The sequence below is a fragment of the Jaculus jaculus genome, chromosome 7 (assembly GCF_020740685.1).
Source record: "Jaculus jaculus isolate mJacJac1 chromosome 7, mJacJac1.mat.Y.cur, whole genome shotgun sequence".
Classification (NCBI taxonomy): domain Eukaryota; kingdom Metazoa; phylum Chordata; class Mammalia; order Rodentia; family Dipodidae; genus Jaculus; species Jaculus jaculus.
In genome coordinates, this window is record NC_059108.1 from 3,084,564 (window position 1) to 3,156,448 (window position 71,885).

Genomic DNA, 71,885 nt, shown 5'->3' on the forward strand with positions numbered 1-71,885 from the left:
AAAGCAAAAAGTGGCCATTTTTTCTACTATAGATTAAATATCAAAAGGATTTCTTATAATTTTATAATTAGCAATGAACTATATACCAAGTCACCTGTGGGTCGGGTCACAGGCCCAAGGCCTGTGTTAATGGTGTTCACAGTTCTGAATGCTTGCTCTCCATCTTCTTGAAACAAACGAGAGAGTCAGTGTTGATCAAAACAAAGTTCCAGGCATATCAAGAAGACAAGGTTAAATGATGCCTAGTTTAATGTCTTAAAAAAGGGGGAGGGTTGCTTATTGGAAAATACAGCAAGGTACATTTCTTATTTATGATTATGTATATTCATATACTCAAAACATCTGTTATTTGGACAAATCCTATGATATGGCATTTGCTACAAAATAAGTTCACACACTGAGCATGAATAATTTATCCTTTTTAGATAGTGGAAGAATGTATCAAATTTATGTTCCAAACATTATAAAAAAGAAATAAAAATTTCTTAAGCCTGGAAAGCTAAGGAAAAAAAAAAGACCCACCCATAACTCTGCTTCTCAGCACATCAACTTCTGAAAGGACACAGTATGTTTGCTGACTTTAAAATGTTTATTCTTTAAAAAATTAGTTGCTTTTTATACAGCTATACAAAGTTCTTAATGTTTCTTTGGCAATGGAATATAATGGAATTTTACAACTATATAAAAAGTTACCTTTGCCTAAGAAACAGTATTTACCTGTGTGTACATAGTTGACTGACAAAATTCTCTACCATCCAGCACCCTAGTTAATTGACAAAATCAGCTACCTCATATTATAGGATTTCCAAATAGAAAGAGAAAGATACAGACGCACACACACATACACACACACAACCTTCTGTGGCTCACACAGTATCACGGCCTGATCTGCAGGCAACTGCAGTAATTGCCAAGTACAATTTAGTGATGAAAAAATCCTTCGAAGTCCCACTGAAGTACGGCTCAAGTGTAACTATACATAAGAAATTACTTAACCTTTTGCTATTGCAAATATAGTCAGTGCTCGTTTTTTTAAGGACGAGTCCCCCCCCCCCCCCCCCCAAAAAGTAACTGCATTGTATCTTTGAAATTAAGCAGAAAACAAAGAGACAAAACCCAGTGCTGGTGACAAGTATAGAGCAAAGTCACTTCTTCATTCTTCACAAAGACAGAAATCAGTTTCCAGGACTAGGAAGAGCTGGAACTCCACCTCTTTTTCAAAGCCTTGTTTGTAGACTATGCAGCAACTTTGTTGTCTTTCTAAAAAGAAAATAAATTATTAGTTCATGCTCCAGATTACTGGCTTATTAATGTCCTAAATTTAAGTTAACTTTAAATACCCACATCCTTTTGTTTTCACGGAAAAGTATGGCTTGCTGACTTTCAAGCAGCAGTTTCTAACTTCCACATCCAGTGTGTTGTTTGTTACTGCACTTTCCAGTGAGCAGAGGCTAAAGCAGCAGCGTCTGGTTGGTCTGGTAAGGGGCCACCCTAAGATCGCCCTACCACCTTTGGCGGTCCTAATAATTTTTAAAAAAGTGAATGATGTAACTTCCGCTTTCACTTAGCAGTCATTCACAAGATTCCTGTTTGAAATGAACTTCATAAAATCTCTAAGTATTTGATATTTAGTACGTAACAAAGAGAACTCGCTTAGCAGTTAAGGTGTGTACCTGCCAAGCCAAAGGACCCAGGTTCAATTCCCCATGACCCATGTAAGCCAGATGCACAAGGAGTTCGTGTGCAGTGGCTAGAGGCCCTGGTGTGCCCATTCTCTCTGTCTGTATCTCTTTTCTCTTTCTGCTTACAAATAAATAAATTAAATAAAAAAGTAACCAGAATAATATTTCTCTCTAAAATTCCATGCCAGGAGAAATCAATGACTTAGAAAGCCACTTCAAACAAACAAACAAAAAAAAACAACAACCCTGATGGGGGTTACAAATACAGTTTGTTGGTAGACAGCTTGCCTAACATGCTAACATGCAGGAAGCTCTAGGTTTGAGACTTAGCAATGCATAACCTAGGCATGAGGGTGTATCCTGTAATCCTAGCATTCGGATATGGAAGCAGCAGGACAAGGTATTCAAAGTCACTGACTACACAGTGAGTTTGAGGCAAGCCTGGGACACGTGAGACCCTATTTCAAAACAAGTCTTAAAATTTTAAGTTAGTCTGAAAACAAATTTAAGTGGAAAATTCTAAAATGTAACCAGTGAGAAAGCAAACAACTGCAAAGTATCTTTCTAAGCTGCAGGCCTGGAGGCGGCACTGAGGTCAGGGACTTCTGGTTTTCTCCAGACTAGTTGCTACCATGTAGAGTCGCCCTCTGTATCCTTGAGTCCAACTAACAATGAATGTGTGTGCACACGCATCTGTACTGATCACTTAAGACATTTCTTGTCACTATTCCCTAAACACAGTAGGGTAACTATTTACCTGCTATTCACATTGTATTAGGTATTGGAAGTAATTTACCAGATGACTAAAATTGATGAGAGCTGGGCATGGTGGCTCACACCTATAATCCCAGCACTTGTGAAGCCGAGGAAGCATGAAACTGAGTTTGAGGACAGCCTGGCAAACACACCAGTATATATGTAGCTGAGGAGATGGCTCAGCGGTTAAAGGCACTTGCTTGCACAGCCTGCTGGCTCAGGTTCAATTTCCTAGTACACACATAAAGTGACATATGCATCTGGAGTTCATTTGTAGTAGCAAGAGGCCCTGGAATGCCCATAACCACACTCTGCTTGTAAATAAATAACACTACTTCTTAAAATGTGTATTGTTCAAGGTCAGCCTGAGAATACATAGTCAATTCCAGGTCAGCCTGGCCTAGAGCAAGACCCTACCTTGAAAATCCAAAAAAACCAAACCAAAACAAAACCAACCAAACAAAAAAAAAACCCAAAACCCCAAACAAACAAAAAACCACACACACACACACACACACACACTTGTGACTTAGGCATGGTGGTGCATGCCTTTAATCACAGCACTTGGGAGGCAGAGGTAGGAGGATTGACATGAATTTGAGGCCATCTGAGACTACATAGTAAATCCCAAGTCAGCCTGGGCTAGAGTGAGACTCTACCTCGAAAAGACCAAAAAACCAAAATAAAACCAAAAATGTTCATGTATGTATAAAAGAAGCTGTGCCAGGTGTAGTGGCGCATGCCTTTAATCCTAGCACTTGGGAGGTAGAGGTAGAAGGACTGACATGAGTTTAAGGCTACTCTGTGACTACATAGTGAATTCTAGGTCATCCTGAGCTACAGTGAGAGAGCCTACTTTGAAAAACAAAAACAAACAACTCTTGAGTGCAGACAGACCAGCATAGAGAACATGCTTAGCATGTTCTAGCCCCTGGGTTCAGTCCCCATTACCTATAAACTAACAACAGGATATGTATAGGTTACATACAAATACTATGCAATTTATTTTTCTTCTTTTTTACCATGCTATTTTAATTAAGGAACCTGAGCATCCATGATTGTATCCACAGGAATGCAGGAATCAGTCCTCTGTATATACAGAGGGAGGACGACACCTAACAGTGTTAATATTCATTCCAACTATTAGAACACATATTTCTTAGGTGAAAAGACTGAACTTTCCTTTTGTGTATGATATTTAACTAGTCACAAGATGCTACTCAACTGAAATACATATGGCCTGACAAAAATAACTGTAAGGTACAAATTGGCATAAAAATAAATGAACTAAAGATAAATCCACTGTTCCCAGCAGAGCCAACCTTCATACCTCCCAATTTTTCTTTCTTTCTTTTTTCTTTTCTTTTTACCTTTCAGAAAGCAGTTTGACCAGTCCAGACCTTTTAGGGTCCAAAAGCCGTGGTTTTCTGAAAGGTTAAAAAAAAAAGATAGGAAAAAGAGGAAGGGGGGTGGGTGAGAGGAAGGGTGGAGAAGGAGAGAGGAGAAAATAAGAGGGGGAGGGAGAGTGTCAAGCCGAGTCATTTCACATTTGTTACCACCACACTACAGTGTCTGAGGTACTTCTAGCAGCTTATCAACTAGAAGCTGGCTGCATTCCTGTTATCCCAATCCTGACCCTCCACCCTGTCAAAGATTCAAGTTAATATTTAAAACATCATCCTTGTGGAAATCTGGGCCAGAATCACAATTCTTGCAATTTTCGCCTGGACCTGAGCCTAACAGTGAGTTTGGCTTTAGTACTTTATATGAAGAGACTTTAGTTCTCAATCACCTAACATGGGAGGGTAAAAGGTTTAGCTTGACTGATTCTTTCATGATCCTATTGTTAGTTTTGCTTTCTTTAAACCACATTTGTTGACATTCAACCCTAAACTGTAATGATTCATGCCAAACAGTGTAAAGAATCAAGCCAGCCCACTTCATGAAGACAGCTCAGATCAAGGTCCACATCTGGACATGGAGCTCTAGAAGATGCCTTATCATCAAGGCTTATCTCTGCAATCTCAGCACCTGAGAGGATTGCCATTAATTCAAGGTCAACCAGGGGCAAGAGGGAGACGTTGCCTCAAAAGGGGGGGGGGGTTGAGAGGGAAGGAGAAGAGGGCTGGAGAGATGGCTTAGCAGTTAAGGCGCTTGTCTGCAAAGCCTAAGGATCCATGTTCGACTCCCTAAACCCACAAAAAGCCAGATGCACAGAGTGGTGCATGCATCTGGGGTTTGTCTGCAGTGGCTGGAGGCCCCAACCTGCCCATTTTCTCTCTCTCTCTACTTGTAAATAAAAAAATATATATTTAAAAAAAGAGAGAAAAAAAACTTTCCGGTGTAGTGATTGTCACTGCTTCTGACCTTTAAAGGTGCCAGTTTATAGAAGGCGGAACTTAATGCTCCTCGGCTTTTTGGCTAAGATCAATGTAGAAGGTGGAACTGCAGAGCTCAAAGCTCTAGTGGCTGATGGAAGGGCATTAAACTGGAATGGAGCTTTGGCCTCACAGAGGGCTGAAGAAGTGAATTCCTAACCAACATGATAAGCAATTTGTGGAAAGAAGAGGAGAATATATAAGCTCTAATGCCAAGAAGCTGCTATCAAGTTGCAATGCCAAAACACCACACATGGTAGGAACAATAAGTGCATTATCTTAAATGCATGGCAAGGAAGGCAGGTGCCACAGGGGTCAGAAAAGGAAGAAATTGGCACAGGAAAGAAGAGAGGTTTCCTCAGATTAAGGAAGCATGAATCTAGAATGAGAAGTCCTGCCTGAAATGAAATAGAAGAGCAGAGGACCAACCTGAAAGTTGTCCTCTGACCTCCACATGTGCACTGAAATGTGCATGCCCTCACTCACACACATGAACACATAAGCATTCAGAGAAAGGGACACACAGTTCATCCATGCAGAAAACATGACAGATGTTTTCTCAGATTCTGACAAACTATCGTGTGTTCACAAGAGTAGAGTTTAACTAAGACTGACCATAAAGGAAGGGAGTCTTATTCCAAATGCATGTGTGTTTATGAGAGCTCAACAATAGCCACTACTGTGGGTGGACACCTGCACACCCAGCCCTGGAAGGAAAATACAGAATGGCACACTGTCTGGCTAAGAAGTCAGAGCTTTCAGATGGTTAACAACTCAAGAGTTTTTTTTTTTTTTTTTTTTTTTTAAAGGTAGGGTCTTGCTGTAGCCCAGGCTGACCTGGAATTCACTATACAGATTCAGGGTTTCTTCAAACTCATGTTGATCCTCCTACCTTTGCCTCCAGAGTGTTGAGATTATAGGCGTGTGCTACCACGCTCAGCTTTTTAATTTATTTTATTTTTATTTGAAAGAGAAAGGCAGAGAGAGAGAGAGAATAGGCATGCCAGCTTAAAAATGATGAAGGTCTCCTACATGGATGGATGAAACTGCTGACAGAAGCCATAAGTTATGAATTGTAAATTCCGGTACGTAGGAATACCTCCCCATGAATTGTTGGTCAAGGAGGTAACGAAGGCTCCTAAACTAATATAGACTATAGCTACCATTGCTCTTGGTTGCCCACCACTAGATATATGTCCCTATTTCTGAAGATACCAAATGTTTTGGTTGCAGAACACTGAGAAACTAAGTTGGAATTGAGCTGGAAGCTTCCTCCCTGTTGGCTAGCTTTCTTTGCAACAGAAAGTGCTATGCAAGATGCTGAGGGAGAAAAGCTATCATTAGTCCTACCCAGTCATGGACCCTGTGTATTTTATGACCAACCTGCTAAGCGAGAGATGTCCACTGGTGCAATAGTGGCATAATTATTATTATACTAAACAGACAGAATGCCAAACTTATAAATAGCTATTTTTTAGAATTTTTTTTAAGATTTACTTTATTTATTTATTTGAGTCAGGGAGAGAGAGAGAGAATTAATATGGGTACGCCAGGGCTTCTAGCCACTGCAAACAAACTCCAGACACATGTGCCACCATGTTCATCTAGCTTACATGGGACTTGGAAATCAAACTGGGATCCTTAAGCTTCACAGGCATGTGCCTTAGCCACTAAGCCATCTCTCCAACCCATAAATAGCCTTATTTGTTCCCATAAGCTAGTATTGCTCAAAGCCCTGATCACAGCAGTCTTGCTTATTATTCATTCATTTATTTATTTTTTACTACAATGGGCAGTGGTTAATGCAGAGATGCATAATTGACAAAATTTTAGAAAATAAGTGACTACTGTCTGTTTATCCTCAAGCAGGACATCTAAACCACACTTTCCAAGGCTTAGGGAAACTCATGGAAGAAGGGGCAGAAAGAAGGTAACAGCAGGATGGGGAGGGGGCTGTGAAAGGCTGTCTTCTGCATATGACATGTGTTTATACTCATGAATTCATAGCAGCTCTGGTTTCCTGCACAAGACTGAGCCTGTCAATACATCACCTTCAATGGGGGAGGATACCTGAAACACCAGACACCACCCAGAGCAGGTAATGGTTGCCGGAAGGAGAGTCAGATTCATCAGTGGTGAGGTCACTGATAAAATGCCCACTCCACGGCAAATAACCTTTTATCCATGATCATGAAAACAAACTCTAATTTAACTCATGGCTTAAAAAAAAAAAGACATTAAAGAAAGATGAGAGTTAATGGGGAAGAATGTTAACAGGAGGGGGCAAGGAGAGGGTAGTTGAGGGGAATATGATCAAAATATATATGCACCAAATGTCAAAAAATGGAATAAAAAAAAAAAAATTTCACCTCAAAAAATTGTCTTGAAGGTTGTAGAGATGGTTTAGTGGTCAAGGCTCTTGCTTGAAAAGCCAAAGGACCTCTATTCCATTCCCCAGGACCTATGTAAGCCAGATGCACAAGGTGGCGCATGCGTCTGGAGTTTGTTTGCAGTGGCTGTAGGCCCCCCTGAGATTCCCATTCTCTTTCTCTCTCTGATAAATAAAAAAAAAAGTATTTTTAAAAATAAGACTTGGGCTGGGCATGGTGATGCACACCTTTAATCCCAGCACTCTGGAGGCAGAGGTAGGAGGATCACCATGAGTTTGAGGCCACCCTGAGACTACATAGTGAATTCTAGGTCAGCCTGAGCTAGAGTGAAACCCCTACCTTAGAGGATGGGGGGGTTAGACTTGGGCTGGAGAGATGGCTTAGCAGTCAAGACACTTGCAAAACCTACAGACCCAGGTTCAATTCTCCAGTACCCATGTAAGCCAGATGCATATGGTGGCACATGTGTCTGGAGTTTCTTTGCAGTGGCTACAGACCCTGGCATGCCCACTCTCTATATGTGACTCTCAAATAAATAAAAAAACTTAAAAAAAATCACTTAAAATTATTTTGAGGGGCTGAAGAGAGAGCTTAGTGGTAAAGGTCCTTGCCTGTAAAGCCTAAGGACCCAGGTTTAATTCCCCAGTACCCACATAAATCAGACACACAAGGTGGTCATGTGTCTGGAGTTTGTTTGCAGCAACTGGAGACCCTGGCTCAAAAATTGTTTTGACTTATTGGCCAAGAAACACATGGTTAAAACTATCTAAACGTGGCCAGGCATGGTGGCACATGACTTTAATCCCAGCACTGGGGAAGCAGAGGTAGGAGGATCACTGTGAGTTTGAGGCCTGCCTGCAACTACAGTTAGTACCAGGTCAGCCTGGACTAGACTAAGATGCTACCTTGAAAAACCGAGAAGAAAAAAATTATGTAAATACCCTAATAAGATATATTCTCTAATGAGAAGTAAAACTGAAAGTTATTTTAATGTTCTCAAAATAAGCAAGCCAAGGGCTAGAGAGATGGCTCATAGGTAGGAAGATTACTGTGAGTCTGAGGCCAGCCTGAGACTACACAGTAAATTTCCAGGTCAGTGTGGGCTAGAACAAGATCCTACCTCAGTAAACAACAACAAAATCAGCCAAAATGGAAACAAGCGAAGTAAATCTGAATGTTCTTCCCCAAAGAAGACTATAATGCTTACCCTATATTCAAAATCTGCAAACTCCCTGCCCCCACGGCCTCCTCTGAATCCACCACGAAATCCTCGAGGGGCAGTGAAGGTCCCTCCTCGGCCACCACCACGCCCTCTGCCACCACGGAACCCAAGACCTCCTCTGCTTCTGTACCCGCCACGGCCACGGTTTGGACGAAGTGGGATTCCAAATGTTTCAGCGTTTAACCTTCTTTCTTCAGCCCAGGTTGGCCTCCTTTCTCTATTATAAAAACAAAACAACATGAACATGTTATGTTGAAAAGAACCTCTTCTAGCAAAAACTTGAAACATTAGTTTCCAAATCCAGGATAAAATTAATCTTAAGGATCAACTCAAAGTAGGAATTTACTCTAAAAAACTATCCCAAACCATCCAAGGCATACAAGTTCAGTTATGTTCCTCTAATGTTCTGTGGAAGCATAATTGCCACTAATGCCAATGACAGATGAGAAACGCTTACTATGAAGGCAAGTGAGACACAGGGGACTGACTTGCAAGTGATTCTACTCGCCCCATGGAAAAGAGGACACAGCCAGGCAGGAAATGCTGGAAGCTAGCAAATGGAGGGTAGGTCCCCAGTTTTTAGTGTCCTGGCCCACTTTTCAGATCTGATGTCAATAAACGCAGTAAAATATTTGCACTGCTGCAGCTTTCATCCAGCAAGTGCAGGACTCCCTGCTCATATTTAAACTGACGCACATGACTGCCACCAGGGGGCACCAAATTGTAGTCGGGAACAATGTGAAGTGGGCAACAGACCTTTGGAACTCAGTTCATTATGCTGAGTATTTTCATCTCAATAATTTGTCAATATTCTATGTACACATTTACTACATGGCTGATTTCTACAGTTTCAGTTTCAAAGAAATGCTTTTCCTCTGGGTTCTTTTGTTCTATTTTTTAAAAAAATTTTGTTTATTTTTATTTATTTATTTGAGAGTGACAGAGAAAGAGAGAGAGAGAGAGAGAGAGAGAGAGAGAGAGAGAGAAGAGAGAATGGGCACACCAGGGCTTCCAGCCACTGCAAATGAACTCCAGACATGTGCGCCCCCTTGCGCATCTGGCTAACGTGGGTCCTGGGGAATCGAGCCTTGAACCAGGGTCCTTAGGCTTCACAGGCAAGAGCTTAACCACTAAGCCATCACTCCAGCCCCTTTTGTTCTATTTGAAGCACAATCTAGATAGATGAAGGGAAAGTCTTACATGCTATATGAATGCTTCTGTTTTGACCAACATCCAAATGTGATTACATCTCTAAACTAAAGCACATGGCTTTTTAAAATTTTTATTTGCAAATAGACACACAGACAGTGAGAAAGAGAATGAAACTGGGTGTGCAAGTGCTACTGCAAACAAACACCAGACACAAGCATTGCTTTGTGCAGCTGGCTTTACATGGATACTGGAGAATGGAACCCAGGCCTTCAGGCCTTGCAAGTGTCTTTAACTGCTGAGCATCTCTCCAGCCCACATGAGGCTTTTTAGAGACATGGACTCTTGTAGCCCAGGCTGGCCTTAAACTTTCTGCTTAGCTGAGAATGACCTTAAAATGTTGACTTCACCTCGACTTAACCTCTTAAGTGCTGAGATTCAGGCTTATATCACAATATGAAGCTAAGTATATATATTTTTTCTTTCTCTCCCCTTCCACTTTTGGTGGGGCTAGGATCAAACCAAGGCTTCGCACGTATTAGGCAAATGTTCTTCATCTACATCAAGTCCTTACTTCTTTTGGAGGAAAAAAATTTAGTATATAATGGGCTGGAGAGATGGCTTAGTGGTCAAGCGCTTGCCTGTGAAGCCTAAGGACCCCGGTTCGAGGCTCAATTCCCCAGGACCCATGTTAGCCAGATGCGCAAGGGGGTGCAGGCGTCTGGAGTTTGTTTGCAGTGGCTGGAAGCCCTGGTGCGCCCGTTCTCTCTCTCTCTCTCACTCTTTCTCTCTCTGTCGCTCTCAAATAAACAACAACAAAAAAATTTAAAAAAATTTAGTATATAGTGTTTTCTTTTAGGAAAACATTAAAAAATCAACTGTGTTCATTAGATAGTTTAAAGTGTTCATTAAACCTACGAATTTACATGAAATTATTTTAGACTTTAATGTCCTTTAATGAGACAGTACCTGTTATCATCACAAGAAATATTATCAAAGAAGGATTTAGTCTTGTCATAATAGCAATTAGGTCCAAGTGGATCTTCGTCATCAGCATTCCCTTCACTGTTTTGTGTATCCACTCCGGAGTCTCCTTTATCTTCACCATTTACAGGCTTCTCTTGTTTGTCAAGTTTATCTTCTAATGAAAAAACACATAGTAACATTTAAGACTGGACTAAGCAGAATTAAACATCTAACTAGGAAGACATCTTGTATTCAAAGATCAGATTATTCTCTGAGCAGAAAAATCCAAATTTACCTTTTAATTTAAGTTTATTATGAAATTCTCTGTCAATCTCCTCCTTGTTAAATTGTGCATTTGCACTTTCAAAATCAAAGTCTTTCTCAAATTTCATTGGACCATCTCGGCGGATACCAAATCTTCCCCTGCCTCCTCGATGGCCCCCGCGCCCTCTCCTTGGAGCTGAAGGAGCACCTGGAACTATAATAGAGTATTTATAGTGAACATTCAGCTGGTTTAGCACGTAAATTGCTATTGTGCTCTTTATATATAATGGCTAGCAAAGAACCCCACATACACTGCATGTATCTATATATAATAAACAAGAAATTAGGGCTGGGGATGGTGGCAAAGCCTTTATTCCCAGCACTGGGGAGGCAGAGGTAAGAGGATCACTATGAGTTCAAGGCCAGCCTGAGATCCTACCTCAAAAAAACAAAGTGAGGTCAGGGAAAGAAATTGAATAAAGGAAAGTGTTAGGAGGGTTAATCAAAATCTAAGAGCGAGGGCTGGAGAGATGGCTAAGTGGTTAAGGCATTTGCCTGTAAAAGCCAAAGGATCCCAGTTTAATTCTCTAGGACACACATAAGCCAGATGCACAAGGGGGCACATGCATCTGGAGTTCGTTTGCAGTGGCTGTAGGTCCTGTCATACCCATTCTCTCCCCCACCTCAAATAAATAAATGAATAAAATATATATATAAAAAAATCTGGGCTGGAGAGATGGCTTAGCGGTTAAGAGCTTGCCTGTGAAGCCTAAGGACCCCGGTTCGAGGCTCAGTTCCCCAGATCCCACGTTAGCAAGATGCACAAGGGGGCGCATGCGTCTGGAGTTCGTTTGCAGAGGCTGGAAGCCCTGGCGTGCCCATTCTCTCTCTCTCTCTGTCTTTCTCTCTGTGCCTGTCTCTCTCAAATAAATAAATAAATAAAAATTTAAAAAATATATTTTATTAAAAAAAAATCTAAGAGCGAGGCCAGACGTGATGGTGCACACCTTTAGTCCCAGCAATTGGGAGGCAGAGGTAGGAGGATCGCCGAGAGTTCAAGGCCACCCTGAGCTAGTGTGAGACCCTACCTCAGAAAACCAAGAAAACAACAACAACAACAAAACCAGAACAAAACAACAACAAAAAAGAGTCATTTTTTAAATATATTTTACTTTCACTTTTTATTTATTTAACGGGGGGGGGGGTGGAGGAGGAGGAGGAGACAGAGAGAGAGAATGGGTATGCCAGGGCATCTAGCCATTGTGAAGAAACTCCAGACGCATGAGCTCCCTTATGCATCTGGCTAACGTGGGTCCTGGGGAATAGAACCTGGGTCCCTTGGCTTTGCAGGCAAATGCCTTATCTGGTAAGACACCCCTCCAGCCTGAGTCATGTCTTTTTCACAGTAAGAAATAATAAAGTAATTCAACTCCAAAACTCTTACCTTACAGAACATAGAACATACACAGACATATAAAACTGTATGGCCAATAGGGAGGCTGAGGAAGAAGGATCATTTGACCCACGAGTTCAAGGCCAACAACCCAAGCAATATAGACAGATCTTGTCTCAAACAAATAAAAGAGAACAAAAGTATATAAACACTTAAATATAGCATAACCAGCATGGTGGCGCACATCTTTAATTCCAGTACTCAGCAGAGGTATGAGGATCACCATGAGTTTGAGGCCATGCTGAGATTACAAAGTTAATTCCAGGTGAGCCTGGACCAGAGTGAGACCCTACCCTGAAAAACCAAACAAAAGAAAAAGTAGCATAACCAAGCTGGGCGTGGTGGTGCATGCCTTTAATCCCAGCAGATGCAGAGGTAAGAGGATCATTGAGTTTGAGGCCAGCCCGGTCCTACAATGAGTTCCAGAACAGCCCGGGCTACAGTTAGAACCTGCCTGGAAAAAACAAACAACAAAGCTGGATGTGGTGGCACACACCTTTAATCGCAGCACTCAGGAGGCAGAGGCAGAAGGAAGGATTGCAGTGAGTTTGAGGCCACCCTGAGAGTACAAAGTGAATTACAGGTCAGCCAGAGCTAGAGCAAAACCCTACCTGGAAAAACCACACACAGAAAAATAAACAAAAAGAAAAACACCCTCCCCAGACAGCACCATAACAAAACTCTGAATTTAAATAGTTTTAATGAGAAACTTAAAAAAAAAAATTAAGGTACGTGTAACACCATTTCTGAAATTAAAACAAGAAAGAAACTGAGGGCTGGAGAGATGGTTTAGTGGTTAAGGCAAAGCCAAAGGATCCCAGTTTGACTCTCTAGGACCCATGTAAGCCAGATGCACAAGGTGGTGCATATGTCTGGTGTTTGTTTACAGTGGCTAGAGGCTCTGGTGTAACCATTCTCTCTGCCTCTTTCTCTCATAAATAAATAATTTTAAAAAAGAAACTGATGCAAAAAAAAAAAAAAAACAAAAACAAACAAACCAAACAAACACAAAAGAGAAAGCCACAAGAACCATGTATTACATATAAAAAGTCAAGTCCTGGGCTGGAGAGATGGCTTAGTGGTTAAGCGCTTGCCTGCGAAGCCTAAGGACCCCGGTTCGAGGCTCAATTCCCCAGGTCCCACGTTAGCCAGATGCACAAGGGGGCGCACGCGTCTGGAGTTCATTTGCAGTGGCTGGAGGCCCTGATGTGCCCATTCTCTCTCTCTCCCTCTATCTGTCTTTCTCTCTATGTCTGTCGCTCTCAAATAAATAAAATAAAAAATGAACAAAAAAAACATTAAAAAAAAAAAAGTGAAGTCCTTCTACTGGGTAACATTCATGCAAATACTAAGAGCTGAGTGTGGTGGCGCACAAATTTAATGCCAGCACTGGGGAGGCTGAGGTAGGGAGATCACTGTGTTTGAGGCCACCCTGAGATGACAAAGTGAATTCCAGGTCAGTCTGGGCTAGAGATAGAGCCTACTTAACAGAAATAAAAAATGAATAAAACGTTAATTATAGGGGCTGGAGAGATGGATGAGTGGCTAAAGGTGCTTGCTTACAAAACTGGTCGGCACAGTTCTGAGCCCAGCACGCTCATAGAGCCAGATGAACAACGTTGTGCGTGAGTCTGCAGTCTGTGTGCAGCACAGTTCTGAGCCCAGCACGCTCATAGAGCCAGATGAACAACGTTGTGCGGGAGCCTGCAGTGTGTGTGCAGCGGCAAGAGGGCCTAGTGCGCCCTTCTCATTCTATCCCCTTGCAAATAAACAATACTTTTATTAAAAAATTAAATTTAATTTAAAAAATTGTTCATTTTTAAGAAGAATCTTTTTTTCATTTATTTGAGAGTGACAGAGAAAGGGAGGTAGAGAGAGAGAGAATATGAATATGGGCACATCAGGGCCTCCAGCCACTTCAAATGAGCTCCAGATGTGTGTGCCACCTTGTGCATCTGGCTTACGTGGGTCCTGGGGAATCAAACTTTGAACCAGGGTCCACAGGCTTCACAGGCAAGTGCTTAACCACTAAGCCATCTCTCCAGCCCCTAATTATTTCTTTTTAAACTTTACTTTTATTTAGTTGAGAGACAGACACAGAGAAAGGGAGAGAATGGGCATGCCAGGGCCTCCAGCCACTGCAAATGAACTCCAAGATGCATGCACCTGGTTTATGTGGGTCCTGGAGAGTCGAGGTGGGATCCTTTGGCTTTGCAGGCAAATGCCTTAACGGGTAAGACATCTCTCCAGCCCTGTTTAGTTGTTTTTATTTATTTGCGAGAAGGGGGGAGGGGGAGAGGGAGGGAGAGAGAGACTGGGTGTGCCAGGGCCTCTAGCCACTGCCACCGAGCTCCAGATGCACGTGCAAGTGCCACCTTGCACGTCTGGCTTATGTGGGATCTGGGGAATCGAACCTGGGTTCTTAGTCTTCACAGGCAAGTGCTTTAACTGCTAAGCCATCTATCTAGTCCCCAAAATAATTTTTAAGACACCATAAAAAAAAATTGAGAATTGTGCTTTGTCCCCATCACTTAGCTTTCCAATGGTAATATCTTTTTTTTTTTTTTAACTTTGGTTTGTTTTTATTTATTTGTTGAAAGTGACAGAGAGAGAGAGAGAGAGAGAGAGAGAATGGGTGCGCCAGGGCCTCCAGCCACTGCAAACGAACTCCAGATGCATATGCCATCTGTGCACGTGTGCTACTTGCGCTCACGCGCCATCTTAGGCGTTTGGCTCATGTGGGTCCTGGGGAGTCCAAGCAGGGTCTTCAGGCTTTGCAGGCAAGTGCCTTAACCATTTAGCCATTTCTCCAGACTGAGTTTTGGTTTTTGAGGTAGGGTCTTACTCTAGCCCAGGCTGACATGGAATTCACTGTGTAACCTGAGGGTGGCCTCAAACTCATAGCGATCCTCCTACCTCTGCTTCCTAAGTGCTGGGATGAAAGATGGGCGCCACCACACCCGGCTTTGCGGCTAGTTTATAGTTAGCAATCCCCACTGTCTTTTTATATAGTAACTATGGATCATACATTTGAAATTTTGTAGTGACTATGGATCTCATCCTATTAAGAAACAAGGGATGTCACTTTCAGATCCAAGTAACTTACCTATTTGTCTCTTGCTATCATTTCTGAGATGATCATTCATGTTTTCTGGCCTTGAGACTTTGTGTACTTCAGCTAATGAAAGAGACATGTAACAAATCAACTTGTGGAGAATATACATACACAAAAACTTCAGTAATGTAAAAATTAGAGGGAATAAGCCAAAACAATTCCTGTGTAATACCCAAAAACCTACACGTCCCCACCACCACTCTGAACCAAACTTGAAAGGCTAAACTATTAAGTTCAACTTAGATTTTCTAGGATCATTCATGAAAGTCAATCCTCTCCATGAGGAGGAGGAACATGTTGGTCAATCAATCAAGAAACAGTAAAACAGCTCAAGCTCTACCTCGCCTGTGCTCTTGGTTCTCTATTGCTTTCTGGCTGGCAGATGGCAAAGGCCTGGTGGACACAGGGCTCCTTCTCCCAACAGGTGCTGGAGCAGGTAAGTGGGCGGAGGCGGTCTGCACTGCTTGCTCCATGGTTGGACTTTTTCTCAAAGGGTCTAACTGAGGGCTTGATCGACCTAAAATGTAACCAAAAGATAAGAAACTACCCTAACCGGGATTTCAAAATCTTTCTAGACCCTTAAAAAAGTATATAGTTTTATTTCTGCTAATTCAAATCCACAGTAAAACTGAATTATTTCATTGCACCTGTGTTTGAACTTGGTTATCTTTTCAGCACTGGTCATTCAGCTAGTTAAAAACAACAAACAAAACTCCCCCACCACAATATTACCTGCTTCTAGCCAGTATTTATTCCAAACTTACTATCTTGCACAAACTTCCTTAGGAATATTATCAAAGATCACAATGTAGGCAGGTCAAATGAAGACTCTCTTTCCCAAAAGAACCATTACAGCATCACAAGATCGTTAACACAAAGATCCCCCCCCTCCCCGGTTTTTGAGAGATAGGGTCTCGCTGTAGCCCAGGCTGACTTGGAATTGACTATGGAGTCTCAGGGTGGCCCTGAATTTATGGCAATCCTACCTCTGCCTCCTGAGTGTTGGGATTAAAGGCGTGTGCCACCACTCCCAGCGACAGTTATGTTTTGTTTCATTTCGTTTTGAGACAGTGTCTCTTGTAGCTAAGCAGCCTTGAACTCTTCACCTTTCAGCCTCAACCTCCCAAGTGCGGGAACCATATAGGTGTGTACCACCACGTGTGGCTTTTACTTAGGCCGTTTAAGGTCTTTCAGTAGATGATTAAAGCATTAAACTCTATTATAAGAATGCTAATGGGCTAGCAAGATGCCTTAGTGGTTAAGGCACTTGCCTGCAAAGCCCAAGGATCCAGGTTCAATTCCCCAGGACCCATGTAAGCCAGATGCACAATGGGGAAGGGGACGGAAACATATGTGTCTGGAGTTTGCTTGCAGAGGCTGGAGGTCCTGGCGTGCCCATTCTCTCTTTCTCAAATAAAAGTATTTAAAAAAAAGCAGCCAGTCATGGTAGTGCATGCCTTTCACCCAGCACTCAGGAAGCAGAGGTAGAAGGATCTCCGAGAGTTTGAGGCTACCATGAGACTACATAGTGAATTCCAGGTCAGCTTGAGCTAGAGAGAAACCCTACCTCGAAAAACAAAAACAAATAAAGGCAGGTGGGTAGATGGTTCTTAAACACTTTAGATATTTAGATAATTAAATATCAAAACTAAAAGGCTAGCAAATTCCATATTTCTGTCTTTTTTGTTTGTTTTGTTTTGTTTTTTTCAAGGTAGGGTCTCACTGTAGCCCAAGTTGACCTGGAATTCATTATGTAGTCTCATGGTGGCCTCAAACTCATGGTGATCCTCCTACCTCTGCCTCCTGAGTGCTGGGATTCAAGGAGTGTGCCAGAGACTGGCCATTTTTCTGTCTTTGACGGTCTGGTTGCAGTATGAGCTAATTATGAGGTACTCCATTCGTGCGTTTTTGCTCCTATGCTCTCTACCAACCACTCTTAACCTTACATATTCCATAAGATTTTACCAACTTGTGGAATTTTTTCGAGGTAGGGTCTCACTCTAGTCCAGAATGGTCTGGAACTCATTCTAAAGTCCCAGGCTGGCCTCAATCATCCTTCTATTTCAACCAAAACCACAAAAACAAAAACAATAAAAATTACTTTATCTTGCCTTTTCTGAGGAAGACTCTGCATAGGGAGGACTGGGCCACAGCTGGCTGCTGCTGAGAAGTACGTCTCATTCTACCCTGCCAGTGCCTGCAGCAGCCTTAGAGATGTTGGTCTCCTCAAAGTGCTGAGACGTAACAACTGAGTGTTTAGCACTTAAACAGACATGCCCGTCACATGACTCGGGGACTATAGATGAGATGGAGGAAGGTTAAGAGCCAGAAGAGGAGTGGTTTGGGATGCTGTCACTGCATGCAGGACTTCACAGCAGATGTGTGACGTGTACAGAACAATGGGCCATCACTTAAGAGGTAGGAACAGGGCATACTCCAGGGCAATCTGGCTAGCCAGACTGGCCAATTCAGTGAATTCTGGGTTCAAGCGAGAGACCTTACCTTGGAAAATAAGCGAAGAGTGATAAGAAGGCTATCTGATGTCAAACTCTGGTCTCCATGTGTATATGCATCCCCCCCCCCCATCCCACCCAAGAAACAAGGTCCTGAGAAAGCGTATTGAAATGCACATCTCAGGCTAGAGAGATGGCTTAGTGGTTAAGGCGCTTGCCTGTGAAGCCTAAGGATCCAGGTTCGATTCCCCAGTACCCATGTAAGCCAGATACACAAGGAGGCACATGTGCCTGGAGTTCGTTTGCAGTGGCGAGAGGTCCAGGCGCACCCATTCTCTCTCAAATAAAAAAAAAAAAAATTAAAAACACGTAAGTTCAGGCTTGAAGGCTTCTGGTGTACCAAATCTCAAGTAAGACTTGCATTTGGAGAAGCATTCCAGATGACTGTTTTGTGGGTGGTTCACAGACAGGCTGTTCTACATCCTCAGTTTATTCTGATCAAGTTTATTTCCTCAGATGTCCTCTTCAGTAAACCTGGCAATAATTGGCTATACTTCCCAAACAAATGTCAAGAGACTACTCACCATTTTAGTCTCATGATCTAGAAACTGTAAAAAGCCTATATAAATTGTGGAAATCATTCAATAATACATTTGTTGAAAAACGGTAATTTGGAACTTTTTGTTTTGTTTGTTTTTCTAGCTCAGGCTGACCTGGATTCACTATGTAGTCTCAGGGTGACCTCTAACTCATGGTGATCCTCCTACCTCTACCTCCGGAGTGCTGGGACTAAAGGCATGCGCCACCACACCTGGCTGGAACTTTTAAAAAAAAGAACCAGCCAGGTGTTGTGGTGCATACTTGTAATCCTAGCACTTGGAAGGCTGAGGCAAGAGGATTGTTAGAGGTTAGTCTGAACAATATAGTGAGATAATTTTCTGAAAAATATAGACTTTAAAGAAACATTCTATAGGTAATTTACAAACTTAAAGAAAACACAGCTTACCCTGAGATAACTGAGATTTTATAGATCTGGTATCCTGTGTAAAGGCAGAACCAACTGCACTACTTTGGGACAGGGCACTGCTGTTTGATGTTTCTGTTCCAAAGGACGTCAAGGAGCTTCCAGCTAGAAAAGAATTTTTTAAAAATGATCAGTATTGTACTGAGGTTTGTCTGCCTATGCCCCCTCCCCAACCATATTTGTACAAATCAATGATCCTGGAAATTAAAGTATATGAAGTAACAGTCTGACACAGGGCACTGTGGGACCTTTAATCCCAGCACTAGGGAGGCTGAAGTAGGAGGACCTCCTTGAGGCTAGAGTGAGACCTTATCTTGATAAACCAAAGCAGAGTAAAACAAACAAACACACCCTAAAATAAACTAGCCAAACAAACAAACAAAATACCAGTCTGGGAAATCTATGGGAATATAGGGTACAGAAGAGACTATGGAAGTCCTGTGTCCTTTGCATCTGAGATAGCAGTATGTCAGATGGTGTACCAGCAGAAAAAACTATAACACAACAATAAATTCTTACTCTACTTACACAAATAGCCGTATCAGTAGACTAGGAGACTTTGAACATCTCAAAGACAACAGACTACAACATTGTCAATGTTTGTTGCCCTTAAGAGGGGAATGTGGGGCTGCACCTGCTCAAAGTAGGCACAAAAAAAGTAGCGAACAGCCTGGGCTAGAGTGAGACCTTACCTCAACACACACACAACAACAACAAAACCACTCCCAAACCAAAGTAAATAACCCAAAATAAAACAAGGACAAAAGGTGGGGAAGTAAGAGTCTGGAGAGATGCATAATGATTAAGGTGCTTGCCTGCAAAGCCTAGTGACCCAGGTTCGATTCCCCAGTACCCACCTAAAGCCAGATGCACAAGTGACACATGCATCTGGAGGCCCTACCATGTCCATTCTCCGTCTCTCTTCTATCACTCTCTGCTTACAAATAAATAATAATTTTTTTAAAGGTGGAAAAAAATGGGTAACAATGCTAAGGCTCAGTTCTCTGCCATCCTTGGTTAGGTCAGTCTTTTAAGGTTCTGTAACATCATTGATCATTCCCCTTTAGTATACTGTGCTCGCTTCTTAGTATTTCATCTATGAAAGTTTTCTTTGTATCACAACGATTGCTATCCCCCAGCCTCAAAACCAATCTAAAACGGTAGCCAGAATCTTTTATTAAATACAAATATAATCATTTTTATTATTATAGTGTCTAAGATCCTGGTGGCTCCCAATGTCCTCAAAAAAAAAAAAAAGGTTAAACTCTCTACCTCAGCTTGAATCCCACCCTCTGATCACTTTCCTTCCTTTTTTTTTTTTTTTTGTTTTTCAACATAGGGTCTTGCTCTAGCCCAGGCTGCTCTGGAACTCACTATGTAGTCTCAGGGTGGCCTTAAACTCAGAGCAATCCTTCTACCTCTGCCTCCCGAGTGCTGGGATTAAAGGCGTGCGCCACCATGCCCAGTTTCTTCTTCCTGTTTTCTTATTTTTATTTTTTGGTTTTTCAAGGTGGGGTTTCACTCTAGCCCAGGCTGACCTGAACTTCGCTATGTAGTCTCAGACTGGCTTTGAACTCATGGCAATCCTTCTACCTCTACCTCCCAAGTGTTGGGATTAAAGGCATGTACTACCAGGCCTTGCTTTGAGAGTATCTGCGGGGCTGGGGGTGGAGAATGGGTACACTACGGTATCCAACCATGGCAAAAAAGCTCAAGATGTATGAGCCATTTTGTGCATCTGACATTGTGTTCTTATAGTGTCATGATCACATTTCTTGCAATCTGCTCATTTACAGAAGGGACTTCAATTCCGCCAATCATTTCTTAACATGGTCTCCATGACACTCTCCTGGCACCAGACCTCACCAAATGAATTCTATGTGCTCAAACCTTTTCAAGTGTGATATCAGAACATGGCAGTAGTGCCACACACATGGAAGCACTCCAACTGCAGGGCACTCTGGCCAGGCTGCATTCCAGTCAGCTCAGGAAGAGAATACACCTAACCCACAAAACCCTGCTCATGCTGGGACCAGGACTTTCAAGAATTCTCAACTTAGGTCCATAATAACTTCAAACTATTAAAGATTACTATTTTATCAAATGGGAAAGTATGGGGGTGGGGAGGGAGGGAATTACCATGGGATATATTTTATAATCATGGAAAATGTTAATAAAAAATAAAAAATTTAAAAAAAATTTTAAAAAAAAGTAAAAAAAAAAAAGATTACTATTTTATATGTAACAGGTTTTTCTACAAAGCCCAGGCTGACCTCAAATATAAAATACTTCCACCACAGCTTTTCCAGTGCTGGGACCACAGGCATGGACCATCATGCTTGGCTCCGAAAGTGTTTCCCCCCATTTCCCCACCCCAGCCCTCAAGTGGGTGCACCAGGGCCTCCACCTGCTGCAAACAAACTCCAGATGCATGCAGCACCTTGTGCATCTGGCTCAAGTGGGTACTGGGGAATCAAACCTGGATCCTTTGGCTTTGCAACCAAGGACCTTAACTGCTAAACCATCTTCCCAGCACCCCCCCCCCCACCCTTTTATTGGTTTGTCAAGGTAGGGTCTCACTCTGGTCCAATCTGACCTGGAATTCACTTATGTAGTCTTAGGCTGGCCTTGAACTTACAGCAATCCTACCTCTGCCTCCCAACTATTGGGATTAAAGGTGTGTGCCACCATGCCTGGACTTCTTTCTATTTTTTTCTTCTTTAAATTTGAGAGAGAATATGGGTGTGCCATGGCCTTCAGCCACTGCAAATGAACTCTAGACACATGCCTGCTTGTGTGCATGTGCAACATTGTGTACTTATGACACTGTGTCTGGCTTACAAGAAAATTTGAACATGAGTTCTTAGGCTTTACAGGCAAGTGCCTTAATAGCTAAGTCATCCCTCCAGCCCACCTTTCCATTTAAAATTTTTTTTAATATTTTAAATATATTTTATTTATTTTTGTTTGTTTTTTGAAGTAGGGTTTCACTCTGGCCCAGGCTGACCTGGAATTAACTATGTAGTCTTAGGGTGGCCTCGAACTCACAGCGATCCTCCTACCTCTGCCTCCCTAGTGCTGGGATTAAAGGCGTGCACCACCACGCCCAGCATATTTTATTTGAGAGATACAGAAAGAGAGAGAATGGGTACACGAGGACCTTCAGTCACTGCAAACAAACTCCAGATACATGCGCCTCCTTGTGCATCTAGCTTATGTGGGTCCTGGGGAATTGAACTGGGGTCCTTTGGCTTTTCAGGCAACCACCTTAACCACTGAACCATCTTCTCTGGCTCCACCTATTTTTTTTGTTCTTTTTAAAAAAAATTAATTTATTTATTTGAGAGCAACAGACAGAGAAAGAGGCAGAGAGAAAGAGAGAGAATGGGTGCACCAGGGCCTCTAGCCACTGCAAAGGAACTCCAGACGCATGTGCCCCTTTGTGCATCTGGCTAATGTGGGTACTAGGGAATTGAGCCTTGAACCGGGGTCCTTAGGCTTCACAGACGAGTGCTTAACTGCTAAGCCATCTCTCCAGCCCCCACCTTTCTATTTTTTAACAGGCATTCCCCCCCCCCACCAGCCCTCATTCCTTTAGGTAGGAAATTGTGCTTAGAAACAACTGAATCTACATGTGTTCCTGTCTGAAGTTTCAACAGCCTAGCTTTGAACACAGCTAGATAAACTGTTTTGTAAAAAGTAAGTTCATCTTCACACCTTAAGTAATATTCCATGCCACAGGTTTGTTTCACCCTTTCCCATTCCACAAACTGTCTCTCCCTTTTCTATACTAAGAATACAATTTCCCAACACCAGTAAGTTAATCATTTGCCCTATCTTACAAATAGATACCAAACAGTTTAAGAATTAACATTGGGCTGGGCATGAGGGCGCACACCTTTAATGCCAAACACTTGGGAGGCAGAGGTAGGAGGAATGTCATGAGTTCAAGGCCAGCCCGAGACTATATTCCAGGTCAGCCTGGGCTAGAGCAAGACCTTACCTTGAAAAGAAAGAAGAAATAAAAATTAATATTCCTAATACAGTTATAAAACCAGGGGCTGGAGATATGGCTTAGTGGTTAAAGGTAATTGCTGGCAAAGTGTGTCAGCTGGGATTCAATTCCCTAGCCAACTCATGTAAAGCCAGGCAGGCAATCATTTGCAGCAGCAAAAAGCTCTGGTTGTACCCATACACACAAAGAAAAGTGCAATGAACAAAATTTTTAAAAATTTACCCAAACTGCCGGGCGTGGTGGTGCATGCTTTTAATCCCAGCACTTGGGAGACAGAGGTAGGAGGATCAATGTTGGAGGATGAGACTACCTAGTGAGTTCTATGAAAAACAAACAAACAAAAACAAAAACAAATCAGCCCAATCTATATTTCTATTTGTTCTTGAAATATAGTCTACTGAGTACAAAACTTATCTGAATTAATTTCGTATGATTATATTATGAATCTGATAGTAGCACCTCTTGCTTTTTTCCTATTTGCTCTAATTTGGAGTTTGCTTTTTAAAATATTTTTATTTATTTATTTGAGATAGAGAATGGGCACGCCACAGCCTCCAACCACTGGAAACTAACTCCAGATGTGTGCGCCCCCTTGTGCAGTTGGCTTATGTGGGTCCTGGGGAATCAAACCAAGATCCTTTGGCTTTGCAGGCAAGCACCTTTACTGCTAAGCCATCTCTCCAGCTTCCCCACCCCTTTTTTTTTGTTTTTCAATATAGGGTCTTTCTCTAGCCCAAGGTAAATATGGCCTCAAACTCATGGTGATACTTCTACCTCTGCCTCCCAAGTGCATGTGCCACCATAACCAGCGCTTATGTATATAGGGTATGCACGTGGTGTGTGTAGGTGTCTATGAACCGTTCCAATCCCCCAGTTCGCACTTATAGCCAGGCGTGACTCAAGAATGCAATGCCACAAATTCCCACAAGGGGGAGCTCGTGCATGGAGTTCATGCACAGCAGCTGATAGGCCCTGACAAACCCACTCTCTCTCTCTCAAACATAAAAATAAAATAAAATAAACTTAATGGCATCATTCTCAAATGATACCATCTCCAATGTTTTGAAAAATCTATTCTGTTTGAAAAAATGTTTCTTTTGTTGTGATTTCTAAACAAAGTTTTACTGTGTCTCAGGGTGGCCTCAAACTTGTGATAGTCCTGCCTCAGCCTTCCACATGTTCAGATTATAGATGTTCGCTAGCATCTGGTAGAAAAATGATTATTATTATTTTGAATTTTTTTTTGAGGTAGGGCCTCAACTCTAGCTCAGGCTGACCTGGAATTCACTATGCAGTCTCAGGGTAGCCTCGAATTCACGGCGATCCTTCTACCTCTGCCTCCTGAGTACTGGGATTAAAGGTGTGTGCCACCATGCCCAGTTTATTATAATTTTTTAAACTTCATTTTGAATATGCTTTTATAATAAGATGATTCTGAAAGCTGACCTTTATGAAACTACTCAGCACAAATGTCTGGATTCATTTGTAGGGGCAGAAGGCCCTGATGTACCCATATTCATACTCTCTGTCAAATACATAAATGAGAATGTTTAAAAAAATTAGCCGGGTATGGTGGTACTCTGGAGGCGCCACCATGCCCAGCTTCACAAATATTCTTAATACCACAAAATGAAGTCATTAAAAAAAGATCATGCCGGGTGTGGTGGCGCATGCCTTTAATCCCAGCACTCGGGAGGCAGAGGTAGGAGGATCACCATGAGTTCAAAGCCACACTGAGACTACAGAGTGAATTCCAGGGCAGCCTGGACCAGAGTGAGACCCTACCTCGAAAAACCAAAAAAAAAAAAAGGATCATGGGCTGCAGAGATGGCTTAGTGGTTAAGATGTTTGCCTGCAAATCCAAAGAATCTTGGTTCAATTCTCCAGGACCCACATTAAACAGATGCACAAGGGGGCGCAAGCATCTGGAGTTCATTTGCAGTGGCTGGACGCCCTGAAGTGCTTCTCTCTCTCAAATAAATAATAAATAAAATAGCCGGGCATGGTGGCACACATCTTTAATCCCAGCACTCTGGAGGCAGAGGTAGGAGGATCACTATGAGTCCAAGGCCACCCTGGGACTACAGAGTGAATTCCAGGTCAGACTGGGCTAGAGCAAAACCCTACCTCGAAAAAAATACAAAAATAAACAAATATTTTTACCCTCCCCCCTCAAATGATCAAACATTTCTAAGTGTTTGGGTGATTTTCTTATACTTTTGTGGTAAGAGGAAGATTAAAAAAAAAACAACAAACACAGCTATAAAGCCGGGTGTGGTGGTGCACGCCTTTAATCCTAGCACTTGGAAAGCAGAGGTAGGAGGATTACCGTGAGTTCAAGGTCACCCTGAGACTACATAGTGAATTCCAGGTCAGCCTGGGATAGAGTGTGACCTTACCTCGAAAAACAAACAAACAAAAAAAACCAAAAACCAAAAAACAAAAAAACTAAGATAAAGAATGAGAAAAGAAAAAAATTGCTACATACCAACACCAACAGCACCAAACTGCTGCCCAACCAACGTACTTGGACTGAACTGACTGTACGTTGGCATCCTGCCGAAAGGTCCATAGGAACTCACTGACTGGAATGAAGATGATGATGAACCTAGTGAAGACTGAAGAAAATTACATGTGTTATTTTTTAAACTTTAAGTAACATGTATAAAGGAGAGAAATTCAGAAATTTTAACTTTTTAGAAGTACTAAATTTAGAGCTAGAGGGATTGCTCAGTGGTTAAGGCTTTTGCCTTCAGGTTCGATTCTCCAGTACCCATGGAAAGCCAGACGTACAGGGTGGTGCATGCACCTGGAGTTTGCTTGCAGTGGCTAGATGTCCTGGAGCACCCATTCTCTCTTTTTCTCTCTCTTACTTGCAAATAATACGTTCCCCCTTCCTCCCAACCAGGTAGGGTCTCACTCTAGCCCAGGCTGACCTGGAATTCACTATGTAGTTTCAGGGTGGCCTTGAACTCACAGCAATCAGTCTACCTCTGCCTCTGGAGTGCTGGGATTAAAAGCGTGCACCACCACGCCTGGCTTAAAATATATTTTTCAAAGTACTAAATTTAATTATTAGATCCAAATACAATTATGGTGATCAATAGCATATACTGAATAACACAAGAGTTAACGTTATTTCAATTGCTGGTCTCTATAGAACAATTACATTTAACACTATCTTAAAGCACTTTTGTTTTTTTGAGGTAGGGTCTCACTCTGGCCCCAGGCTGACCTGGAATTCACTATGTAGTCAGTCTCAGGGTGGCCTCCAACTCTCTACTCTGCAATCCCCCACCTCTGTCTCCTGAGTGCTGGGATTAAAGGTGTGTACCACCACGCCTGGCCTTACAAGCACTTTTCCTATGATATATTATTCCTCCTTTGAGTTTAGTTTTATGGCAGATTTAGAAAATAAACAAAAAGTGACCTCAGCATGTAAAGAACATGTTTAAAGAAAAATCACACTCCATAATTATGTGATTCAGTCTGGAACTGACACAAGGGAGATTTCTCACTTGTGATTTTTCCTTGAATTTTCAATCATTTGAGGCCTACTATTACCTTCTCAGAAAAGACACAAAACTAAACAGTATTCAGAAAGCTCTTTAAATATGCCTCAGCACTGGGGAGGCAGAGGTAGGAGGATCACTGAGAGTTCAAGGCCATCAAGACTACATAGTGAATTCCAGATCAGCCTGAGCCAGAGTGAGACCCTATCTTGAAAAACCAAAAAAAAAAAAAAAAAAAGCATCAGTGAACATATACTACAATGTATTTTAATTTGCAATTCACAACTATTTATTTAAAACTTTTTCAGCCAGGCGTGGTGGTGCACACCTTTAATCCCAGCACTAGGGAGACAGAGGTATGATCTCCATGAGTTCAAGGTCACCCTCAGACTACATAGTAAATTCTAGGTCAGCCTGGGCTAGAGTGAGACCCTAAAAGGAAAAACAAAAAAACAAAACAAAAACCCCTCATTTATTTATTTATTGGGGGAAGAGAGAGAAAGAGGCAGATATAGCAAGAGAATGGGCACACCAGGGTCTATAGCCACTGAAAGCAAACTCCAGACACATGTGCCACCTTGTGCATCTGGCTTATATGGGTATTGGGAATCAAACCTGGGTCCTTAGGCTTCCAAGACAAGCACCTTAACCACTAAGCTATCTCTCCAGTCCCTATTTTTATTTATTTATTTGACAAGGAGAGAGGGTGAAAGAGAGAGAGAATGGCGCGTCAGGGCTTCCGGACACTGCAAATGAGCTCCAGGCACGTGTGCCCCCTTGTGCATCTGGCTAACATGGTTCCTGGGGAAGTGAACCTGGGTCCTTTGGCTTTGAAGGCAAATGCCTTAACCTCTGCCTCAGCCTCCCCACCGCCCCAATTTATTTCTAAGCCATTCATTTGGTTGTATATGTGTTTATGTATGGGTGTACTAAGACCTCTTGTCACTGCAAAAACATGTACCATTTTTGTGTCTGATTGTGTGTGTACTGGAGAACTGAACCAGAAGCTTTCTCTCAGCCCTAATGTACAACTATTTATATATCAGCTCACTCCTTCCCTTCTTCTCTCTCTTTTAAAGAAAGGCCTAGCCTGGCCTTATACTCAATACTCCTGCTATAGCCTCCCAAGTTCTGGGACTGTGGACATGGGCCACCACACCAAGCCTGGCTGGTGCTCCTATTTTTAGAATCGACTAAAAAACAAATTATTTACTTACTGAATTACAAAACAAAAACAAAAACAAAAACAAACAAACAAGAAAACAAAACAAAAAAACCCCATTATTCCAGGTAATTTTAGACATCCAAACAGTAAGTTACATGAAAGTAAGTTACTGCCAAAGGCAAAAGCTAAGTCTAGGGCTGGAGAGATGGCCTAGGGGTTAAGGTGCTTGCCTGGGAATCCTAAGGATGTTTGTTTGAATCTTTAGGTTCCATGTAAACCAGACACAAAAGTGATGCGTGTGCAATGTTGCACATGTGCACAAGGGGGCACAGACGTTTGGAGTTCGTTCACAGCAGCTGAAAGGCCCTGGTGTGCCCATTCTCTTTCTCTCAGAAATAAAAAAAAGAAAAATCCAACTCTAGCAAAGCGTGTAGTATTTGCACTACTCTAAGACAAAATTTACTTTCAGTTACCTGAACAATAGCTGGGTCCTGAGGCAAAGAACACTGTGGTTTTGGTGGCTCACAAACAGTGAGGTCTTTAATATCACTTCCTCGAAATATAATGTATTCAAAAACTTCATCTCGTGGTGGTATTGGACGATCTGTTGGTCTGTCTTCTGTACCGAAGGATCGAACTGGTAAGAAAACAGGACATGAGATGTGTGTTGTACTCACCAAGTTCAGGTAAGGTGAAGTATTCTATTACAAGTACAAAATAGCAGCTCCGAAATATCATCTGTAAGAAAGGATTAATCTGCTGCTAAATAAGTTTCTTACTTATTTTTAAAAATTTTATTAGGGAGAGAATGAGAGTGCTAGGGTCTCTAGCTCCTGCAACACTCCAGACACATAAGCCACCTTGTACATCTGGCTTATGAGGATCCTGGAGAGTCAAACCTGGGTCCTCTGCTTTGCAGGCAAGTGCCTTAACTGCTAAGCCTTTCTGCCAATCCAAATAGCTTTTTAAAATTTATATTTATTTATTGTGTGTATATGAAGATGTATTCATCCCATAGTACGTGTGTGGAGGTCAGAGGACAAGTTCCAAGTGTCTGTATTCCCACCTTGGTGATAGGGTCTCTTACTACTGCAGATGAATGCCAGACTAGCTGTCTGAGAGTTTCAGATGCTCTTAGCTCTGCTTCCCATGCTCTTAGGTGTCATGGCATCACAGATGTACCCACCACTTTGCATCTTGCTTTATATGGATGCTAAAGGGTAACATACATAACCCAGGCTGAAGCTTTTCAAGTAAGCGCCTGTAACCACTGAGCCTTTTCCCCAGGTCCTCCCCCCAGTAATTTTTTTAAAAATAGGAAAATATAGTGAGTTACACTTAAAACTATGTACATTCACCTTAAAAAGATATCAGTAGGGCTGGAGAGATGGCTTAGCGGTTAAGCGCTTGCCTGTGAAGCCGAAGGACCCCAGTTCGAGGCTCGGTTCCCCAGGTCCCACATTAGCCAGATGCACAAGGGGGCGCACGTGTCTGGAGTTCGTTTGCAGAGGCTGGAAGCCCTGGCGCGCCCATTCTCTCTCTCTCTCCCTCTATCTGTCTTTCTCTCTGTGTCTGTCGCTCTCAAATAAATAAATAAATAATTAAAAAAAGAAAAAACAGAAAAAAAAAGATATCAGTATTATGAGGCTGAATTCCTCTCACAACTTTATTTTTCTTACATTGCTATCTTATTTATAATGTTTTTTTTTTTTTTTAATTTAGTAAAAGACCTATTGTGGCAACCTAGGTCATAGTTCTTGGTTGTGGAGAAGCAACAAGAAAACGTTTTCCAAAGACAAGGAGAAGACAATGACAAGACCACACCTCTGAGCAGTGACTCCTCTAAAGCTGAGCTGAGCAACTACCTGCTCTTCAGATCCATGAGAGCCTAAAACGCCCAAGTTAACTGAAGTAGCTAAAATGCAGCTAAATCTCATTGTTTTTAAAAATTATGATTATTAACAACAACATATTTTGAATGGATACAGCATGTGTTGGTAGCCTCCTTTCCCTTGTCCCTGCCCCCATTCCATTGGAGACTCTCCTCTGTAGGTTGTAGGTATTCCCCATGGGATTGTGGTCTATGTTGTGGGAGCAGCAGTCAGTTAAATCTCATTGTTTTAACACTGGAAACAGCACTACTCAAAGTTTAACTGTGTAACACCTGCAACAGTGGCATTCTGAAAACAAAGAGCTCCACTGTATTACGTTCTGGGGACATTTTATTTATTTATTTAATCATTATTATTATTTTGGTTTTTCAAGGTAGGGTCTCACTATAGCCCAGGCTGACCTAGAATTCACTATGTAGTGTCAGGGTGGCCTCAAACTCATGGTGATCCTCCTACCTCTGCCTCCTGAGTGCTGGTATTAAAGACGTGTGCCACCATGATTGGCTCCATTTTGTTTATTTATTTATATTTATTTATTTGAAAGCGACAGAGAGAGAGAGAAAGAGGCAAAAGAGAGACAGAATGGGCACGCCAGGGCCTCCGGCCACTGCAAACCAACTCCAGACGCGTGTGCCCCCTTGTGCATCTGGCTAACGTGGGTCCTGGAGAATCGAGCCTCAAACTGGGGTCCTTAGGCTTCACAGGCAAGCGCTTAACTGCTAAGCCATCTCTCCAGACCTCCATTTTATTTATTTATTTTGGCCTTCCTTTCCTTCTTCCCTCCCTCCCTCCCTTTTTCTTTTCTTTTCTCTCTTTCCCTCTCTCCCTTTCTTCCTTTGGAGGTAGGGTCTCACTATAGCCCAGGCTGATCTGGAATTCACTATGTAGTCTCAGGCTGGTCTCAAACTCATAGTGTTCCTCCTACCTCCCCCCTCCCAAGTGCTAGAATGAAAGGTGTGCACCACAACCTATTTATTTTTATTTAATTGACATTTCAGATGCACTATGAGGAGACTACTGAAAACGTCCACATTCATGTGGAAGTTTCAACCAAGGAAGATAAGAATGTGAAGAAAAAGCAAACAGAGAGAATGGGCACACCAGGGCTTTCAGCCACTGCAAACGAACTCTAGATGTATGTGCCACCTTGTGCATCTGGCTTACGTGGGTCCTGGAGAATTGAACCTGGATCCTTAGGCTTTGCAGGCAAGTGCCTTAACCACTAAGCTATCTCTCCAATCCCGAAGATTTAAATTTGATCGAAAGCTTTCAAAACCTGAACTATAAGCCATAAAAAACCAATATGCTTTGCTATATTAAAATAAGGAGCTAGCCGGGTATGGTGGTGCACACCTTTAATCCCAGCACTTGGGAAGCAGAGGTAGGAGGATTGCTGTGAGTTTGAGGCCATACTGAGACGACATAGTGAATTCCAGGTCAGCCAGAGCTAGAGTGAGAACCTACTCTGAAAAACAAAAACAAATAAAATAAGAAGCTCAAAGAAGTGATTTAAGAGATAAGAGATGGGGCTGAGGGACCAGCTCAGTGGAGAGCATGTGCACATCTCTGGGCTCAATATCCAGAACTGCTCTCCCATGACAACCAATTCACTCACAAGTGTTCAGGTCAATGTATTAAAGCTCTAGACAGGGCTGCAGAGGTGGCTAGTGGTCAAGGCGCTTGCCTATAAGGCCAGCTGCATCTGGAGTTTGTTTATAGTGGCTGGAGGCCCTAGTTCACCCATTCTGTCTTCTCTCTCGGTTTGCAAGTAAAAAAAAAAAAAAAAAAAAAATACACACACACACACACACACACCCCAACATCCATAATTATAGACAATAAACCATGGTAATCCCTCCACTTCCCCCTTTGCAACTCTACTCTCCATCATATCCCCTCCCCCCTCAATATCTCTCTTTTAAATATTTTCATTTATTTGAGAGAGAGGGAGGGGGGAGAGAGGGGAGGGAGGGAGGGAGGGAGAGAGGGGTTGATAGAGACAGAATATGGATGCATAGGACCTTTAGCCTTTGCAAATGAAATCCAGACACATGCATCACCATGTCCATCTGGTTTACATGGGTACTGGGAAATCCAACCTGGGTCCTTAGGCTTCACAGGCAAGCACTTTAACCACTTAGCCATCTCTCCAGCCCCCTCCCAAACTATTTTATCATTTGAGGGGGGGGGAGAGAGAATGGGCGTGTCAGGACTGCCAACCACTGCAAATGAACTCCAGATGCATCGGATGTGCATCTGGCTTACGTGTGCCCTGGAGAGTTGGGATCCTTTGGCTTTACAGGCAAACACCTTAACTGCTAAGCCATTTCTCCAGCCCCAGCTCCCCCCTTTTAATATTTTATTTATTTAAGAAAGAGAATATTTAAAAAAGATATTTTATTTTGTTATTTATGTGAGAGCAGAAAGGTAGAGAAAGAGGATGGAGAGGAAGGGAATGAGAACACTGTGGTCTCCAGCTGCTGCAAATGAACTCCAGACACATGTGCCACCTTAAGTGCATCTGGCTTTACGTGGGTACTAGGGAATTCAACCTGGCTTGTTAGGCTCTGCAGGCAAGTACCTTAGCTAACAAGGCATCTTTCCAGCCCCTCCACTTAAAAATCCAAACTTTTTTATTGATAGCTTTAATAAATATAGAATGTAAAACATGGGGCTGGAGAGATGGCTTAACGACGGTTAAGGCGCATACTTGCAAAGCCTAAGGACCCAGGTTCAATTCTCTAGGAGCCATGAAAGCCAGATGCACAAAGTGGCGCATGTGTCTGGAGTTTGTTTGCAGCCGCTGAGGACTTAGTGTGACCATTCTCTCTCTTTCCTCAAATACATAAGTAAATAACAAACCATGGAGGGAGAATGCTTCACACAACACCAAGAAACCATGAGTGAGGATGGCTAATGTAACACTGTGAAACATGCTCTGATGATGAAGACTGGCCTGGAATCACAATGAGGGGTTTCAACAAATCAAAATTCTGTCTCGACATCTCATCTTTGCCAGTTTTTATTTCATTTGTTTTGAGGTAGGGTCTCACTCTAGCCCAGGCTGACCTGGAACTCACTCTGAAACCACAGCCTAGGGATCCTCCTACCTCAACTGGGATCAAAGGAATGTGCCAACATGCCCAGCTATTTTTTTAATGAATTTTTAGTTATTTGAGAGAGAGAGACAGAAAGAAAGAAAGAGAGAATGGGCACATCAGGGTCTCTAGCCACTGCAAATGAACTCCAGACACATGCAACCCCCCTGTGCATCTGGCCTACATGGGTCCTGGGGAATTGAACTGTGGTCCTTAGGCTTCATAGGCAAATGCCTTACCCACTAAGCCATTTCCCCAGCCCAAGTATTTTTCTTTTTTAAATATATTTACTTGAGTGAGAAAGAGGAGAGAGAAAGTATAGGCATACCAAGGCCTCCTGCCACTGCAGAAACAAACTGTAGAACCACATGCACTTTGTGCATCTGACTTTACATGGGTAAAGGGAAAATACTGAACCCAGACTTTATAAGCAAGTGCCTTTTGCCATTGAGCCTGCTCTTCAGTCCATTTTTTAAAAGGATATTTTATTTATTTATTTATTTATTTATTTATTTATTTATTTATTTATTTATTTATGAGAGGGGAGAGGGAGGGAGGGAGGGAGAGAATGGGTGCACCAGGGCCTCTAGACGCATATGCCTCCTTGTGCATCTGGCTTATATGGGTCCTGGAAAGTCGAACCAGGATCCTATGGCTTTGCAGGCAAATGCCTTAACTGCTAGGCCATCTCTCCGGCCCTCAGTCCTTGTTTTTTTTTTTGAGGCAGAGTTTCCTACAGACCAGGTTGGCCTCAATTCACTTTGTAGCTAAAGAGGACCTTGAGTTCCTTATCCTTCTGTATCCATTTCCGAAGTGCTAGCTGGGATCTAATGATGGTCCTAAATCAAAACTCATCAGTAAACCAGGCGTAGTAGTGCACACCTTTTACCCCAGCATTCGGGAGTCAGAGGTAGGAGGACTGCTGTGAGTTGGGGGCCATCTTGAGACTACATAGTGAATTCCAGGTCAGCCTAGTGAGTCACTATATAGAAAAACAAAAACAAAACAAAAAAACTCCTCAATGTCCAAACAAAAAACTCTTTGCTCTTGGGCATCAGGTCAGGTTTTCTGTCTTCTACCACAGCTCCTAACCATGTTTGACTATCTTAAATTAAAACCTGAGATATTATTTGTGTTGGTTAGGGTTCTCCAGAGGAAGCGAACCAACAGGATATGTATGAATATACAGATTTATTTCTAGGAACTTAGCTTTGTGATCGTGCAGGTCTGTGATATATTCTACCCCAAGATAGGTCATAAGAACTGGTCTTTCATGGATGCTGCAAGCCTTAAGTTTGGCCAGCCAAGTCAAATGTGCGAACTGGCCCAACTGTCATGTCTGTTATGGAGGAAACCAACTGCTCTCTAATTGGACTGGAGGCCCACAGGTCACAAAGCCCTGCTGGGTCAACTTACTTCTTTCTCTATAAATATCTGCTTTGTCTCAAAATAATATAGCAAGCCAGGCATGGTGGTGCATGTCTTTAATCCCCACACTTGGAAGGCAGAGGCAGGAGGATCGCAGACAGTTCAAGGCCGCCCTGAGACTATATAATGAATTCCAGGTCAGCCTGGATCAGAGTGAGGCCCAACCTCAAAAAAAAAAGACCCCAAAAAACTAACCAAACAAACAAAAAAAGCCAAATAATAATAATAACACAGCAGCTAATAATTAATGGGCTTTCACAAGCTGAGGAAAAAAAGTTCTAGGCTTTTGTTCTTTGAGATAGAGCCTTCTGGTTCCCCCCCTTTCAAAATAGCCAGTGTCTAGTGTGTTTACTTAAACTATGCTGTTTCCCAGCAAAATCCCCCCCCACACTGTAAGGTAGCAGGGAGAGGGAAGAATAGAAACAAGATAAAAAGGCTGCAGGGCGTAGCACATCCCTTTAATCCCAGCACTTGGGAGGCAGGGGTAGGAGGATCACCATGAGTTCCAGGCTGCCCTGAGACTACTTAGTGAATTCCGGGTCAGCTTGGGCTAGAGCAAGGCCCTACCTCAAAAGGCCAAAAACAAAACAAAACAAAACCAAAGGTGGGGTGCAATATACTCACCTGCAGAAGAAAGTGTGCCCATTGGTACAACAGTGGCTTGACTGTCATGGTGTAACTATTTTCTGATTAGATTTGAGGTCTCCTCCACAGTAAGCCTGGTCCAAAGGCTGTGACTGGAGAGGTCACAGCCTTTGGACCTCTAGTGGGGAATCTACTACTGTTGTCAGGCTAAATGGACAGGTTAAACTGCTGTCTAAATGTTTTATGTCCATAGATTCACGATGTTCTCAGCCTTGGTCACTGATGGTTCTTTCTGTTAATGGAGAGATGCATACCTGGCCAAAGTCCTGAAAATAAGTGAATACTGTATCCTCAGCCCTAATGGGACATCTCTATTCTCCCTCCAAACCTCAGGGAACATGGTAGGAGGCAGCAGGGAGAATGGAATAGGCAGAGGATGGGGAGGAGTGTTATGGAATAGTCTTCTGGACACATCATGGTCAGTTCACCCATAAACTCATAGCCACTGTGTTTCTTGCCAAAGACTGAGCCCAGCAACATTCCATGATGGATGGGGAAAGGGGCTCATGAGATCCCACCTCCTCCCAGAGGAGCTACTGGCAGTTATAGTTGCTAGGGGAGGGTGAGCCAGGTTCTTCAGGGTGTAGTTTCTGGAAAGCTGCCCAAACTCCAGTAAATAATCTCCCACCAATGCCATGCAAGTGATCCAAATTTAACTCAGAATGTCACAAACAAACAAACAAGATAGTGGCTTAGCTGGGAAAACGAGTGTTTAGCAAGAGTGGGAAGGGGAAAGAGAAGGTAATAGGGGATGAATATGATCAAAAACATATTTAGTAAGTATGAAATTGTCAAAAATAAAAGAATGGAGGAAAAGAAGAAATGCTGTTTTACACACACACACTTAGAAAGGAGAAATAACAGTGCATCTATAAGAAAATGCAGTACTATGGGGGAAAAAAAGGAGTAGCCAGGTGAGCAGCCCATGCTTTTAACCCCAGTACTCAAGAGGCTGAGGTAGGTAGATCACTGTGAATTCAAGGCCACCCTCTACCTCAAAAAACCAACCCCCCCCCCAAAATAGAGAGAAAAAACCTAAGAACAATGTCATGTCTCTAGTCAACAAAAGTAAGAATATACATCTATACTAACCAGTAAAATGATAGAGGGATGGGGCACAAATATACATAACTGGGTGCATGTGAGATGTTTATCAAAATTAAAGGCACTTGCTTACAAAGCCTGCTGGCCTGGGTTTAATTCCCCAGGACCCACGTAAAGTCAGATGCACAAAGTGGTGCATATCCACGTTGGGGCTTGTCTGTAGTGGCAAGAGGCCCACTCTCTCACACTCTCTCAAAAAAATGGACATATTTTTGAAAAATATTTTATTTATTTGAGAGAAAGAGAGAGGATGGACATGGTAGGGCCTCGAACCACTGCAAACAAATTCTAGACGTTTGGGCTACCTTGTACATCTGACTTTTCTGTAAGTGCCGGGGAATCGAACCTGGGTCCTCTGGCTTTGTAGGCAAGGGCCCTAACTGCCAAGCCATCGTGGATATGGCTCCAGGATGCTTGTTTACAAAGACTGATGTCCTGGGTTTGATTCCCCAGTACCCATGTTAAGCCAGACATAAAACTTGCAGTGGTAGGAGAACCTGATATGTACACACACATATACACAATTAAATAAAATACTTTAAAAATGGTGGGCATGGTGGTGCATGCATTTAGTCCCAGAACTCAAGAGGCAGAAAGCAGTATGAAGATTGCTGTGAGTTTGAGGCCACCCTAAGACTACATAGTAAATTCCAGTCAGCCTGGGCTACAGTGAGACCCTATCTCAGAAAAAAAGGGGGACATCTCTCCAGTCCCTATGTACTATTCTGTTTTGATTCATGAATGCACACTGTGTAATGTTTCTGCAGGTTAAACACAGCTATCTCCTCAAACCTTTGTCATTTTTTTTTTATTGATGTCTACAATCCTTCCTTTTAGCAGTTTAAAATGCATCATACATCACTGTTATCTACAGCACTTATCTGCTAACTCTGCTGAGTTAAGAAGAAAGCAAGGGCCAATGGGTTGAAAGTGAAAATAAGAAAAAACTGCCCGGCATGGTGACACACACCTTAAATCCCAGCACGTGGGAGGCAGAGGTAGGAGGATCACTGTGAGTTCGAGGCCATCCTGAGAATACAGAATTCCAAGTCAGCCTGGGTATACAGGGAGACACTACTTCGGAAAACAAAAACGCCAAAGAAAAAAAAAAGTATTGGAGGAAAAGAGGAATTCAACAGTCATGTAGGAATTGAGTGGAGCTGGGTGCATGGCGGCTCATACTTTTAGTCCCAGACCTGGGAGGCTGAGGTAGGAGTCTCACCATGAGACTAAGACCAGCCTAGAGGCAAGAATGAGTGATAGTTCAACCTGGGCCAGAGAGAGAATCTGCCTCAGCAAAATAAAGAAAAAAAGTGAGTGGACTAATGGAAATACAGCTTGCCTCCTGGGCAGTGGCTACAACTGCTGAGGTTAGTGATGTAAATAAATTTAGGATTAAACTGCTTAATAGTCTGTATTGACAGAATGAGCCCTGTGATCTCTGCAAGGCTGTATACACAAAAAGAACAAGAGAGGTATATGGAATGTGAAGTGAGAAGGGTTTATGCTCTGTGTTATGACTGCTCATGGAACAGGGAGGTAAAGTATGAGTGAGAATGAGGAGGCAAGAAGAGATCAAGATCCTGTAGAGTACAGAGAGCTGAGTGGCTGATTAGAATTGGAATTTTACACACAGAGTAATTAGCCATACTTTGTTACTAAAAGCACCTACAGCTGGGCGTGGTGGCGCACCCCTCTAATCCCAGCACTTGGGAGGCAGAGGTAGGAGGATCACCATGAGTTCAAGGCCACCCTGAGACTACAGAGTGAATTCCAGGTCAGCGTGAGCTAGAGTGAGACCCTACCTCAAAAAACCAAAAAAGCACCTACAATAAGCTACTTTTAAAATGTCACATTCAATTATCAGAGGGGTATTCCCATGAGTCTTCTGGGTCATATCATCCTCCAGCAACAAACTCTTAACTGTAACAGAACAAGACTTGTGAACAAAGTATTTTACAGGTCAACTCATGCTTTATCCACATAAAATTTGTAATATTATGTTTAAAAATAGTTAAGTAGTCAGGCGTGGTGGCACACGTCTTTAATCCCAGCACTCGAGAGGCAGAGGTGGGTTTGCTGTAAATTGAGGCCAGCCTGAGACTACATTCTGAATTCCAAGTCAGGCTGAGTTACAGGAGACCCTACCTCAAAACAAAAACAAATTTTTTAAAATAAAAAAAAAATCAACCAATAAATAAAAGAATCCATTCAGGATGTTAAGGAAACTCTAAAGTGGGGACACACACAATTTGTAGAATTGTTCTAATATGTCTGTACTGTGTCTCTAAATGAATACAATGAATAAATCAAATGAAAATATGTGAAATTCTTAGATGTTTAGTTAGCTGTACCTAGATTCAGATATAGACCAACCTGCCACTGCAGTGAGGAGATGTTGAAAATTAGGAAGTCAGTTGTTTTTCAATGATTGGTCCTTAGAGGAACTGGTTGAAAAATGAGAAAGTAGTAAAATTTTTTTTTTTTTTTGGATTTCCGAGGTAGGGTCTCACTCTAGCCCAGGCTGACCTGGAACTCACTATGGAGTCTCAGACTGGTCTTTAACTCATGGAGATCCTCCTACTTCTGCCTCCCAAGTGCTGGGATTAAAGGCGTGCACCACCACATCCAGCTTAAAGTAGTAAATTTCTGACAGACTATTTCTTTGCTCATCTGTCAAGTCTTGTCCTTTCAGCTTATTCACTCGATTATTCATTAGTCAAGTGAAAATACTGTATGATAAAGTACCGATGATGTGGAGATGGTCTGTTCAGTGCAGTCTAGAAGTAGTAAGTTGCTGCTATGTAGTTTACTGAAGCAGCAGGTCATTCTGAGACCTGACCTTCTGTATTAGAAGTAAAGGAGCTGGATAAATGACTCAGTATTTAAAGGACATTGGCCTACAAAGCCTGATGGCTTGGGTTCAATTCCCTGGTACCCATGTAAAGCGAGATACACAAACTGGTGCATGGATCTGGAGTTCATATGCAGAGGCAGGAGGCTCTGGCATGCCCATACTCACTCTTACACTCTCTTTCAAATAAATAAAGTAGAGAAAACAGTATAAGCTTGAAGAAAATAATAGTCGAAAGAAATAAAGAGTAAAGAAATCTTATCCATGCTTAGCAACAACAAGCATTTTGAATTTACCCCAGTGTTGCAGTAATAATAGCAGCAAGTACAAACGGCTCAGCTTGAATCCCATTACTTCATGCTGGAAGATGCCCTCCACAGAAAAAGCTTGCCCTTCTTTTCTTTCATGAGGCTGTAAAGTAATACTTGTCTTCCTCTTCTGCCCATTTTTGAAAAAATATTTGACAGAGGCAGATAGAGAGAATGGTGCAACAGGGCCTCTAGCCACTGCAAACAAATTTCAGACACATGTGCCACCTTTTGCAGCTGGCTTATTGGGTACTGGGGAATTGAACCTGGGTCCTTAGGCTTTGTAGGCAAGCACTTTGACTGTTAAGCCATCTCTCCAGCCCTGCTGGAGTCTCTTACTGATCTCAGAGCTTGCCATCTTTTCATGAGCTCTAGTACTTCTCTGTCTCTGCTCCCCTATGGGACTGGTGTTACCGATATGGATGGCCACCCTGAGCTGTTTGAGTCCGGGGAATAGAACTCTAGCCCTAGGCTTGCACAGGAAGTGCTCTTAACCACTGAGCCTCTCTCCAACCCCACACACTGTTACAGAGAGACATAAAGGCCATTCCAGACTTCTTGACATTTACTTAGGTTACAAGATCAAAGTCCAGGAAGCTCATGTCAGCTTCACCTTACAGAACTAGTGCTAGTCTGTAAAATCTCAGGCAGAATGCAAGAGAATCAACCACTTAGCAGTACCTCTGTCATCAGGCTTTTGCTTTTATACCGTGTGTCCACAAAACTTATTTTGAGAGAAAAGAGTTTTAAATAGTTATACTCGAACAAGCATAAATGCTTACTTTTTACCAGGGGAACCCGGAACATATGGTCATTCTAATCTATACATCACACCAAATGCTAACTAGGCAAAAATTTCAAAAGGAAGCCAGGCATGGTGGCATATGCCTTCAATACCAGCAGTCGGAAGACAGAGGTAGGAGGATCACTGTGAGTTTGAGGCCACCCTGAGACTACATAGTGAGTTCCAAGTCAGCCTGAGCTAGAGACCCTACCTCAAAAAAAAAAAAAACAAAAACAACAAAATACAAATATCTATAAGGTACTGTTCTATTATTAAAATCCCAAAACTATGCTGGAGAGATGGCTTAGAGGCTGAGGCATTTACCAGCAAGGCCTCACAACCCAAGTTGGATTCCCCAGTACCCATGTGAAGCTAGATGCAACAAACAGCAGCTAGAGGCCCTGGCTTGCCTACCTTTTCTCTCTACAGGGCATGGCGGGGAACACCTTTAATTCCAGCATTCAGGAGACAGAGATAGGAAGATCACTGTGAATTCCAGGACAGCCTGGGCCAGAGTGAAACCCTATCTGGGGAGGGGGGAAGGGGAGGGAAGAAGCCCACAACTGTAAGAAATCCAAATGTCAACTGCTGAATATAAAAATAAACTGTGAGAAAGACAAATTTGTGATAAACAAAACAAAAGGTTTAAAAAGATAATCAGGGCTGAAGAAGATGGCTTAGTGGCTAAGGCACTTGCCTGCAAAGTCAAAGGACCCCAGTTCAATTCCCCAGTATCCACATAAGCCAGGTACCCAAGGAGGCACACGTGTCTGGAGTTCATTGGCAATGACTGGATTATATATACACACATACATATATGTGTGTGTGTATGTATGTGTGTGTGTGTATGTATGTATGTATGTATGTATAAAATCAAAGTTATCTCCAGTGACATCAGGGCAGAAAAAATATTAGTCATATAAGTAATGGGCTGGGCATGGTGGCATAACCCTTTAAATGCAGCACTCGTGAGGCAGAGGTAGGAAGACTGCTGAGAGTTGGAGGCCACCTTGAGACTACATAGTGAATTCCAGGTCAGCCTGAGCTGCACTGAAACCCTATCTCAAAAAACCAAAAGAATAAAAAAAAGTAAATAAAAATAAAAATAAAAAAGGCATTTGTAATAAATATATCTACCAAATATTAGTATTAAGAATTCAGAACTCTAGAAATAATATCCATTTCAGTATAAAAATGAGCAATACATTTCAAAATTACTTAATAATAGATGAACTCCAAATGGCTAAGATAGAAAAGATCTTAATCTCATGAATAGCCAAGGAAATGGGTATTAAAAAAACCATGGTCCGGCTGAGTGTGGTGGCACACACCTTTAATCCCAGCACTGGGGGATCAGAGGTAGGAGGATTGCCATGAGTTCGAGGCCACCCTGAGACTACAGAGTGGTTTCCAGGTCAGTCTGAGCTAGAGTGAGACCCTACCTCGAAAAAGGGGGAAAAAAAAAAACCACCAAAAAGATTGGGGTGGTAGTGCATGACTTTAATCCCAGCACTCTGGAGGCAGAGGTCAGAGGATTCCTGAGTTCAAGGACAGCCTAAGACTACATAGTGAATTCCAAAGCAAGATCCTACCTCAAAAAATAAAACAACAACAACAAAAACTATATTCAAGCCAGGAATAGTGTTACATGCCTTTAATCCCAGTACTGGGAAGGCAGAGGCAGGTAGATCACTGTGAGTTGGAGGCCAGCATGAGATTACCCACTGAATTCCGGGTCAGCCTGGCCTAGGGCAAGACCCTACCTCGAAGGGGGGAAAAAAAAAGATTGATACTACCAGATAAGCATTCCCAATGTTGTTCATGCAACTCAAATTTTAAGTATACACAATCTCAAACTATCTCAACATACACAGTGCACTTGAACACAAATGTTCATAAAGCACTGCTCTATTACTAACAGCCCCAAATAGAAAACTCTTAATATCAGCTGCCGACTATGCAAAACAACTCTAGGAAAGACAAACTCATGCTATATTCATGATGGAATATCATAGAGCAACAAACCCCAAAACAAAACATATACAGTATAATTATATTTACACAAAGTTCAAAGTTTTGTGGCTAAAACTGTCATTGGCCCAGCAGGGTGGTTCATGTCTTTTAATCCCAGCATCGGGTAGGCTTGAGGTAGTAGGATCACTGTGAGTTTGAGGCCACCTTGGGCTATGTGAAAACCAAGCCAAAAACCCCTTCACAACGCAAATAAATAAATAAATAAATAAAAATAATAATTAAAAACAATCTTGCAGGGTGTGGTGGTACACACCTTTAATTCCAGTACTTGGGAGGCCGAGGTAGGAGGACTGCAGTGAGTTTGAGGGTCAGCCTGAGACTACATAGTGAATTCCAGCCTGAGCTAGAGTGAGACTCTACCTTGAAAAACAAAACAAAACAACAAAAAACAAAGGACTGATGTTCTATTCTCCAGGTCCCATATAAGTCAGATGCACAAAGCAATGCAAAGGCGCAAAGTTGCACATGTGCACAAGGTGGTGCATGAATCTGGAGTTCAACTGCAGTGGCTGGAGGCCCTGGAATCAATTCCTTATCTCTTATACAAAAATAAAAATTAAAAAATAAATAAAAACCTCAAACAAACAACAAAAAGCATTATTGTTTTAGTCTTTAAAAAATGTTATTTATTTATTTGCAAGCACGGAGAGAAAAAAAGAAGAGAGAAAGAGAATGGGCACACCAGAGCCTCCAGCTGCTACAAACTCCAGATGCATGTGTCATTGAATCTGGCTTTCTCTGGGTACTAGGGAATCAAACCTGGGACATTACGCTTTGTAGGTAAATGCTTTAACCACTAAAGCCATCTCTCTAGCTCCTGTTCAAGTCTTTTAAAACCACCTAATAAAATCATACACCCTGAAGTACCATGGGTTTCTTAAAAAATGATGAAGCAATAGCCTACAGTTATTTTAACAGGTAATGTGCCACAAGACAGGATTTCACAAAGCAAAGATGAAGTTAGGGGGTAGTCCCTAGGTCTACTCCCCTCCAGCTTCCACTTCCTGAGTGCTGAGATTTCAGGTATGTGCCATATCACCTGCTTATTCTGTTCTGGAGACCTAACAGGGGTTGTGTAAACTTAGGTAGACATTTTGCCAACTGAGCTACATCTCCAGCCCCTCTTATTTTTACATTTCTTTGCTTTTCTGAGACAGAGTCTAGCTATATTGTTCAAACTGGCATAAAACTCCTTGACTTAAGGAGTGTCTGAAGTTGCTGGGACTTCAGACAAGCGCCACAGCATCTGGCTTCCCATGCAGTACATTGACAGAGCTGTGCAACCGTCACTGCAATTGTGGAACATCTCATTCTTCTCTTACAGTGGACCTCTTTGTTGTTTTTGTTTTTATTTTGTGGTGCTTCATTTGGAACCCAGGAGCTCACACTTGCTAGGAAAGTGCTCTGTCACTGGGCCACACACCTAGCAGCTGTCATGTATGGTTCTGCAACATACAGTTTTCCTACTCATGAAGTTTGTCCCAACACTAATGCCATTAAAATGATTTACCAAAACATCTTTTAAAAAGTGATTATACCATATTGGTCAACCTTGATAAAGAACTACTGGATAAAAATCAAACCATTAAGCCGGGTGCATGCCTTTAATCCCAGTACTTGGAAGGCAGAGGTAGGTGGATCGTGGTGAAGGCCACCCTGAAACTACATAGTGAATTACCGGTCAGCCTGGATTACAGTGAGACCCTACCTAAAACAAAAAGTCATTAAAGACAGGCACAGGCATGGTGGCACTTGCCTTTGATCCCAGCACTTGGGGAGGCAGAGGTAGAAGGATCACAGTGAGTTCGGGCCAGCCTGGGACAACGGAGTTAGACACACTCCCACCAAAAATCAAACAAACAACAAAGTCATTACAACTTGCGTGGTACTGTGAAAATCTTCCTATTAGCGAGTTAACTTTTTTTTTTTCCCCTGTCACTATCCTTGGACCTTTTTTCCCTACCATGTTAGGCAGTTCATAACAATGCTAGCAGATGTGCTGGGAAAATTACCCCTAAGTATTACAGACTATTGGGAGATTTCCTTTAAGATCAGAAGCTAAAGTTTATTTTCTTTCAGTTTCCTGGCAGAGCAGAGGCCCCACACGTGTTAACGGAAATAAAACCCACATATTATAACTCAGACTAAACACCATGGGCGATGGGGGCAGTCATATTCCCTTTCTGCCAGCGAGCATTTTTCTTTTAAAGGGTCCCAGATCAAAGTCGAACTCGCCTTCCCACCAGGGTTCCAGAATGAAGTCCATGGGGACAGCGGAAAAGGATTTTAACGTGCACATCCAAGAGACGGTTGCACAACAGGTTTGGGGGAAGAATTCTGGTCTAACAGGTAGGCAATCTCGGATGAGACAAAAGTGGGGATGAGATCTGCTGGACGGTACCAATGGAACTTGGAGAACTCAAGAGTTTGCGGGGCAGAGCCAAAGTTTTTGGCACATTTGCTCAGTTGACTGGATAAAGACTGCAGCGGATTGGAGACGGAAGAACGGGAGAAAACCGGCACTTAGGCAGCGCACACATCCGCACGGAACTCGAGGTGGGCGGAAGAATTCTCTGGGATCCTCGGGCTTTGTCTGGCGGTCAAGACCACAGACCGAACCCTCGAATTTCGGACTTGGGAGACTCGTTCTCCGGACGTTCTAGGACCGGAGGGCGGCCCCACCCCGCTCCCGTTCCCCGGATTTAAAGCCTAGGACCTTCCGGAAGAAGCCGGGGCGGTGGTGGGGGAGGGGAGGGAGGCCGCGGCGAGGTCGGGCCCGTCCCGTCCCGGGTCGCCGAGGCCGAGCGCCCGGGCGGTCTCCCCCGGGAGGACGGCCGCAGGCGGAGGAAGCGGCGCGAGCCCCGGGGCCGCGGGCGGGCTCCCGGCCCGACCCCCGCTCCCCGCCCGCCCGCGCGCGCGCGCGCGTACCTTTGGCGAGGGCTACGGTGGAGTTCTCGGTGTCGATGGTGTAGAGGATGCCCTCGTAGCGGATCTCCGCCTTGGAGATGAGGCTGATCTTGCTGCCGATGTAAGGGGTGCCCCCGCTCATGGCGCCGCCGCCGTCGCCGCCGCTCCGGGCCGCTCCACACGCAGACACAGGCCGACGCCACAGCGCTCGCCCCCGCTCCGCGCGCCCGCTCTCGCTCCGTCCGTGCCTACAGCAGCCGCCTCAGACCCAACATGGCGGCGGCGCCGGCTCCGCTACCCTCCCCCAAGCCTCCCGCCCTCAAACCGCGGCGCGGCGGCGGCGGCTGAGGCGGCAGCGGCGGCGGCGGCGCGAGGGGCATGCCGGGAGGGCGAGGCCGCGCTCTCGCGAGACTTGGGCCGTCCGCGGGGCCGCGGCCCGGGAGAAGTGCTGGTGGGCCGCCGGGCGCGCCCGGGTGGCTGTTTCTTCCCTTTAAAATGGAAGTTTCCGTGGCTGCAACACCGTGTCGCGACCGGACGGGCGCCTGTCCTCCTCTGGGTCGCGGCCTCCGCCATTTCTAGGCGCGTTGCACTTGGTCTGGAACCCGGTGGTGTCTTGGTGGCGAGCGCTTCTGCGGAGTTATCCGCCCAACTGCCGGCGAGCCGCCGGGCTTCCTCGGAAGACGCTGTCCTTCCCCGGCTGGGACCGCTGCGCCGCTCGGGGGCTCCGGTCCTCGCCCCGCGGGGCCCTGCGCGAGGACTCGGGGTGCCAGTCCAGCGCTTCCCAGCGGCCTGATCCGACCTCGTAGCTTCCGTGCTGTTGGACACGCTTCGGTTCCCACGTATTCCCCGGGCGCTTGGATCAGTTCCGAGAAAGTCCAGTTTCCCAAAAACAGTCGCTTCCTCCCGCTCTCCATTTGGATGTCAGATTGGCATCTTAAAGTTTTGTTTTGTTTTTGTTTTTTGTTTTTTGAGGTAGGGTCTCACTCTGGCGCAGGCTGACATGGAATTCACTATGTAGTCTTAGGGTGACCTCGAACTCACAACGATTCTCCTACCTGCGCCTTCCGAGTGTTGGGATTAAAGGTATAAGCCACGACGCCCGGTTTGAACTTTTCTTTTTTTTTGTTTTCTAAAAAAATTATTTTGCAAACACACATGAGAGAAAGAGTGGGCATACCAGCGCCTCTTGCCCATGCAAACGAACTCCAGATGCATGCAACACACTGTTCATCTAGCCTTATGTGGGTACTGGAGAATCGGTACCGAGAACACAGGCTTTGCAAGCAGCGCCTTTAACCGCTAGGCAACCTCCCCAGCTTAAATATTTATTTTTGTGGCGAAAGCTATAGTTGTGTTTTTGCCTCTATACCTTCCCCCTAGCTCACTGTTCCAACCCCTCCCAAGTGACTGGCACTGTTTACTTAGCTGCTCAGACCAAAAACGTTAGAATCGATCTTTCTCACCCCACATCTGTTCTGACTAAATCTTGTCGGTTCCAGCTTAGAATGTATCCTGAGCCACATCATGTCTCATCGGCTTCATCTGTACAGCTCTACAAGAGGCCCCAATGACTTTGGCTAGAATGATGGCAGCAGTCTCCTAAGATTTCTGCTGCTTTCCTTCCCTTAGTAGTTTATTAACACAGCCTCCAGTGGGATCTTGTTTAAAGCTGACGAGATCAGGGGCATTCAGGGTGATTATATCCCTCCTCCACATTCCCTACTTTGGCTTATACAGACACATATGATTTATCTTTTTGTTACCCCCTTCTTAATTCTATTTCAGTCATCCCTTCTCCACATAGAGCTTTCACACTCCATTCTATCCTCTGCTCAAATGTCAAACCAAGAGATGAATTCACTCTGCAGTCTCATTGGTGGCCTTGAAGTCACTGCGATCCTCCTACCTCTGCTGGGATTAAAAGCTTGTGCCACCAAACCTGGCTTTCTACTCCCCCCCCCCCCCCACATAGTATCTATTTCTTCCCTAGTATGCATTTAGTTGTTTGTTCGTGCCTGTCTCCTTCACTAGAACACTTTTTTTTTTTTTTCCAAGGAAGGGTCTCGATGCAGCTCAGGCTGACCTGGAATTCACTATGTATTCTCAGGGTGGCCTCAAACTCAGGGCAATCCTCCTACCTCTGCCTTCTCAAGTGCTGGGATTAAAGGCGTGCAGGACCACACCCTGCTTTAGAACACAAATATTTTGAGGAAGGATGTTGCTGGTGTCACTGCTGAGCCATCAGGGCCTAGTGAAACACCTGGGCAGGGCAGCTGCCCAGTAAATCTTTGCAGCAGGAACGAACAGCAGGGATGAAAGCATAGCACAGCCAGCAAGCAGCATGCCTGATGAGCTGAGTGAACAAGTGGTGGGGAGCTTTGTTTCAGAGTGGGCAGACCACAAGAGGCTGTGATGTGATGGGTGCATCACGACTTCAAAGCAACGCTGAAATTACAGACTCCCTGTAAAATCAGTGCCTAGAAGCTGACTGCTTATGTTCTTTCCTTTCTATCCCAGGCCTGGCACCAAAGTTACCTTCTCTGCCTCCATGCCTCTTTAGTGAACTCCTCCTTTCCCAGAGTCCTAGTTCATAAATTGATGATTCAGCCGGGGGTGGTGGCACATATCTTTAATCCCAGCACTCGGGAGGCTTAGGTCGGAGGACTGCTGTGAGTTCAAGGTCAGCCTGGGGCTTCAGAATGAGACTTCCTCGCCTTTCTTCCTTGCCACTTCTTTCTTTCCTGGTGCCAGAGATGGAACCTAGAGCTTCATGCTGGTTTTCAATTTTTAAACTTTTTATTGACACCTTCCATAATTATAGACAATAAACCATGATAATTCCTTCCCCCTCCACCATTCTCCCTCTCTCAAATCCACCCTCTGTCAAATCCCTTTTCCCTTTTAATTAGTGTCTCTTTTATTTTGTTGTCATCATCTTTTCCTCCTATTAAGAAGATCTTGAGGTGTGGGGGGGAGGCTGGGCGTGGTGGCACTCGCCTTTGATCCCAGCACTCAGGAGGCAGAGGTAGGAAGATTGCTGTGAGTTCAAGGTCACCCTGAGACTACACAATGAATTCCAGGTTAGCCTGGGCTAGAGTGACACCCTACCTTGAAAAACTAAAAAACAATATATACTTATTTGAGAGGGAGGAAGAGACAGAGAGAAAGTGAATGAGAATGGGTGTGTCAGGGCCTCCAGCCACTGAAAATGAACTCTAAATGCATGTGCCACCTTGTGCATCTGGCTTATGTGGGTCCTGGAGAGTTGAATCAGGATCCTTTGGCTTTGCAGCAAATGCCATAACCACTAAGCCCTCTTTCCAGCCCCAGTATATATATATATATATATATATATATATATATATATATGTATATATATATATATATATATATACATATATTTAGTTTCATACAGTTTATTTAATAAAATAAAGAAAACCTTGCATCCCAGTATATATATTTTTGATTAAAGATGGCAACTTAGGGCTGGAGAGAGGGCTTAGCGGTTAAGGTGATTGCTTGCAAAGTCAAAGGACCCAGGTTTAATTCCCCACTATGGTGCATGCATCTGAAGTTTGTTTGCAGTGGCTAGAGGCCCTGACACACCTATCTTGTCTTTCTCATTCTCTCTTTCCTAGAGAATAAATGAAACATTCTTTAAAAGAAGGCAATTTAAACCTATGCTTTTTTTTTTTTTTTTTTTTTGAGGTAGGGTCTCACTATAGTCCAGGCTGATCAGGAATTCACTATGTGGTCTCAGTCTGGCCTCGAACTCAGTGATCCTCCTACCTCTGCCTCCCGAGTGCTGAGATTAAAGGTGTGCACCACCATACCCGGCAAACCTATGCTTTTTTAAAAAAAAAACAAACAACACTTTTTAAATTTTATTTATCTGAGAGAGACAGAGATAGAATGGACCCTCTAGGGCCTCTAGCTACGGCAAATGAACTTCATATGCATGTGCCACCTTGTGCATCTGGCTTACGTGGGTATTGGGGAATCGAACCTAGGTCCTTAGGCTTTGCAGGCAAGTGCCTTAACTGCTAAGCCATCTCTCCAGCCCTAACCCTATGCTTTACATTTTTTTTTAAAGTTATTTGCAAGGAGGGAGAGACAATGTGAATGAGAGGAAATGGGTGCTCCAGGGCCTCTTCCCGCTGTATAAGAACTTCAGCTACATGCACTGCTTTGTGCATCTGGCTTTATGTAGGTACTAGGAACTTGAACCCGGGCTGTCAGGTTTTGCTAGCAAGCACCTTTACCCTCGGAGTCATCTCTCCAGTCCTGATCTTATGCTTTTATCTGCACTCCAAGTAGTCTACCAAAAGAGTGTAAAGGAACTAAAGTGTGAAAGTATGCAAAATAAAAAATTGGGGAAACCAGTCAGGTATGGTGGTACACTTCTGCAGGCCCCGCACTCTGGAGACAGGCAAAAGAATTTTGAATTTGAGGCCAGCCTGGGCTAAACAGTGAGTTCAAGGCCAGTCTAGGGTGGCACATGCTTCTGGAGTTCATTTACAGTGGCACAAGGCCCTGGTGCAGCCGTTTTCTCTCTCCCTTTCTCTCTTCCTACTTTTATTTCTCTCAATAAAAATATTTAAAATAAGGCCAGGCGTGGGGGTGTACGACTTTAATCCCAGCACTTGGGGGGCCGAGGTAGGATCACTGTGAGTTTGAGGCCAGCTGGACTGAGATTATATACTGAATCCCAGGTCAGCTTGGGCTACCATGAGACCCTACCTTGAAAAACCAAAACAGCAGCAACAACAAAATAAAATAAATACATTAATAAAAAAGAAACCTGAGTTCAATTTTCAACTCTCCTTCCTATCAAAAGAAAGTAATTTTTTAAAAATTATGGTTCGAGGCTTGGTTCCCCAGGTCCCACGTTAGCCAGATGCACAAGGGGGCACACGCGTCTGGAGTTCGTTTGCAGAGGCTGGAAGCCCTGGCGCGCCCATTCTCTCTCTCCCTCTATCTGTCTTTCTCTCTGTGTCTTTTGCTCTCAAATAAATAAATAAATAAATAAAATTTAAAAAAAGTAATTAAAAAATTATTGAAGCTATAGAGGGTAGACACAAGGACAAGTATTGTAATTTCCACTAAAAAGAAGTTCCTAGAGTGGTCAAGTTCACAGAGACAGAAAGCAAAATGGTATTTGCCAGGGGATGGAGAGAAGAATAGTGTGGTGGTTTGATTCAGGTGTCCCTCATAAACTTAGGTGTTCTGAATGCTAGGTTCCCAGCTGATGGAGATTTGGGAATTAACGCTTCCTGGAGGGAGTGTATTGTTGGGGGCGGCCTTATGGGTGTTACAGCCAGTGTCCCCTTGCCAGTGTTTGGCACACACTCCTGTTGCTGTGGTCTACCTTCTGTTGGCCAGGGGGTGAGGTCCACCCTCTGCTCATGCCATCGTTTTCCCCTGCCATCGTGGAGCTTCCCCTCAAGCCTGTGAGCCAAAATAAATCTCTTTTCCCCAGAAGCTGCTCTTGGTTGGGTGATTTCTACCAGCAATATGAACCGGACTGCAACAGTAAAGTGGTACCGAGGAGTGGTATTGCTGCTAGATACCTGACTGTGTGGCTTTGGCCTTTTGGAGCTGATTTTCAAGAGGACTGTGGGAGGATTTGAAACCTTGGCCTAAGAGATGCCTTGCAGTGCTGTAAGTACAGCTTGATGGACTATTCTGGTGTGAGCTGCAAGACCTGAAAGCAATTAGAACTATGGACTATGGAGGTTTGGCTTATGAGGGTGAGAAAGAGCTTTGCTTGGACTGGGCTAACAGTCTGTGTGAGAAGCTTGCTCTTGTGCCCATGTCCTGAGAAGTTGTGCAGGGTTCCTTTGCGTAGAAATGAACTGGTGTGAGCAGAGGAATATGGCACAGAAAGGAAAATCTTTGGCTGAACTGCTGCCCGTTCAGCTGCAATTGAGAGATTACAACCTTTGAGACTGGGCTAGCTGACCTGTGCTGGGGCAACAGAAAGAATGTCGACTCTTTTGAAAGGGCCTGAGTGCTCAAGGAGTGTCTTGTTCTTCAAAGTTTGCTTTATTCCCCCCCTGGATTAACAAATTGGCACCCTACCTGGTATTGTGGAGTATAAGAAATGCTGGAAAGAGGGTCATTGAGTTTGCAACACGGTCTTGTGTTTTGGAAATGGCCATGGGCAGTGTGAAGTGGGTTTGCTGGTTGCCTGCATAGAGACCCCATGGGGCCATGAGGATGACCCATGGATTACAGTGGAGACCCAGTGGAGATGCCGGGACTACGAGATGGCTGCCAAGGAGAGCTGCCAGCTCCGATGAAGTTTCCCAGGACTGTGAGTAGCCTAGCTGGAGGGGCGGAATTGGAACTCTAAAGACTTGTTGCTGGTTAGAATTATCAGACTTGAAGATTTGTCACTGGTTAGAGTTGCTGGACTTGAAACTACCGAGTTTGATGTTTATCCCGGTTGTTTTAAATCTTGTATTGGTTGAACGTTTCTTTGCTATGTCTAATGCCATCTTTTGCAGTGTGAATATTTATTCTGTGCCATTATGGGTTTTTTGAGGTTATTTTTTTGGTATTATGGCTCAGTTAAAAGATCTTGGACTACAGGAATGTATGAACATCATTGTGATTGATAAAAACTATGGGGGCTTTTAAAGTCAGACTGAATGCATTGTATTTTACATCATGTATGGATATCAGTTTATGGGCGCCAGGGGCGGAATGTGGTGGTTTGATTCAGGTGTCCCCCATAAACTTAGGTGTTCTGAATGCTAGGTTCCTAGCTGATGAAGATTTGGGAATTAATGCCTCCTGGAGGGAGTGTATTGTTGGGGACGGGCTTATGGGTATTATAGCCAGTGTCCCCTTGCCAGTGTTTGGCACACCCTCCTGTTGCTGTGGTCCACCTTATGTTGGCCAGGGGGTGATGTCCACCCTCTGCTCATGCCATCGTTTTCCCCTGCCATCGTGGAGCTTCCCCTCGAGCCTGTGAGCCAAAATAAATCTTTTTCCCAGAAGCTGCTCTTGGTTGGGTGATTTCTACCAGCAATGCGAACCGGACTGCAACAAATAGTTTGGTGGGTAGAGGAACTGGTACATTGTTAACAGAGACACCACCACCTATGACACATACCTTCCTGTGCACATAGCCTGGATCTCAAGACTTGCACAGAACAAGGGAATTCTGCTTATTTACTTGAAAGAGAGAAAGAATGGGCACTCCAGATGCTTGCACTACCTTGTGCAGCTGGCTTATGTGGGTACTGGGGAATCGAACCTGGGTCTTTAGGCTTCGCAGATAATCACCTTCATTGCTGAGCCATCTCTGCAGCCTCTGCAAGGTAATTCTGAAAGGGAGAGAACATCTAATGTCTAAATAGTTACGTGTGAGATAAACGTTCATAATTACAATTAGAAATTAATAGACAGTGTAGCGATGACGCACACCTGATCCCAGCTGCTCTGAGGCAGGAGGAACACAAATCTGAGGCAAGGCATGGTCGCAAAATAAAAACAAAGAACTGACGATGAGTGCATATTGTTTAGAAACAATGACAACCACCCACAGAAGCCGCTGAAAGCGTTTTAACATACTGGCCTCATGTAACCACAGCTGGGAAGAGGAAGGCTAGGATGACTGCTGTGCATCATGAGCCCTCCTCCGTGACTTGATGGTTTCACCTTGTGCCTATATAAACAGTATTTTGTTTTTTGTCATTTTTTTTGGAGTTGGGGGTCTTACTCTAGCTTAGAATGACCTGGAACTTACTCTGTAGTCCCAGGCTGGCCTCAAACTCACAGCAGTCTTCCTACCTCTGCCTCCTAAGTGCTGGAATTAAAAGCGGCGTGCACCACCACACATGGTTTAGCAGTATTTTTTATTTCAAAAATTTTTGAAAGAAAATGATTAGAGTTTTTTCTTTATATAGTATTGTTTCACTCTGTAATCTTCCAATTAAGCTTTTGGCTAAACACGTAAATATGGTAATGATAATTATTCGGGAATCAGGAGGTTGTGAAAACATTGTGTGCCATTAGAGTAATCAAGCTTGGCTCTCACACATCTTGGTTTTTCAGGATAATTAGACCACACTGGAGGCCCAGATGGGGTGAATGAGAAAGCCATGGGAGTCTGCCATATAGGAACAAGAAAACATCACACAGAACTACTCAACTAGCAATTGAAATTTGTATGTTAACTTAGTGCACAACAAGAAGCAAATAAAAATGCTTGGATTTGGGGCAAACATTTCATTTAAAAAACCAAATATAAAACAGAGGTAAAGAATATACCACACAACTCATCTCAAGTCCTCGAGTTATAATGGACTCTTTAGTCTGGGGATGTACGGTGTTTGCCTGGCATGCACAAAGGCCTGGTTCAATACCCAGCACCACATAAACCAAGCATAGTAGCCCATGCTGTGAATCCCAGAACTGGATAGGTGGAGGCAAGAAGGTCAGAAATTCAATGTCACCTTTGCTACATAGCAACATTTGAGGCCAGCCTGGGCGACATGAGATGGTGTCTTACTCAAAATAAGTAAATCAGGGCTGGAGAGATGATTCAGCGGTTAAAGTGTGTGCTTACAAAGCCTAACAGCCTAGGTTTGACTCTCCAGTATCCACATAAAGCCAGATACACAAAGTGGTGCATGCATCTGGAGTTTCTTTTTTAAAAATATTTTATTTTTATTTATTTGACAGAGAAAGAGGGAGCGGGGGAAGAGAGAGAATGGGCGTGCCAGGGCCTCCAGCCACTGTAAAAAACTCCAGACATGTGTGCCCCCTTGTGCATGAATAGAACCTGGTTCCTTTGGCTTTGTAGGCAAACGCTTTAACCACTAAGCCATCCCTCCAGCCCATCTAAAGTTTCTTTGCAGTGGCAAGAGGCCCTGGCTTGCTCATTCTCTCTCCCTCTCTCTCTGCTTACAAATATAAAAAATATCAGACAGTAATGGGCTGCACGTTGTGGAGCACACCTTTAATCCCAGCACTCAGGAGGCAGAGGCAGGAGGATCGCTGTGAGTTCGAGGCCACCCTGAGTCTACATAGTCAATGGTCAATTCCAGGTCAGCCTGGTCTAGAGTAAAACCCTACCTTGAAAAACTTTATATATACATTTTAAAACTTTATATATATATAGTTTAAAAATAAATAAAATGAAATCCTTAAAGTGGGAAGTAGTTCATCCTTCTATATTTTCTCTTTTTCAGAAATGTTCACCTTCAAGCTGGGCTCTATTTTCTTTTTGTTTTTTCAAGGTAGGGTCTTGCTCTAGTCCAGGCTGACCTGGAATTCACTATGTAGTCTCAGGGTGGCCTTGAACTCACAGCAATCCTCCTACCTCTGCCTCCCCAGTGCTGGAATTAAAGGTGTGCATCACCACACCCGGCTTGGGCTCTATTTTCTACCAACTCAAATGCTAGGAATGGAACTACAGAGTGAGTATCAGGTCAGTCTGGTCTAGAGCGAGACCCTACCTTGAAAACAGAAACAAACAAAAAATATTAAAGATTCTCATTATAGTAAAAGGAAATTACTAGCAGGTCATGGTTGTATATGCCTTCAATCCCAGCATTTGGGAGGCTGAGATAGGAGGATGGTCATGAATTCAAGGCCAGTTTGGGTTACAGAGTGAGTTTCAGGTCAGCCTGGGATAGAGTGAGACTCTGACTCAAAAAAAAAAAAAAAAAAAAAAAAAAGCCAAAGGGGGGAAGAAAAAGGAGATTACTTTAGACAGAAACACAGATCTGCATGAGAGTGAAGAACACTAAAAAGCCTAACTATATCAGTAAAACAAAATTTACAACTATTTTTAAATTATATTAAAATATATTTGGGGGCTGGAGAGATGGCTTAGCAGTTAAGCGCTTGCCTGTGAAGCCTAAGGACCCCAGTTTGAGGCTTGGTTCCCCAGGTCCCACGTTAGCCAGATGCACAAGGGGGCGCACGTGTCTGGAGTTCGTTTGCAGAGGCTGGAGGCCCTGGTGCGCCCATCCTCTCTCTCCCTCTCTCTTTCTCTCTCTGTCTGTCACTCTCAAAAAATAAATAAATAAATAAATAAAAAATATATATATATTTGGGCTGGAGAGAGTGCCTAGTGGTTAAGTCGTTTGCCTGGGAAGACAAAGGACCCAGGTTCAATACCCCAGTACCCACGTAAGCCATATGCATAAGGTGGGACATGCATCTATAGTTCTGCAGTGGCTGGAGGCCCTGGCATACCCATTCTTTCTCTATCTGCCTCCCCCTGTCTCTCCAATAAATAAATAAATAACTAAAATATTTGAAAAGAGCAAATATATATTGGCCATTTAAATAAAAAAATGCTGTGTGATGTTCATAATATATTTAGAAGTAAAAATATCTATGTAAGTAGAATCATGCTGTATCTTCTGGGTTTTTGCAGTATTGGAGTTTGAACCCAGGGCCTCATACATATTAGCCAAGCCCTCTACCACTGAGCTACACCACAAGCCAAGAATTACACACACACATACACACATTTGTTTTGTTTTTTTGAGGTAGGGTCTCACTAGCCCAGGCTGACTTGGAATTCACTATGTAGTCTCAGGGTGGCCTCGAACTCACAGCGATCCTCCTACCTCTGCCTCTCAAGTGCTGGGATTAAAGGCATGTGCCACACACAATGACATATGCATATGACATATGACCTAGAAACTCCCCCTCCCCAAAAGTGATAAAATAAAAAAATGGACAGATGGCTTAGCAGACAAGATTAAAGGATGTGCACACACAATGACATATGCAAGCCAAGAACTATATTGTCTTATGGTTCCTGCCTTTTAAAAAAAGATATTTATTTTACGTGTGTGTGTGTGTGTCTGTGAAAGAAAGGGAGAGAGAGAGAGAGAATATTAATGTGCCAGGGTCTCTAGCCACTGCAAAGGAACTCCAGACACATGGGCCACTTTGTGCATCTGGCCTACATGGGTCCTAGGGAATGGAACCTGGCTTTGCAGGCAAGCACCTTAATCACTGAGCCATCTCTTCAGGCCCCCAAATTCCCTTTTTAGTACAGTTAATTCTATCAGTTTTGTTCCTCCACAGAGCCCTAATGCAGTAACAAAGACATTTTATAATGATAAACTATAAACCCTAAAAGTGACAAAGTAATGCTAACAAGATTGATGACTGGTTGAGTAGCTATATAATAACCACTGATTTCAGGACTGAGAAATTGAGACTCAAATTCATTTTGAACTCCTCTTCTCCTGCCTTCACCTCCAAAGTGTTGGAATTATAGGCATATACCCCCACACCCTGATATTGTCTGTTGCTATAACAAAATACCTGAATCTGGGTACTTATTAGGAAAAACAAAGTTATTTAACTTAGCTTTGGGGATTCAAAGTCCAAGATCATTTGTCTTATTTGCTAAGGGCCCTCTTGGCTGAGCCGTGCATGATGATAACATGGCAGGGGGCATGTTTGTGAAGGAGAAATCATATGGTGAGGCAGAGGCAGGAAGCCAGACACAGGAAATGTCCGTCTTAGTCTTGCCTTTAAAATATTTTTATGTGTGTGTGTGTGTGTGTGTGTGTTTGAGAGAGAGGGGGGGTGGGAGACAGAGAGAGATGGGGAGGGAGGGAATATAAGTGGGCATGCTGGGGCCTCTTGCCTCTGTAAACAGTCTCTCTACGCATGTGCCATGTTGAATCTGGCTTTATGTGAATACTGGGGAATCAAACCTGGGCTGGCACCTTTAACTGCTCAGCTATCTCCCAACTCTCTTTTCTTTCTTTTTTATATCTATTTATGAGAGAGAGAGAAAATATGGGCATGCCTGTCAGTGCAGTGACGTCTAGGCACACTGTCGGCTCAAAGCAGAGCGAGGAGCAGGGACCTAACCTTAACCTTCTATAGGAGTAATGAGCGCGCAGTAGCCCTGGAAAGCTCAGCACTTCTGTGGCCCTCCTCAGGCCTTGTCAGCACCCTTCTTCAAGACGCTAGGGCCCAGACTCAGGTGAGGCCAGGGGAAGGCCCTCAGTGACACCCTTTGAGGGCCTCTGTCTCAAGGGTTAATTCCCAGAGAGGCCTGTCCACCATCCGCCTGTTCAGGGAGGTCCAGAAAGCATTTGTGCATTAGTAATGTTTCTCTAGAGAACCAGCAGGGTATATATAGATTTATAAGAAGAGATTTATTATAGGAATTGGCCCAGGGGATTATGGAGGCCAAGAAGTCCTACCATCTGCTATCTGTAAGCTGGGGAGCCAGCAAAGCCTGCGGTGTTACTCAGCCTGAGGCTAAGGGCTTTAAGATGGGAAAGTACGGGGGCGAGACAGATTCTTACAACCATGCCTGGCACCCACCTATTTCGGTAAATAAAATTCTTTTGGAATAGAGCCAGGTGTTGTTGCATGCCTATAATCGCAGCACTTGGGAAGAGGAGGCAGGAGGATCAGGAATTCAAACAAGCAACAAACACCAAAAACTAAAAAATAAAGCCTGGCATTGTGCTGCGTGCCTTTCATCCCAGCACTTGGGAGGCAGAAGTAGGAGGATCACTGTGAGTTCCGGTCCGCCCTGACATTACATAGTGAATTCCAGGGCAGCCTGGGCTAGGACAACGAGATGCTACCTTGAAAAAGCCAAATAAATAAATAAATGAAATAAAATAAATTAAAATAAAGAGAGAGAACAAAGAAAGAGGGCTGGAGACAGAGAGAAGAGAGAGAGAGAGAATGGATGTGCCAGGGCCTCCAGACACCATAATCAAATTCCAGATGCGTGTGCCAACTTGTGTGCATGCGTGCGACCTTGCGTGCACACATCACCTGTGCGTCTGGCTTACGTGAGAGCTGGGGAGTAGGAAATGGGTCCTTAGGCTTCACAGGCAAGTGTCTTCACCACTAAGCCATCTCTCCAGCTCCAAATTATTTTTGAGACAGAGTCTGTGAACCTGGAATGGATTAGCTAGCCAGCCAGTTCCAGGGTTTTCTTTTCTCCAGCACCCATGTAAGGGGGGCTGGGCACAACAGCAGTGTGCTATAGGCACGTGCTCCTGTGCCCGGCTCTTACATGGGTGCTGGAGAGCCACACTCGGGTCCTCAAGCTTATGTCTAAGCCCTCCACCCACTGAGCCATGTCCCCAGCCCTAAAGATGATTTAAAGCATACGGGAGGGATATGGGTGTGGCTCGGTGGTTAAAGTAAGTGCTTGCTGCACAAACGTGAGGACCTGAGTTCAGATCCTCACAACGCATGTGAAGCCAAACGTGGTAATGTGAATATCTGTTATCCCCTGGGAGCGTGAAGACCAGCCAGCCTGCTGAACACAGCAGTTAACAATGAGGGCCTCACCCAAGGTGCAAGGTGCAGACCAACACCCAAGGTTGTCCTCTGACCTCCTGACACATGCATGATATAAACGGGCCATCATGTGCACATGGATGTGCACACACAATGACATATGGGAAGATATATGTAGCTTATATGCAAATACTGTGACATTTATATAAAAGACTGGAACATTCTTAGATTTTGGTGTCTGAAGAGACCAATTTTACTTCAATACTGAGAGAGGCTTTTATTAATTTGCAAGCAAAGAGAGCTGGAAGAGGGGCAGAGAGAATGGGTAGGCCAAGACTTCTGCCGCTGCAGACTCCAGGTGCATGCGCCACTTTGTGCATTCTGACTTTACATGGGTACTGGGAAATTGAACTCAGGTTGTTAGGCTTTGCAGACAAGAGCCTTAACCACTGAGCCCTCTCTCTAGCCGTGTGTGTGTGTGTGTGTGTGTGTGTGTGTGTGTGTGTGTGTATCGCTGTGAGTTCGAGGCCAGCCTGAGACTACATAGTGAATTCCAAGTCAGTGTGGGCTAGAGTGAGACCCTACCTAGAAACTCCCCCTCCCCAAAAGTGATAAAATAAAAAATGGATAGATGGCTTAGCAGACAAAGGTGTTTGCTTGCAAAGCCGGCCAGCCAGCTAGGGTTCGATTTTCCAGTACCCACATAAAGCCAGAGACCCTGTCTCAAAGAAGAGCACAGGCACCTTGAAGCGGCATGCACAGCCACACATGCACAAAAACAAGCAACAACAAAATGAGCTGGCTGTGGTGACACACACCTTTAATCCCAGCACGAGGAAGGTAGAAGTAGGAGGATTGCTGTGAGTCCAAGGCCTCCCTGAGACTACAGAGTGAATTCCAGGTCAGCCTGGGCTAAAATAAGTCCCATCTCAAAAAACCAAAATAAATAAATAAATTAATTAATTAAAAAAATAGATCTAGATGTGGTGGCCACACACCTTTAATCCCAGCACTTGGGAAGCAGAAGTAGGAGGATTGTTGTGAGTACAAGGCCAGCCTGAGATGACAGAGTGAGTTCCAGGTTAGTCTGGAGTGAGACCCTACCTTGAAAAAAAACAGAACAAACACTGCCCCCCCCCCCAACGAAGCCCCACAAAAAGTGAAAAAATAACTGTGAGGAGTAAGTCCCTCTTCCTCATCCCCACGCCACTGCCCCCCCATTACACTGGCTAGAATTAACATTGTTCCCGATGCTTCAGAGATGCAAGAGTACAATGATGAAAAGAAAAAAGTCAGTTTTGGAGGCTAATAAAAACTATGCCATGAGCTGGGTGTGGTAGTGCATGCCTTTAATTCCAGCAGAGGTAGTAGGATCACTGTGAGTTTGAGGCCACCCTGAGAAGACAGAGTGAATTATTCCAGGTCAGCCTGGGCTAGAGTGAGACCCTACTTTGAAAAACCAAAAAATGAAAACAAAACAAAACCCCCAAAAACTATGCTATGGCCACCAGCAGTCAGTTTAGACTTTTATTATTATTTATTTATTTATTTGAGAGTGACAGAGAGGGAAAGAGAGAGAGAGAGAGAGAGAGAGAGAGAGAGAGAGAGAGAGAGAGAGAGAGAGAAAGAAAGAAAGAAAGGGCACATCAGGGCCTCCAGCCACTGCAAACAAACTCCAGATGTATGCACCACCTTGTGCATTTTACTTAAATGGGTACTGGGGAATCGAGCCTTGAGCCAGGGTCCTTGGGCTTCACAGGCAAGTGTTTAACAGCTAAGTCATCTCTCCAGCCTGTTTTAGGCTTATTTAAACTTTTGAGGCCACCCTGAGACTCCATAGTGAATTCCAGGTCAGCCTGGGCTAGAGTGAGACCCTACCTTGAAAAACCAAAACCAAACAAACAAAAAACATCAAAGGCCAAAACAAACAAACAAACAAAAAACCTGAAATGAGGGCTGGGCATATAATCATTCACATGATTCAGTGCTTGCCTAGAATGTGTGAGGTCCTCAGTTCAATCTCCCATATGACAATCAGCTAATCAACCAATCAACCAAGTCACCAAATGGCTAGGAGCTATACTTAGAATATTTAGAAGTATGGCGGAAATCACAGCTGTCAGCAGGACAGATTCCTCCAGATGTCCCTCAGAGTGAATGTCCTTGTTACAGGTCACACATAGAGGCAGGTAAGAACCTTAATGGGCCTTTTCGAGGGATTCCCTTATTAATTAGTTAATTTTTTTAGAGACAGTGAGTGAGAGAGACAGAGAGAGAGAGAGAAAGAGAGAGAGAGAGAGAGAGAAAGGGAGAGAGAATAGGCATGCCAGGGCCTCAGCCACTGGAATCAAACTCCAGATGTTTGTGCCACTTAGTGGGCATGTGGGAACTTGTGCTTGCCTCACCTTTGTACATCTGGCACATGTGGGATCTGGAGAGTGGAACATAGGTCCTTAGGCTTCGGAAGCAAGTGCCTTAACTGTTAAGTCATCTCTCCAGCGCAACTGTTCCTGACTTTTTTTTTTTAATTTATTTATTTATTTGAGAGCGTCAGACACAGAGAGAAAGACAGATAGAGGGAAAGAGAGAGAATGGGCGCACCAGGGCTTCCAGCCTCTGCAAATGAACTCCAGACACGTGCCCCCCCTTGTGCATCTGGCTAACGTGGGACCTGGGGAACCGAGCCTCGAACCGGGGTCCTTAGGCTTCACAGGCAAGCGCTTAACCGCTAAGTCATCTCTCCAGCACTGTTCCTGACTTTTTAAAAAGAGAAAACAAGAAAGAGAAAGACAGAGGAGAGGGAGAGAGGGAGGTTGTCCTTATTTAAAAGTCCTGTGCCGCATGGGACACCCACCACAGTTTCACAGGCATAGCTTTCAGGGGCTCTTGTCCTTTGACAAGAGTTCTGCATTCAGGTGACAAAAGCAAGCCTATCTGGGACAGTAGCTCAGTGGTATTCAGCTTGCCTAGTTTATGAGAAAGCCCTGGATTTGACTTGTAGCACTGCAAACACGTTCCCAAACAATAAACAAATGAACAAATCCACACAGGTGCAATTACCACATGCAATTACCTCACAGGGTATTTATGGGTCTGTCAGCCCAGATGATCATTTTTGCTCTAAGCAATTATGCCTGACAGCATAGTGGAGAGATGTTTGCAGGGAAATAACCCTAAGGTTAGGTTCTCATACAGAGCATTTTGTCCAACTTTTGCTACTAGCTTCCTTCCTCTCCTGACTTTGCATAACACCTTTAGTAGAAAAAGACAAGTTTAAGTACATTTTGTGATCAACCGAAGTTTTGTATCCAATGTGATCTTCAATTCTTTGAGTATTTGGTCTTCAGTATTTATAATGGGGAAAGGGGTAGAGTACCCCATCTATTTTGGTAATTTTGTTTTTAAAATTAATTTTTATTAGAGAGAGAAGGTGGGGGGAGAGAATGGGCCTCTAATCACTGCAAATGAACTCCAGATGCATGTGCCATAAGCATGTGCTTATGGCTTATATAGGTTCTGGGGAATTGAACTAGGTCCTGAGGTTTTTCAGGCAAGTGCCTTAACCACTAAGCCATCTGTCAGCCCTATTCTGGTAATTTTAGAAATGTAAGGCTCAGGAGATCACTCAGTAATTGCAGATGCTTGCTTGTCAATCTTGGAAGACAGGGTTCTATTCCCCAGTACCCACATAAAGTCAGATGTACAAAGTGGCACATGCATCTGGGAGAGCATTTGCAGAGGCAGGAGGACCTGGTGCACCCATTTTCTCCCTTTCTTGTGTCTTGCAAATAAATAAATAAAAATACCAAAAAAATAGTGTTACATAATAGGGGTTTTCCCATGCCATCTTACTACAGTGAAAATTATTTAATTTCCATACAAAAGAACATTTTTCTAGATGCCATATATACATGAAAGATTTAAAAATATTTAATTTATTTATTTGAGAGAGAGAGAGAGTCAGATATATAGAGAGAATAGGTGCACCAGGGCCATAGCTACTACAAACAAATTCCAGTCACATGCACCGTATTGTGTGCATCTGGCTTATGTGGGTACTGAGGAATTGAACCTGGGTCCTTAGGCTTTACAAGCAAGTGCCTTAACTGCTAAGCCACCTCTCCAGCCCTACGTGAAAGATTTTACCAACCGTAAGGGATGGTTCCGACCTTCAGTACAATCATGAGCTGGGCGAAGTGCTCACACCTGTAATCCCAGCACTCAGGACACTGAGTCATAAAGAGGGATGCAAGTTAAAGGCCAGTCTGGGCTATAAAGGGAGACCCTGTCTTAACAACAAACAGTGCAAATAAACAAAACTCTATTATTGCTTAAAAAAAAACACCCAAGCCAGGCGTGGTGGTGCATGCCTTTAATCCAAGCACTCGGGAGGAAGAGGCAGAGGTAGGAGGATGCTGCGAATTTATGCCACCCTGGTCAGCCTGGGCTACAGCAAGACCCCTACCTTGAAAAAGTCCATCCCTTTAGAAAATATCTGCAGTCCTGGTAATTTTCACTAGATGGCAGCAGAGGACACTGGTTAGAATGCCATGGAATAATTAGAGCACTTCGCCTTTCTGTTTTTCTTTTTGCTTTTTCTGAGATGGTCTCGTTTTGAAGCCCAGGCTGGCCTGAAACTCAAGCTTCTTCTGCAGCTCAGACTGACCTCAATCTCCACCTTCAGTTTTCTACGTACGCGCCTTTAACCGCCAAGCCATCTCTCCCGCCCTACCCCAGCTTTCTGAATGCCAGGATGACAGGCCTGTCCCAGGATGACTAGCAGCCCATAGCTTTTGCTTGATCTTCAGGAGGCTGTTAGCTTTTCTTCCTCAGGAGGAAACAGATCCTACGAAACTACTGTCCTTGTAGCTCTGTATTTCTGCACTTCCCCAGCCCCCCACTTCTCTTGGATGCTCCCAAACATGTCTCCATGCAGATTAGCGTGTGAAAGGAGTTGGAATCCACCTGCCAGTTTCATCTGCTCTTTCAGGAATAGCCTGGAGTATATGAACTTATTCTGTTGTCTTCACCATGCTTTCTGACACCCACCTCAGCTATACGTGAGTTTGTGTCTAAAGCTGCCTGCAGCTAGGCTTCTGTTCAGGTTTCTATGTCAGCAAGAAAATGGTTTCACTGCAGCTCACACCTGTGTCTCACAAGGCTGATGTATCCCGTCATGAACTAGTTTTCCACAGCAGAAGATGGGTAGATGGATTCTCCCACCAAGCATTCAGTTAATATTAATTCCATCCTTCTTGTTTTTTTTTTTTTTTTTTTTTTTTGTTTCTTTTTTCTGGTTATAGGGTTTCAACTGTGTAGCCCTCAGGCTGGCTTTGAGCTCGCCATCCTCCTGTTTCCTGTCCCAACTTGAGATTGCAGTTGTGAGCCATTGAGCCTCAGCATTTCCTCCCTACTCCGTTTGGCCAAATTGTATGGTGGGGTCTGGAAGACTCATCCTGTCTCTGCCACCAACTGCAGTGCCCCATGGGAGGGTCTTCTACGATCCCATCAAACATGGACTTTATGGCTAACTCAGGCGGGCTTGGGCAGGAACCATGCGCAGGAGCAAGTCAGCATCTGACGTTCCCAGCAATGAGAAGCTTTGTGGAGTTCTCTGGGCTTACATGGAGACAGATCTGTGTGGGGCAGGTGTGCTGGTTTCCAAGCTCCGTGCCCCCTAGCAACTGGTACCTGTGGTAAGAACTCTGAGGCCATGGCTTCCCTGTAAAGAACTTGCAGGTTAGAAGAGGGATCCAAAGCTATCGTGATTCCCAGCCCAGATGAAAGTCAGCAACCAGGGTCATTTCCATTATAAGTAACATAGTTGACACATACCACCTGTATCTGTTTCTAGGAAAGCGTCCTTGGAAAAATAAAAGTCAGATGGAAAAGAGAAAAGATTTTGAGACTTCATCTAGAAAGACTAGAGATTAAAAGAGAATCAGATAAAAACAACAACATGGGCTAGAGAGATGGTTTAGCAGTTAAGGCGTTTGCCTGCAAAGCCAAAGGACCCAGGTTTGATTATCCAGGACCTACATTAGCCAGATGCACAAGGGGGCGCACTTTTCTGGAGTTTGGTTGCAGTGGCTGGAGGCCCTGGCGTGCCCCTTCTCTCTCTCTCTTTCTCTATCAAATAAATAAATAAATAAAAATAAAATATGAAAAAAACCAACGACTAAGTGAATAAAGAAGTTTAGCAAAGTAAACATATATATTTTGCCTTGTTTTATTTATCTTTGTTTTGAGACAAGCACTTGCTATGTAGCCCAGGCTGGCCTCAAGTTTATGACCTTCTGCTTCAGCCTTCTGAGCACTAGGATTTATTTGCCACTATGCTTGGCTCAGAATATATGTGTTTTTTTCTTTTGTTTTGTTTTATTTTTTTCCAAGCTAGGATCTCTCTCACTCTAGCCAAGGCTAACCTGGAATTCACTGTGTAGTCCCATGTTGGCCTCAAAGTCACAGTGATCCTCCTACTTCTGCCTTCCCAGTGCTGGGACTAAAGGCGTGTGCACCATGCCTGGCTAGTTGTTTTTTTCTATGGTGCATGCGCACCATGTGTGTTTTGGACAGAGGCTCTCTATATAGCCCAGGCAGGCTGGCCTGGACTTGCCTTAGCCTTGCAAGTGCTTGGATTTTAGGTTTGCACCACTGCATCCAGTGAGTATGGCTTTTCTTTCTTTCTTTCTTCTTCTTTTTAAAAATAATGTAATTAGATAGGAGAAATTGTTATGAGTAATAAAATAAAAGATGTACAAACTGGAGAGGTCGGGTGAGGCGGGACTGTTCAGAGACTGAATGAGGCGCATGAAGGTGCAGTGGGTTAGGCAATACAATAACAATGGAGCTGGTTTGGAATGCTGAGTACACAATTATATTTTATGTCATCTTGGTCTACTTGTTTTAAAGGACTGGTTTGGAGATTAAATGAATAATGTATGAAAACTACTTAGAAGATGTCCTGGCACATAAGACACCTCCCAACAATATTGGTTTCTCTCCTCCCAAAGGATTTTCTACAGAGATGTTGATACTATTTGAGCAGGAAGATCATATATATATATCACCATCTGTTCCATTTTCAAGTGTTTCAGAAAATAAAGGTTTGCTGCAGATGATGGCAGACGCATTAAATCCCAGCACTTGGAGGCTGAGACAGGAGGATTATGAGCTTGGGATCATCTTGGGCTACCTAGTGAGAGCCTGTCTTAAAAAGTAAAATAGGGCTGGAGAGATGGCTTAGCGGTTAAGGTGCTTGCATACAAAGCCAAAGGACCCCGGTTCAATTCCCCAGTACCCACATAAGCCAGATGCACAAGGTGGTGCATGTGTCTGGAGTTTGTTTGCAGTGGCTGGAGGCCCTGGTGTGCCCATTCCCTCTGTCTGTCTCAAATAAATAAATAATTTTTTTAAGTAGAATAATCAGGATACATTGTGTATATGTATAGAGGTTGTCAATAAATTTATTTGAACAAAAAACAAGCAAAGCAAGCCTGGTTTGGTGGCTCATGCCTTTAGTCCCTATACTCAGGAGGCTGAGGTAGGATTGCTTTTTTTTATTTTTTGGTTTTTCAAGGTAGGTCTTACTCTAGCCCAGGCTCACCTGCAATTCACTCTGTACTCTCAGGCTGGTCTTGAACTCACAACGATCCTCCTACCTCTGCCTCCCGAGTGCTGGGAGTAAAGGCGTGCGCCACCATGCCCGGCAGTAGGATTGTTTTGAGTTTGAGGCCAGCCAGGGCTACAGAGTGAGTTCCATGTCTGCCTGGGCTAGAGTGAGAACCTACCTTAGGAAAAATAAAAAACAAGACAAACAAACAAACAAAAAAACCCTAAAACCAAACAAACCCCAGAAGTAAAATTAAAAATCTAAAATACAACAAATTTGAGGCTGAAGTATTGGATATAGTCTCCTGGTTTTCTGTTGGTGGGTTGGTTATATTTTATGCCAAGCCCAGAATAGGAGTGGGTGTCTTAAATTTATTTTCCAAGACGATTTTTGTTTTGTTTTGTTTTTCAAGGAAGAGTCTCACTCCATCCCAGGCTGACCTGGAATTCACTATATAGTCTCAGGGTGGCCTCTAACTCACAGCAATCCTCCTACTTCTGCCTTCCCAAGTGCTGGGATTAAAGGTGTGTGCCACTATGCCCAGCTTCTATTGGCCTCTTTGTCTCTCTCTCTCTCTCAAATAAATAAGAAAGAAATAAAAAGACAAAACAAAACAAAAAAAGGTCAGGAAAGGAAAGGAGAAGAAAAAAAGAGAGAGAGCTGGGCATGGTGGAACATGCCTTTAATCCCAGCACTCAGGAGACAGAGGTAGGAGATTCGCTGTGGGTTCGAGGCCATCCTGAGACTACATAGTGAATTCCAGATCAGCCTGGGCTAGAGTGAGAATCTACCTCAAAAAACAAACAAAAAGAAAGAAAGAGAGAAAAGAAAAGAAGGCAGGAAGGAAGAATTGACAGAAAAAAGCAAAGGGGGCACCTAGAGGTTGAGAGGGTTGGTGACAGCTTCGTTATGTCTTGGCTCATACTCCCAGAATAATCTTTCTGAAACAGCTCATCGATCATATGAAAGACCTGCATTAAACCTGTAAGTGGCTCTCACTGCCTATAAAATAGAGCTCGGCCTTCCCATCCTGACGTTAATGGTTCTCACCTAGTTGACCTCGCTGTGTGCGCAGCCCTGGTTTGGACCTCTCACCAAACCACAGTCTCCCTAGCAAAAGAGTTTACATGAGTTTTCACTCCTCGAGCTTTAATAAATCTTACTCATTTTCCGAGGGCTCATTCAAATGCATCTTCTGTCTTCCTTGACATTTTTTCCAGCTCAGCTTCAAGTGCTTTTTTAAAAATCTAGTAATTTGCTCATATTTAATTTGGCAACCATATTTATATCTTTCTTTCTCTCTCTCTCTCTCTTTTTTTTTTTCCCAAGGTAGGGTGGTAGGGTCTCACTCTAGCCCAAGCTGACCTGGAATTCACTATGTAGTCTCAGGGTGGCTTTGAACTCATGGTGATCCTCCTACCTCTGCCTCCCAAGTGCTGGAATTAAAGGTGTGCGCCACCACGCCTGGCTCTTTCTCTTTTTGTTTGTGTCTTCACTGATTTTCTTCTAAGCCATCCAGAAAAGTTGCAAACTCCTTAAGACATAATTCTTGCTATTAATTTATTAAAATGACATTGACCATGATTATTATTATTATTTTAAAGAGTACAGCTGGGAAATGACTCTTATTTGTTAATTTTTTTGTTATTTTTATTTATTTATTTGAGAGTGATATACAGAGAGAGAAAGAGGCAGAGAGAGAGAGAGGGAGAGAGAGAATGGGCGTGCCAGGGCTTCCAGCCACTGCAAATGAACTCCAGACACTTGCGCCCCCTTGTGCATCTGGCTAATGTGGGTCCTGGGGAATCGAGCCTCGAACCAGGGTCCTTAGGCTTCACAGACAAGCGCTTAACCACTAAGCCATCTCTCCAGCCCATGATTATTATTTTTATTATTTGAGTCAAGGTTTTCCTTTGTAGCCTAGACTGGCTTCAAACTTACTAGTGATCCTCCTGCCTCAGTTTCCTGGCACTGGGATTATAGGCATGATCCACCATGTTGGTCTTTTGAAACAGGCTCTTCCTGTGTAGCTCAGGCTGGCCTTAAACTCATGACCTCCTGCCTCAACCTCCCGGTGCTAGCATTACAGGCCTGTGCCACTCACTAGCTTTGGTTATACTTTTTTTTTTTTTTTAATTTTGTTTTTTCAAGGTACGGTCTTGCTTTCTAGCCTAGGCTGACCTTGAATTCTCTGTGTAGTTTCAGGGTGGCCTCGAACTCATAGTGATGCTCCTACCTCTGCCTCCCAAGTGCTGGGATTGAAGGCGTGTGCCACCACGCCCAGCCCAAAAAAATTATTTTCAAAGAAGGGGAAAGGGAGGGAGAGAGAGAGGGAGAAAGAGAGAATGAGAGGGAGGGAGAATGAGTGCACTAGGGCCTCCTGCTACTGCACAAAAGTCCAGATGTATGCACCACTTTATACACCTGGCTTTATGTGGGTACTTGGGAATTGAACTTGGGTCTGCAGGCTTTGCAAGCAAACACTTTAACTGTTGAGCCATCTCCTTGCCCCTATAATTACTTTTTGTGTCCCATTATCTCAAGGGTTGCAAATAATATGTCTTAATAAGACTGTGTGTATGTTTACTTATTTATTTATTTTTTGAAGTAGGGTTTTGATCTAGCCCATGCTGACCTTTAATTCACTATGCAATCTCAGACTGTCCTCGAATTCATGGCAATCCTCCTACCTCTGCCTCCTGAGTGCTGGGATTAAAAGTATGAGCCACTACTCCTGGCAATGTATTAGTGTTTTTTTTTTTTAATTTATTTTTATTTGTTTATTAGAGACAGGGAGAAGGACATAGCAAGAGAGAGAGAGAATGAATGTGCACTCCAGGGACTCTAGCCACTGCAAACAGACTCCAGACACATTCACCACCTTGTGCATCTGGTTTCGTGGGACCTGGAGAATTGAATCTGGGTCCTTAGGCTTTGCAAGCAAGTGCCTTAATGGCTAAGCCATCTCTCCAGTGATGTATTGGTGTTTTTATTTTAATTTATTTTCTTTAAAAATTTTTTTAAAAAATATATTTTATTTTTATTTATTTCTTTGAGAGAAAGAGGGAGAGAGAGAAAGAGAGGATGGGTGCACCAGGGCCTCCAGCCGCTGTAAATGAACTCCAGATGCATGCGCCCCCTTGTGCATCTGGCTCTGTGGGTACTGGGGAGTTGAACTGGGATCATTTGGCTTTGCAGACAAATGCCTTAACCGCTAAGCCATCTCTCCAGCCCTCTTTATAAAAAATTATTAGATACGGACATATTTTGTATGCAGATATCACATGTTGGTACCATCCTTTCCCTCCTCCCTGCCCCTGTATTGGTGTTTTTAAGTTTGAGTTGGTAAGGGCTTTGTGTGAGAAACACCACGGACGTCTTGAAGCTAAAGGTTTTTATAAAGCACACATGATGCACTGATACCCAGACTGAGAGGCCTTGCCTTCCGAGAGTTGCTGATGCTGGGTTAGCTTTTGAATCTGATCACAAGTCTCAAAAGCACATTACGTTCTAATGCCTTATACAGCTGTCCTAGGCGAGTTACCTGTTTTGAAATCTTTGACTGTGGCTTGTTCCCCAGAAATCATTCATTCATTTGCTCATTTCATTTCGAGTGCAGGCTTCTGTGTCTCAGACATGTGGCTGCTGTGGACTCAGTGGTGGACGGTGCCCTACTCTGGTGGAGCATAGGTTCTGCTTGCTTGGGACAGAGTCTCTTGCTCTGTAGGCCAGGCTGGCCTTGAACTCATAATCTTCCTGTCTCAGCTTTGCAACTGCTGGGATAACAAGGGTATGTCCTCACACCTGTTGGAACATATGTTCTTGAAGATATGTTTAGAACGAAAATGTGTCCGTTTGCTGGGCACTGAGGAAGAGAGGAGACAGGCAATATACAAAATCATTATGGACAGGAACAGGATGGCAGGCTAGGGCACAGGGTGCGGGTTGTGGCTGGAGTTCAGTTCAGAGGTAGGGCGATCCACTGCTTTGTCACTGAAATAGTGTAAGGTGGATAGCCCTGAGTTTAGAGCTTAAGATGACCCGAAGTCCTTATAGCTTTGCCCTTGTGATGTCCTGTAGGATACTCTGTATCTCCAAGCCTTAGTGCCTCGTGGGTAATTACCTTAGATTATTGTGAAGATTAAATGAGATGATGTCTGTCAAAAAATGTTTAAAGCAGCCAGGCACGGTAGGGCACGCCTTTAATCCCAGGATTTGAGAGAGAGATGTAGGAGGATCACTGTGAGTTTGAGGCCATTCTGGGACTACAGAGTGAGTTCCAGGTTAGCCTGAACTAGAGTGAGACCTTTCTTCAGAAAAACAAAACAAAAGGAAAAAAAAAAGTTTAAAGCTCGGTGTGGTGGCACAGACCTATAATCCTCCTGTCTCAACCTCCAGAGTGCCAGGATTATAGATGTGTGCTAAAATATCTTTGGAAGACATGCTTTAAAATTATTTAGTAGAGGGGGCTGGAGAGATGGCTTAGTGGTTAAGGAACTTGTCTGCAAAGCCAAAGGACCCAAGTTCAATTCCCCAGTACCCTTGTAAGCCAGATGCACAAGGGGACACATGCATCTGGGAGTTTGTTTGCAATGGCTGGAGGCCCTGGTGCGCCCATTCTCTCTCTGTCTCTCTCTCCCCCTCCCTCTCTCTGCTTGTAAATAAATAAATAAATAAATAAATACAATTGAAATTTAAAAAATTATTTAGTAGATGTAGTAAGTTTGCATTTCATTTATAGTTCTATTATTTTTCTGGCTACTTTACAATTTTTTGGATGATGATTTTAAATTATTTTCTATTACAAATAGGGATCCAGTGGCTATCTTTGTACACACATCTTTGCACACATCTCTGAGTTTCCTGAGGATAGTTGTCTTGATGTCAAGTTGCTGGATCAAAAGGTTTCCACTTCTTAGAAACATTTGATACACATTGTAAACTTCCCCTTCTCAGGCCCCAAATGCAGGTGGGTGGCGGGGTCTCCCATTCAGCCCATCTCTAGTGTGTTTCCCATCAGGATTTTCAGCATTCTTGCCCTTGGTATAATCATTTAATAATGATTTGATTGCCACAAGGCTATCTGTGTATTTTCAGAACCAATGACTGTGAGAGAGATGCAGGCGGCTGCAGACACCAGCTGGTGGAGGGCTGAGGGGAGGGCGGGATGCTCACCCCAGCCTCCACCTGTGTCGGGAGGCCATAGGTATAGGTGGGTGTTATGTTCTATGAACTTACCTGTCACCTGGGATATGTTCTGGGGAGGGACACACTCTGTGTTTGGCAAAATCATCTGAGAATCTTATTAAAATGTAGATTTCTGGGACTGGCGAGATGGCTTAGTGGTTCAGGTACTTGCCTGTGAAGTCTAAGGACCCAGGGTTGACTCTCCAGGATCCATATAAGTCAGATGCACAAGGTGGCACATGAGTCTGGAGTTTGTTTGCAGTGGCTAAAAGCCCTGGTGTGCCCATTCTTGATCTCTCTCTCAAATAAATAAATATAAAACAAATACAAAGTGCAGATTTCTGGATTTCAATGCAGGGCTAAAGATCAGAAGTATTGGGAAGCCCTAGAATTTTTTTTTTTTTTTTTTGAGGTAGGGTTTCATTCTGGTCCAGGCTGTCCTGGAACTCACTCTGTAGTCTCAGGGTGGCCTCAAACTCACAGTCATCCTTCTACCTCTGCCTCCCAAGTGCTGGGATTAAAGGCGTGCACCACCACACCCGGCAACAACAGAATTTTTAAGTCTCTTTAGGGTCATCAAAGGAAGGCAGGTCAGTGGGCCATACTTTGAGAAAGACCAGTTTGAGCTGTAAGCAAATTTTAGAGTATTCTTCCAACACTCCAAATGCAGTCTATTTAACAAGGAATCAACTGGAAGTGCTGGTTAATTTTGTTTGTCAACTTGATTGGGTTAAGAAATACTTAGGGTGGCTAGGGAGATGGCTCAGCAGTTAAAGGCACTTGCTTGCAAAACCTGCCAGTATAGTTTATTTCCCTAGTACCCAGGTAAAGCCAGATGCACAAAGTGATGCATATATCTGAAGTTAGTTTACAGCAGCAAGAGGCCCTGGCGTGCCCATTCTCTCTCTCTCCCCTTCTGCTTGAAAATAAATAAATAAAAGTAAAAAAGAAAAGCTTAGGGGATTTGTGAAGTATACCTCTGGGTGTGTCTGTGAGGACCTTTCCAGAGACAAGTATAGCATGAGGGTTAGGTCTCTCAGCCCTAACACCAACCATGATAGAGAAAAGCCACTCAGCTGGAGAGATGGCTCAACAGCTAAGACACTTCCCTGTAAAGCCAATGGACCCAGGATCCACAAAAGCCAGATGCATAATGCGGTACATGTGTCTGGAGTTTACAGCAGCTGGAGGCCCTGGTGTGCCCCTTCTCTCTCCTGCCCCTCCT

General features: G+C 43.6%; 1 protein-coding gene across 4 annotated transcripts; it reads right to left on the bottom strand.

Annotated features, from left to right (window-relative positions):
- Positions 1-226: 226 nt before the first annotated feature.
- Positions 227-44,879, bottom strand: LOC101602120 (LSM14A mRNA processing body assembly factor). 4 transcript variants are annotated; one of them, XM_045154849.1, is made up of 11 exons: positions 44,620-44,873; positions 28,018-28,181; positions 25,356-25,485; positions 18,835-18,957; positions 15,716-15,892; positions 15,367-15,438; positions 10,839-11,021; positions 10,547-10,718; positions 8,414-8,645; positions 3,809-3,865; positions 227-1,260 (listed from the first exon to the last, which is right to left on the bottom strand). In XM_045154849.1, exons 1-10 carry the CDS (start codon positions 44,738-44,740, stop codon positions 3,842-3,844), a joined length of 1,398 nt encoding a protein of 465 aa, XP_045010784.1. In that variant the 5' UTR covers positions 44,741-44,873; the 3' UTR covers positions 227-1,260; positions 3,809-3,841. The 4 variants fall into 4 exon arrangements, with proteins under 4 accessions (XP_045010784.1, XP_045010786.1, XP_045010785.1 ...); XM_045154851.1 differs by lacking the exon at positions 15,716-15,892 and having other exon boundaries at positions 44,620-44,879; XM_045154850.1 differs by lacking the exon at positions 3,809-3,865.
- Positions 44,880-71,885: the final 27,006 nt, after the last annotated feature.

Coding starts and splice junctions, on each gene's coding strand:
- LOC101602120 (XM_045154850.1), bottom strand. CDS start 44,740: ATGAGCGGGGGCACCCCTTACATCGGCAGCAAGATCAGCCTCATCTCC. Junction 15,439..15,715: donor GAACCAAGAGCACAGGCGAG/GTAGAGCTTGAG, acceptor CTCTTTCATTAG/CTGAAGTACACAAAGTCTCA. Junction 1,261..8,413: donor TTGCAGATTTTGAATATAGG/GTAAGCATTATA, acceptor TTTTCTTTTTAG/AAAGACAACAAAGTTGCTGC.